Genomic DNA, 67795 nt, shown 5'->3' with positions numbered 1-67795 from the left:
TTAATTGAATGTATGTTTGAAATGTGACTAGAATTTCCAAAATACTTGTAGTATCAAACATTTTAAACGAATAACATGTGTAGTGGGTCTGAAAAAACAATTTTTGATCCCATACGGGCTTTTACTTAGTTCTGCAATTTGTAAATGCAGACAAATCAAATGTTCTAATCGAAGAATGTGCGGACTATGTGGTTTAAGATAAACAAAAGATTTTAGGAATAGATATGAAACGAATAACCATAGCAGAATTTTGTCTAACTACATACATATGTAGATGTTATTTTATATGTGTTTGAACGAAACTTTTTTCATTTTTGTAAGACACTCATTCCGAATGATGACTATGATGGGTATTCCTAAAACGTCTAAGTTGTCTACATATTGATGAGGATGATAGTTTAGATGTTGCAGGATCCTTAAGATGTGTAATCTAGTTGGAAAAAATTTCACCTTTTTAGATGCCTCAGATAATAAGTACAAAACGGTTGAATCAGATGATTCGAAAATGTACACTTTTTGTAACGAAAAAGTTGTTGAACTCCTCATATTAAATGTGCTCCGACTTTTTTAAAATTATTTCAGTTACAAATTAGCATTATTTCAAGCAATATATTCAAATTTGCCAGTCTAGCATTTTTCATATTTTTTAGTCTGAGCATAATTTAAACTCGAGAGGATTCCATTTTTGTGTGTCACTTGTACACTCTTCGGCGCCAGTACACACGAAGTCGTGTAGACGTTGGAAAGAAGCGCCAAATAACTCAAAAAGGAAACGACAACAAAGCTAACGATGGAGTGTGGAGGAGGAGGTGGGGGGCGGGGGTGTTACGGGCTTTTGCTTCCTGCTTGCCTCACTTGGCTGCCTGCTAACCTTTCATGTCAACTTTGTTAATTAAATGAAGCACTTAACATGGCAACATATTTTCTGCGGTGTTGAACCGCGCATCTTCCACCCTCCGCAAGCCACCCCACTCCACCCCATCCGCGCTCCATCGCTATCCATACTCGTACACCCAAACAATGAAAAGGAGAAAAATAAAAAGGAACCCTAACGACAATGGCTCTTTTTGCTGAAAGAGTCAATGGAAAATATTAAACGTTGTCTACTTTAATGTCAAGGCTTAGATTCAGTTCTTACAGTTGCTGCTATTGTTGTTGTTGGGCGGTTGACTGCATAATTTGTAGCCTAGCATGCCGTTTTAATGACTGCCAACCACAGCGGGCACAAGGCCAGTAAGCGCATTTTTATCATAATGTTTGGTTTTCTCTCTCTGTCTTTGCTGCTTGTCTTGAAGGGGAGAGGAGGCAGCAGAAGAGGGAGGCAATGTAACAAACAAAACAAAAAACCCCACCAAAATAGAGTTCTACAAAAAGGCGACTTCAAAGCAATGACATCTCTTAGCAGGTAGCTGGTGGTGGGGCTGGGGCTGGCGACCTCGGCAACGTCCGGTTCCCGTTTCATTAGAACGGGTCTCGAGCGTTGCGGCACTTGCTTTCGAATCTCGAGCCGAGTTGAATTGCTTGCTGTTTTACATAAAGGTTACAAGTTGTATTTTAATTTGAATTTCACAATGAATTAAGCAGAAAAAACAGTAGCACAGAAAAATAAACAAAACAGTGGTGGGCTTTTGTTTTTTCTTTTTTTTTTATTGCTGCTGACAGCAGCCTAGCAAAGTTTTGTCTCTCATAATTATTTTATTTTTATTTTATTGAAGTTGAAATTTGTGTTCTCATCCTTGTTACTGACTGTGACTTTGGCATCTGAATGTGTATGTAGTTCGTTGCGGTTTGTGGTTTATGTACCAAGGGTGCCAAAAGCACACACACACCCACACATACGAGACCATACGAACAGCAACACCTACACATGGACACACTTCTGGTCAGGCTAAAACTTTCTCTTGACTACAATATGAAAATGGTTTGTGACTCGTTGTCATTTCTAGATGCAAAATAATTTGCGTAATGTTATGTGGCTGTGTCAGAGACGTCTCTGACTACAACTTTTATAGATATAATAATGAACACATGTGCAGGGTGATCCTGTCGATTCCACCCATAAAAAAGTTAATAAAAAGTTGCATTGCTGGTGCAAAGTGTAATGAAAATAATGCATTATTTGTAATGTTTTAATGGATTAGTTATGTTAGAGTGCGAAGAACATATATAGTAGCTTAAAAAGTATGTTCTTTGTAAATGCAAAAAGTAGTTAATCGGAAGGAAAAATGCAAAGATTATAAACATGAAATTTATTAATTATTCAAGATTATCCATGAGAGCTGTCAAAGTTATTAGCTATGAAGTAAATATTTGCAATTGTAATATTTTTATATACTTTCTTTTTTATTTATTGTTCTAAAAATGAATTAATTATTAATAAAAGATTGTCAATCTTAAAAGATGCGCCTTACTTATTAAATAATTAATATTCTTTTTTCTCTCAGCAAAATTCTTGTAGAAACTCTTTTAAGCTTTAAAAAGGACGACGGTTGCTGTAAACAGCTGCAGTGGAATTCGTGTCAAAATTAAGGACGCATCTGTCTGTTCTACTAGCAATCAATCCGTGTCTATTATAAGCACATTATCGTTATTTCTATATCAATGCTATTGACACAACCGAAAAGTGTTCGAAATTATTACACCAGCCCCCAAGTGATTCTAAGGCCAAATATTGTGCCTACCCATTTATATTACATACTCGTGGAGCGCCTGCTGTGCCAAATATTTAGGTTAGACATCCGATTCAGTTCAATGTATGCAAATACATATACATACAAGTATATATATGTACGTATAGTGTGTGCTGGCAGCCAAATGCTTCGAAAGCAAATGATTGGAATTCGCCAACAGAAATAGGCAATTAACCTTATCAAGCGACGTGCGGCGAGCGACAATTCCAGAAAAATGTCAAGAGCGCCAAAGACGAGGGCGCAAAAAATTTATGTCATTACACAACCCCCTCCAACAAACACTCATACACACACACACACACACACGCACACGCAGCACAACAGTGCTTGACAAACGAAATGCCAAAGCGAAAGCAAAGGCGAAGCAATTTCAAGTATTTCTCTTACCTGCTTTTACAATTATTTTACGTCTTTCTGATTACACGTCTCTCCCCTTTATTATTTTTTCCTGCATTGTGTTTATATTATTGTTGTTGTGTAATTGTGCGCAAACGAGAAGGTGCGATGGGGCGCATAAGGGTTAAGGCTAAGTGCTTAACAATGGAAAAGCAAAAAGCAGGACTGTGAAAGAGCATAAAATATCTGAGCAATTACAATTTTAAAAGGTTTTCCATATACTTGTACTTTGCAGCTCTCGCAAAAAGCAAACACAAGAGTTAGCAAAAAGGCAAGTGAAAAGTGGAACAAGAATTCATTCGAGCACAGACTTTGCTTTAAATAGCAATATTTTCTAACTGTTGCGCCGTCTGTGGCCGTCTAAAAATAGCAATGAGCTAACAACAACAACAACAACAACGGCCAGAAGGACAACCAACAAATCCCATAAATTGCGCCGCATTTTTATTGTCTTTATAGCTGCTGCTGCTGTCGTTGTTGTTACTTTTATTATTATTGTAGCTGCTGTTGTATTCATCAAATATGCACGTATGTACTATGTATGTATGTATTTGTACGTGTATTTGTGTGCTTATCAACTTGTCAAATGATTGATTTATATGTACAAGCGAACTGTTCAAATATTAATGTCCCACACGCACCCAACCAGCCAATTGTGACATATGTAGTCCCCGTGACCCATGAAGACCCTCACCTTTCTAACTCCCCCCCCCCCCCCACACCATTTCTTTCTCACTTTCTCTCTTTCGAACTGCCTGTCCGCCATTTACAGCCGATAAAGTTACATGTGTACGCCGTTGTTGGCTTAACATTTATTATTTATATTTAGCAGCACCTTTCCTTAAATTAACAAGTGCATAAATTACCCGGTCGAGTAATTGTAGTTCTCCCGAGACCGCCAGGCCGCTATTGAACAGTAGGGGTATCCGTGAGTCGTGACAGGACATGCTTGCAGGAAGAGATGAGACAGAGAAGAGAGATTTCTTGGAAGAGATTTTTTAAAGGAGCTCCATATTAAATTTGTTCCTAAAAAATAAAGAAATCAAAAAATCATGAATTTACGATAAAAGCAGCTCTGGATAATTAATCTTATCATTGCATGAAGGAAACTATGGGCATGGGAGCTAGAATTTAAGCTCGATGGAAAACAATGGCTTTACGCCAAATCGAATTCGACTAATTTGACTGAATTAGAAAACTGTTTAATTATAGTATTCGTTTTTATTTTCTTTTCAAACTACAATTTTTATTTTATTAATCAAACTGAGCAAGCGAATACATTTTAATTGAATTTATAACAGAAAAATCCATAAAATACAGCAGTAAAAAGTATTTTTTTAAAAATCCAACTCCAAATCCAACAATTTATTGAATTAAGTTACATTTCGATTCGACTCTCTGCGAATAAATAATAATGTAATAATCATGTACACATTTGTACTATAGTGCCTGGGTCAGACAAATTGGTCAATTTATTCATGTAAGCCAACAATAATAACAATAATAATCTAAAATAGAAGGTTTTGTTTGATAACATATATCATTGATATTGATTAAAGCATAGAGCAACGAATTTGTGTGCAATATTGTCTTCCTAACCGTGGACATGATTTCAAATCGTAATATGTTTGGCCTTCTAGAGATTCTATCCACAACTACATAGTAGAAGAATTATAGAGCTAGTGGCGAATGATTGCGTGACATTTGAATATTAAATCGACGCATTCAGTGGAACAAAACGAGTTTTCAAATTTAATTACACCTTATTTATTTAATTTTATTTATTGATTGCGATGCATGTGTTAGAGTTGTGGGTCACGCGTCCATCTCGAATGGAGATTAAATGTAGGGGCGGCAGATGTATGGTTAGCTTTGTTGATTTATGCATTAGCTGGTTGGCGCAAGAAAAGTATGCAGCGCGCCGAGGCAGTCAAAGTTGCGACGGAAGTGAAGACAAAATGAAAATTTCCTTTTGTTTGTTTGCTGTGAGGCATTGCGTCGAGTGTGCCCATGTGTGGGTGCCTGCATGTGTGTGTGTGTGTGTATGTGTGTGTGTGTGTCTGCTTAAGTTACTTAAAGCCGCCCACATGCTTTGGCATGGGCTTTGGCCCGCACTTTGTGCGACTGATATACACACAGAGACAAACACCCACTCGCATGAGCATATCGCTTGCCCAAACTTTTTAGCGCCACATGCGGCTGCCTGGCCTAAGCAAACTTTGTTGCGCACCTCTCCCCCCTCACCACTACATACAAACGTTGGCCCCCATATGTGCGACTCACATTTTAGTGCGTAAATTTGTGTGCACAGTGCATAAAGCAGCTGACTGTTTTATGGCTCAATCATAATTTTTCACACTGTTAATGTGAAAATGCTGTGGACAGAGACAGAGGCACGAGCTCAGGCAGCTACTTAAAACAGCAAACAGACAGATGGGTGGACGGGTGGACGGGAGGACAGACGGATGGGCAGAGAGGCGACAGACGGCAGCGAGACATGCAGTCAAATGGGAACATAACACAAACGCTCGCTTGTGTAATAGACCAGGTCCTTTATACGAAAGACTGCATGTGTGTTTGTGTGTGTGTGAGAAAACTTTTTCAAGTGTTAAATGAGATAAAGTAAACATTAGAGTGTTGAAAGGCGCGCCCACAGTCCTGGCAGGAGAGGCTCAAGCCCTGCCCAAGCCCATCCGACATGAAGGCTCAACTCCAAGCAGCGTTGACAGTCAGCCTGTTTGTCTATGTGTGCGTGTGGGCCACTGAAACTGCTATGATAATAATTATTTAAAATGGCACTCGGTGTCGCAAGTTTTTATGCAAAATTATTATGGCATACTTTAGGGTGTCGACTTTACATTTTTGCCACAAAGTTCTTTAACTTTCACTGCCCGAGAAGGTAGGACTTCGTGCGGGCGACCAAGGCAGCAAGGATATATGCAATTTAATTTATTGCTGCCTAAAATAGTTGACAGAGCTTAACGACTTAACGTTTTAATGACAATCACTACAAAATGTTTGCTATCCTACAGCGTTTAGCAAATATTTAGATTTTCCGACAATCTCTGATTTAATTAAGCAACAACAAGTGGCAAATACAAGCAAAAATGTGGCTAAATACTTGAAAATTCTGCAAAAGTGTGCAACAGCTCTGCGCACTTGTGCAAATTAAGTTTATCTCTGAATTTTGTTGTTGGATCGCACTTGATATGCCAGCGTTTTGGGTTTGCATTTTGTACATCGAATGCTTAAAGGCATGAAAGTAGAAACATTTTTAATAAATTGAAATTAATTTGTTTACCTTTTCTTTGTTTGTTGGTTGTATTCGTAACTTATACTTTATTAGTTAGCTTCCTTCCTTGTGTCTTATAAATTTGATAAAGCTATAAATTGATAAAGCTCTTCAACTCGCTTGCCCTGCAAAGGAATGGAACTCCTTTTGAATAGAACGATGGCAAATAATATAAAAATTAAAACGATAAATAGGGTTTGCATGAGATAATTACAATAGTAAGAATGAAAACCATAATTTATTATGCTTAAGATGATATTTATAAATAAATAATAAAACTGCCACTGAAAACAAAAGAGGGAAATCATATTTTTGCATACATTTCTTTGTTATTGTCTTAAATCCATAATCTGTTTTTATGAATTTTTACTTCAAACGAATGTTGCTATTTATTTTATATCCATTAACAACTTGTTGTGTCTGCGTCAAGAGGTTCCTTTTCGTTCAATTCTATCCATCTTGCAACTAAGTATAGGGCCAACAATAGTTTAAAGAGATCAAATGTTGTAGATTTGTACTTCTCACCAAGTAAACTGATCCAAGATTAATCTAATGTATAGATGTGGATGCATTTTTCATTGGTTAGTTTATGTAGCCCCTGAGTATCACAAATAACAAATTGTCTCCTTTGCTGTTTCGCTTTCTACCATTTGTCATGTCCGGGCGTGGGTTTATGTATACTTGAGGGTCTCTCTCTCTGGCTGTCTGCCATTGTTTCCATTCCCATTGCTCTGCTTGCATTTGCATATTGATGTGCCCGATATTTGCCCGTGGGTGGTGCCCACAAATAATGCACACACACAGACAGAGGGAGCGATAGAGATTGAGAGAGAGAGAGAGAGAGACAAATACTTCTTAACCCCAACGGCGAATGGCAATTTCGATTTATTGAATATTGCGACAGAGCTTTGTGAAATGAAAATGAAAATTGAAAGCGATGCCACAGCCGTCGTTTTGCGTCGCTCCCTGCGCCATCGTCAACCTCATCGTCATCGCCATCATCTTCAGCATTGCCATCGCCATGGCTGTTGCGTTTATTAGTTTAAATGGTAAACAGGAAGTGTTGCGGCAACGGATATAAGGCTGTTTGAAGGCGGCACGTTGACGTGGAACGGACGATGGCACTCGCCAGGTCATTGCCTAAGTTATGCTGTCAGTGGCAGGGCATAAAACTTTGAAATGTTGAACTGCGGCAAAGCTAAGGGGTCTGACATTCTGCTCTTAGATTTGTGTGCAATTGTCGAGCACTTAGTTAACTTTTGATGTTGTCATTGCCAGCAGCTGGACCTTACTCATTTAGATATTCTGGCAATATGTCAGTCGGCAAGTTGTGCCAAACATATTATTGCTTCTACATCTCCAACTTATTTATTTTCTGCCATTTCATTTATGAAACAGCCTCCGTCGTTGTTGTTGTTCTTACTGAAGAACATGTGCGTGTACATTACATTACCACATGAAGGCCGTCAGCCTAAGACTAAACATACACACAAAGGCTTTTATCGGCTTACAGAATTTAAAACAAATATCTGGTACTTTAAAACGAAGCGAGTACGCCATGAGCCTTGTGAATAGGGCCGTAAATAATGTAACCAGCTAAGAAATTATGAAGAAAAACAACGAACATTTAATTAAAATGCCTAAGAGGTTGACTGTTAAGTAATTACTTGGGTGGACGACACATTGACAAGCCCGGAAGTACTGTAATTGAGTTCATCTGGAATTTAATTCTATGTGAATATCTGGAATATACTTGTATTTAAAATTATCATAACAAAATTAAAGCGAAAATTCTAGTGTAATTTAATTTATTTACATATGTACAAATATTATATTTTAAGCTTCCAACGCAAGCATTTGGTATTTGTTTCTAGAGCAATCGAACAAATCAATTTTATTTTAATTATGCAAAATTTACTGCTAAGCTCTTTTTAATTACATTTTGCACCGCAATGTGGCTTTCAATAATTTCATTACAACTTATGTCACTGATTTCACAACTAACGAAAGATAACGGTTTGTTTTTAAGCGTATTATTGTATAGTGTTTTTTTATTAAATTGAAAAATGTGTGTGGCCATAATCAAATGCATTATTAGTGGGAAAAATTTGTAAAACATACAAATTAAAAAAAAAGGTATAATGTAAAATATTTTCAAGCGCTCTTTTCTGAAGGAAGCTTTACAATATAACTGTTCATAGCTTATAAAAGGTTAAAAAAATAGCTTGCGCTAATTTGCGATTTGCTTTATTCTCAAACATATTGCAGTAAATTTAATTTTTATTGTTTGGCGATAGGTGTGTTATTATTTTTTAGAAAAATACAAAGGTTCCTTAGAAGCTGTAGAACATTTACTGACACAGCACTTCATTCTGAAACATGTAAGGGCCTAAAATAATAAAGTAAACATATAAGTCAATCAGGATTAGTTGTACATTTGATATTTTATTTGAATGCATTTTACATAGGATTAGAGCTGCACACAATGAATCTACCATACCAGATATAGTTATATATGTAAAGGGAAACTAAATTTTGAATATTTACAAAACCACTTTACGGTTTTCGGAAAATGTTGTAGAAACAAGTTTTAGTAATTCCTGATTATTAATATTTCAATAAAATCGTTTAATTTCAATTTTCTTTCATTGTGCCAATGATTTCTGTTTGAGCCGAATTCTGATTGTTGGCTTTAAAAATATTAAATATGTAGTTTGTCTGATGTACACACACACCTACACGTTTTATCAGCTGGCACTAGTGCCGAGTACTTAAGAAGCGGTAAACGGGAAAGCTCTTTCGCGCCGTCTTTATACGTTATCCTCAAAGGTTTTCAAAGGCAAAAGCGATTTCCATGCATGCTGCTCGACTTTGAGGCAACCATGACAACAATGCGACCGCATGTTGCTTCTGCTGCTTTTGTGCCTTGTGCGTGTATGTGGCGCCACACGCCCACACCTGTCAAATAATACAAAAAGAATAAGGAAAACGCCACGCCTGCCGCTTTACATTTGCTTAAATATAATTCGAGCGCATAAATCTGCGTTTTTGGAGCAACGAAAAGTTGAACATTTTGCCATGTTGATTTAGTTGTTGTTGTTGCCGCACACACACACACACACACACACCTCCCTACACGCACACAATAAGCTCGCAAAATGGTAATTGAAGTTGCTTGCTGGCATATTATTGCACAAAATTGTACAATACAATGACGAGGTGCGTAGTAGTTGGGGTCCTGCCGACAAGCATCAATCATGCTTATGCAGTTCCATGACTATAGCTTCTGCCTTCCCCCACTCCTGCTTCTGACCCAACTCCTACTTTTCCAAGACTGCTTCGCAGTGTTTTTTTTTGTGTGCGGGCACGTGATTTATGCCCTCTGTTTGGCATTGGAAGTGCTTGACGGACAGGCAGATGGGGCGGGGCACTTTACTTGTTAAGATAACAAAATGTTTAGCAGCATGTATGTAAATACATATCTATATACTAGCACATACATGGTACTTCGTGCTTTTGTCTGCTAACGAACAATGCGCATAATGCATGAGCTCCGAGTCATGTGTCTGTGCACCAACATTTGAATGCCATTTGAATGTCTTCAACAAGCTTAAAGTTTGCTGCATTCTGCGGCATCCATGCCATTGAATAATGGACAGCTTACTTGCGCATTAAGCTGCTTTCAATAATGGCAACGATGACGAGGATGACGAGAACGACGAGGACACGTTTGATTGGAAAACTCAACATCCCAATAACTGTGTACATATATGTATGCATAAGTACATTGCCATTGGGGCAGTCGTTCAATTTCATTGCAAATACTAATGCCAAACGGCAGCTTTCCTCGTATTTTTGTTCATATTTTCTGTCTGCCATCAATTTCTTTTCTTCTTTTTCAACATTTGCAAATAAATTTGCAAAACAAAAGCAAAGGAAAACGACAGAAAAAATATACTACACTGTGCAACCACAGAGAAGCAATTGAATAGAGACTTAGTTTTTGTGTTAGGAAACAAAACAAGCCGATAAATGTGAAAACAAAGAATGTTTAATTATTTCCCGCAGCAATTGTTGTTTGATTTGGAATTAATTTTCAAGTTGGCTGATTGGGAAAATAACTAATACAATGGAAAATTGGAAACTAATATGAAAATGCTCTTGATATGATAATACTATTTAGATTGACGTCATTTCAGATAATTGCCTTTTAAAATATCGTTGATTTCACCTATACAATAATCTTCTCATAACGAGCTCTATTATTCTTAGGGAGCACTGTTTTGGACACGATCGACCGTCAAAGGACAATGAGATGAAAAGAAAAAATAAAACCGTATCCATTACATGTATTCGTACATGAAGACGATCCTACAGTTCTCCAATTCTCTACCTCAGAGTTGAAAATAAATAAAATAATTAAAATTCAAACTGAGAAAAAATTACTCAAATGTAGGCCACAGGAAGACCATATTTGTTCCACAATTCCTTAAAATACTTAGTTGCTGTCTATTTGTAAAAAGTATAAACAAATTAATTTCAGATCAGAATTTATTCTTCGAATGCGATCTTTATTAAATGCATTTTTATGGCACTTATTAAAACCACTAATCTGTTTGACTTACACATTTTTCTCGTTCCAGAAATTGAAGACATCCACTAACTGTCGATCTACTAGTTTTTGGTAAGCAAGAAGGAAATATGCATTAAAGGAAATATAATTAGAAATGAGCACGTTCATATATTTGTGTTTATCCAAATTGTTCAGAAAAACTCGCGTACCTATTTAGTTGATCGCTAGTGTATGCACACTCACACACTCATACTATATATAAATATACATTCACAGACATAAAGCAAGTACTTATGTATTGAGCACAAAATGGCAGACCTCTGTGCAGTGAGTTTGTCACGTACTCTGCAAAAACAACAACAAAGAAAAACGATGACAAGAACAACAAGAGCAACAATGGCAAGTACTACATGAATAATAATACATAGGGGAGTCTGTTTCAATCTACCCACGGGCTGCCAACTACTATATAAAGGTTAAAAACTTTATAACTGACAAAAGCGACGAGCAGACAAATGACAACTTTTGTGCCACTAGAAAAGGTGGTGGACAGGAGGAGTGGGAGTGGGAGAAGACAGTTTAATGTGCTTACGCTTTTTGGACAGCAAAACATAAAAATTGTACTAAACGCGACAGGCGCAACAATGCTTGGGGTGGGGCGAATGGAGAAGGTTAGAGGCGCATTTAAGGCTCAACTAAATGGCAACAAAAGAGAAAACGAAGGCAGACAAAGCAGCCACAAGAGGCAAAGAAGGTGCAGACAATTTTACTGCTCCTTGCTAGTCTGATGCCAGCCTGACAGCCTGTTTGATAGAGTAGCTTGTCAGTCAGTTAGTCCGTCCGCCCGTCCGTCTATCAGTCTGTCTGTCAGTTAGTCAGTGTTGTTGTCTGTTTGGCTGTCTGCCATTTTGAATGTGCGCTGGCAGTTACTATTGCTGTTGTTGTGCCACATTTGTAATTGAATTGAGCGCAACGTAAACGTCGACATCAACATCTATATTCACACAAACGTTCACATAGATACTGGCATTGATATTAGGGATAGGCGCGTGACATTTAAAATGTCACAATCACGTACCAAAAGTGATAGCTCAACTTGTCAAAATTCTGGAATTGAATTTGTTTTTAAAATTATACTATCTGGTGTAAAAAGTGCATGTGTTTTTACATCGATTAAATAAAAGGGAATCGTTTCCAAATTTGTTTAGAAACATTCGGTTCGCGACCATAATTTATTTTAAAATCACGTAGTTAGATATTTTCGCGGTTCAAAATCAGTTTCAAAATCAGTTGGATAAGTTAAATTTTAACTGGCTTAAAGAAGATCTTACTTTTAAATATAGCTACAAATGATTTCAAGCATTTTAATAAAGCATTCGGTTAGTACCCAATACACATGCTTTATCAGAATAATTAAAGCAAATTTAGTTTAGTATAGTTTTGAGGTTTCTCAAACGTAGCTCAGAGACAAACACCTATCTTTGTAAACTATGAAATGAATATGTGTGCGAGGCTCGTTAAAACTAGTTTCAACTTTATTTATAGTGCGTTGGAAATAAGTTCACGATTATTCACGCACGCGTGCACATCTTTAATCGACCTGCCAACTGAGTCTGTCAAAAGTTGGAAGCGCCGCAATGTGCGCATAATCGAATTAGATAAGTTAATAACTTGATAAAAAGTTTCAGCTTGTTGTTGCTATTGTTGCCTCTGCTTCCGTGCTGGGGCATTGTTTGTTTTGTTGCTGTTAAACATTGACATTGGCAAACATTGTCAATAAACACCCCAAAAAAATTGTTGAAATTGCCTGTTTGAGAGAGTGTCTAAAGGTACGAATTTTGGGTCTGAATCATAAATTTGTGTAAGCGCATGCAAATTTTTGTGCGGGTTATAAGCACACATAAAAAAAACAACAAGCCGGCATCTGTTGTTATTAATGAGCCTTAGGCTTGGCCAACAAATATACACATAAACATTTTTATTGAAAATTTATGAAAATATGCATTACGACACAACAAATACAAATAAAATAAGAAATAGCTACGAAAAAATCTTAGATCATAAACTTGGACTTTTGCTGTATTTTTTCGAAGTAAATGTTGGACAGCACAACAAAAAAAGAAGGACGACGAACAAGCAAACAAACAGGCAAACAAACTGATGGCACAAGTCATAAAAATAAACACCGACAGACTAAAAAGAGCGCAGAAGAAACGGCAAAGAAATCAACGAAAATATGATACGAAAATTTGCGATAATAATTTCCTGTATTATTGGCTTCTTTATGGCGTATTGGGGCGTGGCATCATTTTTTCATTCTTTTTTTTTTGGGCTCACAAAAAGCAAAAATGTGGCAAACAGCAGCCGACCAAATATTCTATGAGTGTATGAAGGCGGGCGGCGGACGAATGAACAATATTTTATATATATAATACGTATACGCAGTGTATGCGCGCAATATTGATTTTCAGCTCGTAACCAAGCAATTTATGTATGGGTTTGCTACCCAATGCCAATGCCCCCCCTCCCCCTTCACTGTCCTCGCTGTTGTGGACAGTGGACAGAGCATAGTGAGCGCTAAATGCTTAAAGCGACGTGCGCGACATGCCAAAGTGGACGAGGGTTCGACAAGGGGTCGGGTGTATGGGACCGGTGCTGTAAGGCAACTTTGATTGCATATTGGCCTGTCTTTGTTACTGCTTTATGCCACCTTAGCATCTATGCTTTAAGTTATGGCAACTTCATGGCATGTGCAGCAAACAAAGGCGCTAATCAGACGTCCAACTTCAAGGCGGGCGCATTGACCCACTTTGTGGTCGTCACACTCACCATCTCCACGCCCATTTAATGTAAACAACGAATAGCTGCCACAAAAGAAAAACCTTTTAGCTGAAGGTAGGCTTATGTTTATCTACATATATGTATTGTTATGCATATGTGTGCGTGTGTGAGTGTGTACTCGTAAGTCTGTATGCAAACCACAAGGGCCGTCAAGCAAAGTGTTGAAGCGACAATCTCCAGCACTCGAGCATATGGCGCCCATCGACATTGACAGAGACGCTCCATTTGCTTTTATACAGTCGACCAACGTTGCATTTTAATGAGTTTATTACGGCAATAATATAATGCGCCAGCTGCCTGTCTGTGTGGGCGTTTCTCTAACGGCCTCTCCATTGCCAGAGACACAGCAAGAAATACAAATCAACATTTCATTCGGACTTTTCGGACACATTTATTGAACACATTGGATAATGGTTGAAAGTAGTAATTATTTGGAGGACGATTGTAAATATATAGCTACTGACACTTTTTGCTTTCCAAATAGCATAGGAAGTATTTAAGCTACGTGTGGCAAGAACAGAAGAAGTCGCAAGAATATTTAAAATTTACCTTTAATTTCAATTAAAAATTTTCACAGAAAAAATAAGTACAGGAATAAAATACTATTTATTCTTTTTTCTTTAAAAACATGAATGTAATCTTTTGACAAACTATGTTTAACTCGAAGAAATATGTAACTAATTTTAGAATTCATTAAAATTAATACCCAACTTGAAAGTTTGTAAATGGAAAACCATTTTTTTCGGTGCATGCTAAGCAAATACAAGTATATCTGCTGACTGCGCGCTAAATTAAATATCAGGCAGTAGTATTGGCTGTACAAACTATCACACACACAACAATAATGAGTGTATTTACGTGCGTGTGTGTGCGTGTTATATGTAAGTGCAGGCAGGCCCAACATATGTTTGATTTCAAGCTGAGCACAAGGACACGAATCAAGTCTAGACAAAAATTAGTTTACCTGTGACAGACGCAACGAAGTCACCGTCGTCGTCGTAGTTGTCTTCGCTTCTTTGTTCTCGTTTGCGCTCCTTAAAGAGTAGCGCCCCTTAAAGCATCCGCACGGGCAGCTATCCCTGAATTATAGGAAGTAGACTAGACAAAGTAAAATATTGCGTATACGAAACATAAACTGGGGCACGGCCAGAACGTAGAAAAGTTTGCAATGAACACGCAACGGACAAAACTTTCCGAAGTGAGGAAAGAAAACAACAACAACAAAACAAAAACGACGGAATGGATGCCCGCACATAAGACGAAGGAGAGGAAGAAAGAGAAACGGAAACAAGTTATTGGGGCAGCCGAAAAGTAATGACGCTCTATAGATAAATTGACAGTTGAGTGGAGAATAAATGAATTAGTAAGAAATTTGTTTATTAGGATTCATCAAATATTGAACGCCATAAGAAAAAATTAAGTAATAATTAGCCCATATAACAAAACAGATAATTGGAATTGAAGCATAAAGAAGAGAGGTCTATTGAAGTCCGCATCTAGTCGGCTCATTATCAATAATGTGCATTGTGGTCAGTAAGTAGGAAACAAAAGAAATCCCCCTAGATGCCAGTTTGAAAATCTCAATTCATTGGTGTATATAAAAGGGTATTAAGCGAAGGAAAACATATCGGAAACGGTTTAAAAGAAAAATTTCAAAATACACAAAACATACTTTCAATCATTTTATGTGACTTGATTTCCTATGCGGATGCAAAAAACAGTCTAATTTGAATTTAGAGGAGGTTGTAAATTCTATCCAGTTATCAGTTTCTGTTCAGATGTCTGTCACATTAAAAAAATGTATTGAAGATTCAAAAGATTCAAGTAATAAAGCAATAAAGCTGTGTTTTTTGATGTTAAAATTAACTTCATTACTTTATAAACAAACCAATATTTGTAAATAATATGAGATGTTTTTGAAAACAATACACTTGAGTACTCTTCTTCACTCATACATATGTGTGTTAGTATGCATGTATGTGTTGCCATAGAAATCGGAACACTACCAAAAAGAAATGGCCATGCGATTTGTACTTTATCCTCCAGTGGCCTGCTAGTCCTTTCGCCTTCGGTGCCTTATTAAATTAGTGCGCGCACTTAACTCGAACGCAGCTGAAACGGAAGCGTGGTATATACAAACTTTTTCAATTTCCTGTGTCAAACCTCCATACACTCCCAAACACACACACACACACACACACACACACACACACACACATATACATACACGCACACGTACACACGCGTGTGTGTTTGAGTGTGTCTGACGTGTCATAGTTGCGCCACTTAAGCTGCGATGGCTGCGCGTCACTTGCTGCCATCCATCTAAACAGCATTTACAATGCGGCGACAACTAGCGTACACCAACAACAACAACCACAACAACCACAACAACAACAGGAACACTCATATTTTGTTGTGCCCCCTACGGAGCGAACCGAACTTATGAAGCACGCCAGGTTTCCTGCCAGCCATTTTACCTTTTCGCTCACCTAAATCAAAGTAGCTTGCCGAGCTGCCCAGCTACCTATGTAGCTGCCAGGGTGCCCAGATTGCTAATATTGTGGCGGAAGTGGGTGGCCAAACCACTCATTCACCCCTCACCCGTCACCCTTTAGCTTACACTGCTCACCTCACAACTCGCTTACACATATTTTATCTCATTTACTTCTGGTAATTTACTTTGATTCATCGATTTTGTAAGAAATACTTTTTGGTTGGCTGGGCATCTGGTTGGTGGGGACTTGGGGGCTTGGGGATGGACACAGGAAACGTAAACTTTATTGGATATTTTCGTACTTCTCTTTCGATATGGTCATGCATCAAAATGTTGGAGAATATGTGGTATATAAGCACAGATATAAATATATACATGTACATAATACTTATACGAGTATGTGCGGACGGACATGTGTGTGTTGTTTGTGTCGGAAACTGATTGAGTTATTGAGGTGAAAATTTCATGCGGCTGCTGCTTATTGTTGTAGCTCTTATTATTGCTGTTGCGATATTATTATCAATGTTGTTATTACACACATGCATGCCTATGTGTGTAGAGTATGTTTGTGTTTGTGTGTTTTGTGCAATAATACATTGTACGAGTATGTCGGTATCTTTTTATGCGGCTTGTTTGTTCAGCAGCAGATAAGCAGAGCTTAATGGCCATTGTGCGCGCATATGGCCAAGGGAGAGGGGATATCTGAGAAGCATGGATCGGTGCTGAAGACACAACAACACCGGCCATCGAGACTCTATAAAAATGTGGCATAAATTAAAGTCATAAAAACTGAACTCGCCTAACCTTGATGGGGCGTATTAAGATAAATATGATGTGGAAGACACACGCACACACACACATACACATTCAGAGACAAAATTACAGACTGGGGGCAAAGGCTTTAATATATTATGTACATATTAATCATACGCATCGTTGAACTAAAAAATTGTTATTGGTCTCTTTGTTTAGGCAATGCTAATAATGCCTATGCATGTTGGGGTGCTGCATGAATTATATGTTTATATAATGCCTATAGCATTGTCTGTCCTTGAACGCACAATTGATGACACTTTTGGCAACAACTTGAATGATAATGTCACATATAACGAGTGCAAAATGAAATTTCAATAAATAAAACCACACATAGACACACACACACACACACACACATACAACCACAAACAGACGGACAGACAGACAGGCAGGCAGACACGACGAAATGTCCAATTGAAATTAAGTGCGCTCAAGGACATGTTGTTTTGGATCAATGCCCAAATAAACTATGCTCAAAACAATAAGACCAAGAGCCACAACAATCAATAAAAGCAAATAACTCTATAAGCTCGAGCAACAAAAGCAATCAACGATTCTTAGTCGAAGGGACAGGCGCTGTAAAGTGGGCGTTCGTTTCCGAGCGTGTCTATGAAAGCATTTCAATGACAATTTGTCGAAGCAAACATGACAACGATGGTAACAGCAGCACCAACAATGAATAACAACAACCTCGCCAGAGACGGTAAGACCAAAACAGATGCACAGCTATCTCTAGTTTTGAAATTAGTTGGGCATTTAAAATGCATTGCATTTTGAAAATATCCTGATTACGACCATAAATGATCGAAACAATGCCATAGCTGCAACAAGAGAAACCTTGTTTAAGTCCATATTTTCAGCAATATGTGGATACTATATATTTTATTGCATCGTGTGCAATCAATAATTTGTATTTTCGGTATTAATTGGACTTAAAACTAAAGGGAAGTACGAAATTCAAATATAAATAAAAGGTTTGAAAATTGTTCAACTATTCGAACCGCATGCAGTGAATTGAATTTTAGTTGCAATAAGTTCTTTGAACAACAAATCAATACGTGAAATAAATTTATATGTTTTAAATTGAAAGGCAAGGATCGATTCTCGCGTTTTGGGCTCAGAATATAAAATCAAGACTTAGTTATAATATACTTGTATTTCATATCTAATGATAAAGAACTGTGATTTAACACCAACTTTTGGTTTCGGATTTCCAGTTTATATTTTTTGTGCAGATAGACTGGCGTTTGGCGCCACTGTGGCAGGTAGGTCAGTCATGTCTTTTTTATCGGTTCGATTCCGGACAGGAAGGGCACGCACTGTCCACTACGCAGCGGCTATATGCGGTCTGCTGACGGCTGTCACCTGAGGAAAGACATCAGCACCTGACGCTGTTACTTTGCTCTCTTATTCGTCATGTGCCACAAAATGTTGTTTATTTATTGCGTATACGCCACATGCGTGGGTGTGTACATACACATAGAAACACACACACACACAGACACCCAGACGACAAGTTTTTGCTTCTCTGTTTATTGTTTGCAATTTGTTTTTAGGTGTAGCCCAGAAAGTTTATTTTTATGTGCCTGCGAGGCGAATATGTGACCCCTGCCAAATGTTTGAGCAACTAAGTGTCGAGTCCAGAGCTCGGCTGCCCGGTCAAACCACACCCATGCGCACCTGGCAGAGTTAAGAGCTTTGAGCTAAGAGCGTAATCTTGTCCGTTGGCCTGTTTATACATCAGACAACCTCTGCGTCTATTTATAGCGCCCCTAGTTGGGCGCTGTGTGCTTAGCATATGGCTGTGGCTATAACATTAACCCGTTACGCGTGGCAGTTGCAATAACAAAAGTCGTATTCGTTGCCGTGTTGCTGTGTTTTTGTAGCATTGGTATTGACATTTAAGCTCGCACAAATTGCTTTTGGCCTGCCCAGCCCTGCTCGTCACATGTGTTTGTATTTTCCATCGCTGTGCCCCTCCCTCCCTCCACCGAGAAGCTTATCGTGCGCATTTACATAACAAAAAATGAAATTTTCAAATTATAACAAATTGAATTTCTCGAAGCAAAGCAGACACACATACACGTACACACAGACATAGACGCACGCAGACTGTTGCCGACACAGCAGTTTTAAATATTAATATTGACATAGGCCACGGTTGCAGAGCAACAAATATTTGAGACAGGATGTGGCTTTAGTGGCGACAGCACAGCATTTTGCAAGCGTTTTGGATTTAAGAACCTTTTCAAGTAGCTGCCTCAATTGTGGGATTGAATTGACATAAATGGTGGTAGAGAAAATGTGTGGATAAAACTCAATAAATATTAATAGCTATCAAATGTAAGGCCGTTCCCAACTATTATATATTAGCCCACCGTGCAGTTTGCTATTGTATACATACATTTTTTATTCTGAATCAAACGCGGTAGGAAAATATATTCGCAGAGCATATATTACAAATTTGATACATCCTCATTATTTTATATCGCCCTCACAGGACCGATCAATTAAATAAAAAATAAATAGAAAAAATTAGCTAAATAAACGAGACGTAAAATTTATAAAATAAGTATATAAGTGCTAGTGATAAGCATAAGTGACAGCATAGCCACCGTAATAATTACTATACAAGTAAGTCATAAAATGCTTGCGATAATAAGTGTCTTCAGTTTCAAATTAATAAGAAACGGTAAAACATTATTAAAATTTAAATAAATTGATTAATTTTCAGTATAACATTTAAAGTAGTCATACAAGATATTCAGTCAAAGACTTTATATTGCCAATGTTGTTGTTGGTAAACGTGGATTGTTAACACTAATTTATTCCCTTTATTCCTCACTAAAATACCGAGCACTCTCAATACATACTTCATTTAATTTGCAGTGTGAAGAGCCACGTTGGTCTATTTATCGCGTGCCTGTTGCCAGTTTTTTCATTTTTGTATTTTGTTTTTTTCTTTTTAGTTCCTCTGAAATATTGGCAGCTTGAGCTTTATCTGTAGATACTCTTCACTTTATTTTGGCTACATTTTAGCCCGTGCACGTTGCTCGGCATTTGCTCTACGCCAGTCTTAAACTTTGTGTTTTGTATTTATGCGTTGATGTTTTACGTGCCGAAAATATATAAAAGAACACCACGCACACCCACATACAAACATACAAAAACACATGCAGACACTCTCGCCCACAGCCACATTATGATTTGACGTGTAAAATTTATCTTGTGTGAACGTTGCACAGTCAGGCACAGGCAGGCGAGCCGGCTGTGCGCTCTGACGCGCCGCATTGTCAGCAAAAAGCAGACGGCAACACACCTACATAGAATCATATACTATAGTACACATATATTTTTATACATATATACATGGATTTCCGTTCAATTTTTCTACGTTTTTTATGCTCTGCCGACTGCAACGAATGTGCTGTTCGGGTGCCAAAAAGAATGTACAGGGGGAGAACAGAAAAAAGGAAAAGGGTAACCATTTAGCGTGCCACTTCTCCCGCTCTTCAGCACCCCTTTACACATTTTTTGTTGTGGTAGCAACACAAAAACCACACACACAAATGAATTTATGTGGTTTATTTTTTTTTCTTTATCCATATTTGATTACACATGTACATCAAAACACACAGGAACGTGAATTCGTTTAGAGCCTCAATTTTTCAAGCGCTTTTTTCATTTCCTGAGCTGTCATTAAATCGAATGGTGGAGCTTTGAAAATGCGGGCAAATTATATACGCTGCTATTAACAAAAGCTTTTATCGCTAAATATAATTGTAAAGGCCATTACCTCACACGCACACAAGCACAGACAAGCACATAATACTACAACTACTCGTACAAGTATGCACACATGGAAACAAACGAAGCGACACTTTGACAGTTTTGTCATTTCAAGCGTCACTTTGTGTGCCAAACGACTAAACGTCTGTGTTTGCCTGTCTCTGCAACGCGTTTCCATTTGTGTTGTAGTTGTTGTCGCCACTACGCTTGACAGCCTCAATGCACAAACCAAATGGTCATCCCCCATGTTATGGGAGCGTGTCTGCAACTGACTTCGCCTTTTGGGGATGCAACAAAAAGTGAAAAAACGAAAAAACACAATTCGAAGAAGAGAGAACGCTTCGTTGACATGCGTTTGTGTGCAGCAGCACCAGCATGCTCGTAGTTGTTGTTTCTAACAATGATTTGACTTTGAGCTGGCCATTTGCAGCAGCCATCTGTGCATACAATGGCAGCTCAGAGAGCACAACTCCTCGTGCCTTTGCGATTTTCCTGTTTAAATTGGTTGGAAGCAGAATTCCAAGGAAGTGTTCAAATGTATCTGCAGAATTTGCTGCTGTGGAAGCTTTCACTATAGTCCCTTCGATTTGAATCATTATTAGAAAAACTATTATTTAAAATCAAATGTAAGATAAACAATCTTGTGTATGTTAGCAAATCACATTTAAGACTAAGAATATCTATCGCGTTATTTAGAAATAAATACTTGTCCATTTGGGATATCTTTTTCCATTTGTCATTTTGTAAAGAAGGCCTCAGTAATGCCAATAAAATATATATGTATGTGCCTGCCGGCTTAATTGAAGTGTTTACCATCAAATGCTGTCATACTACACCATAAAAAAAAAACACCAAACTAGATAAATTAAATGCTTAACGGCCGAGCAATCAACCGTGTGCTCTTTTCCAATTTCTGTCTTTCCGTATTTGTGGATGAGCCTTGAAAAGTCAAAGCAATTAACGAAATAAAAAACGGGCATACCAAATGTATACATATCCCAAAAAAAAAAGAAAGAAGAAATCGAGAAAGCACTCTAATTTACTTGAGGGAGCCTGGCAGGCTAAGTGCGTAAAATCAACAAACGGAAACGGATGCTTCATGGCACTAAAAACGGAAATGTTATGGCAACGTTGACACAAAAAGAAAAACCCTAGTTTAACGTACTCGCAACTTGTAGTAAAAGTGACCGAGCTGCCGTTTCTAGCATTAAATTTATGTTACGTACTACATGGCGTATGCGTAACGTGGCGGGAAATGAAAAGGAATGTCGAGGGAAGCCGGGAAAGGCAGACAAGCACGCCGCGGGCACATAAAGTGTTGGAAACTGCTGTTGTTGTTGTTATCGTTGCCATCATTGATGTTGTTGCTGCTGTGCTGCTACCTGCTGGAATTTATTTTACGGCCTTTGCCAAAAAAGCGAAACAAAAACAATAAACATGTTTAGTACTGATGTTGTTGTTGTTGTTACTGTCGTTTCTCTGCGCCTTAAATCCACACAAATTAAGCTCTAAATTAGAAAACCATCATTTGGAGTAATTGTTGGGCCGATTTTTTATGTTTTATATGTGTTTGCGTGCGCCACTGACTTGAGTTTTTATCTTTGCAGCGCAGTCAAGAAAGAAACGAACAACAATAACAACAAAAGCAGAAGCGGAAGTGGCAATAGCGCAAAAACGTGCAAAGAATCCCAAGAAGGACCCAATGCATGCGGTCGCCATTGCTGTTCCTGCCTAAGCTGTTGATAAAAAGAAAATGAATATATTTTTCAATGCGCTACATCCCCAATAATGTGTGCCGAGGAGGTGTAATAAAATTGTTTGCGGTATGTATGATGATAATGAAATGAAAATTAAATCTTATTTCGACATTTGATTTATTTTTTTTATAAACATGCCCCGGTTGGCCTTAAACATCCATATACATTCATACACAGATCAATTTGCATGCGACACTTGAAGTTTTTAGTCGTTTACTCGAAAGGTGTCGGGCCGCAGTCACGCAAAGTTAATGAAAAAGCTAACGAAAACACACGCACACATACACATATATATTTTTTATACATTTACAATATTGCGAGTATGTGAAAAGTGTACGCCAAATCCCAGTCGACGCTGTTAACTGGCCGTGACAGTTTTCGTCCATTTGCATTGCTTTTTTCCATAAATTGAGCAGAGCAGCTTGGCCCACGGGGACCAAGTGAGGGACTCACTGACTGAAGGACTCACTAACTGACTGACTCATTGAATGACTCACTGACTAACTGACTGACTGACTGCTGGCAACGTGAGTGACACCAATTATGCATAATTTTCATTGCGGCAACAACAACGACCGCTGCGCCCGAGGCAGCGAGATTAATTGATTGTTAATCAAGCCCGCCCACAGCCTAGGCAGATGATAAACGTGCAGTGTTATTAATTTTTTATGTGTCGGTCAGAAAATAAAAGAAAAATGTAAGCAAAAAGAAGCTCAGGCTACAGCAACAATAATAAACAAGAAAAGTAATCAGTTTGGCTTCTGTAATTGATGTGGACAAGGGCAGGGGCGTGGCAAGTGGGCATGTTATTGCTTCAGGTCAAGAGCGCAATTGTTAAACCTACACAATTTAACAATTAGCTTTACATATCTTCACACTCAATTATATAATGTGTGCTGGACTTTTAAGAGATTTGATGCCAATTTAGTGTGAGTGTGAAGTGTAAAAACTGAAGGCACGAGATGGAGTATTTAATAAGTTATATTCTTACAATTTTCATTTACAAGTATATTATTATATTATATTATATTATATTATATTATATTATATTATATTATATTATATTATATTATATTATATTATATTAATATTACTAATTATATTATATTATATTCTCTTATTTCTTCTATTATCTTCTCATTCTATTAATATTATATTTCTTATATTCTTCTTCTATTCTTTCTCTTCTACTTCCTCACTTATCTTATATTCTCTCTTATCACTTCTCCTGCTCTTCTCTTCTCTATCTCTTCTCTTCTCTTCTCTTCTTCTCTTTGCTCTTCTCTTCTATCTCTATTCTCTTCATCTTCTCCTCTCTTCTCTTCTTTCTCTTCTCTTCTCTTCGCTTCTCTTCTATTCTCTTTCTTATATTATATTTTTTCTAAAAGCTTAAAAGATAACTAATTTGATGTACAAAAGTATGATTATCAAAATGAAACCAACATATTTGCAAATTTTAAGCAAAGTAGGGGTAATAGTTTTTTTTTTTTTCGAACACGTTTGTGTAGAAAAATAACCACAACTAGTTATGGACTATTGAAGGCTTGCCGTTTTTTTGTAGCAAATAACAATTCTAGTTAAATATTGAACAGCACAGAGTCAAACTAACCTTAATAACTAACTTTTACTGATCTTTATAATCTTTTTTTGTTGACGTAATCCAACCGCCAGCAATTCTCCGCACACTCGTGCTTAACATACTATATATATATAAACAAAATTTCCCTCTGCATTAGAAAGTATTATACTCTAATAACACATATCGGTTTAAAAAGAGTAATCCAAATTATAAATACGTTTTATAAGTGTTTCAAAGAAAATAATCCGCCCTTTCACCTTTGCTATTATACATAACATTTTAGATTTAAAAAGAGATTGGGAAGATTAATTTAAATGAATTATTAAATACATTAATTATTTTTGTGAATTTTGCAATACAAGTAATAGTATACTAAAAGTATATTAAAAACGAAGTTATCCAAACAGAATACTAAGCAGTGTCTTAATTGTGAACGCACAAATTTTTAATCACAGTTTAAATTTAGATGTGCAGCTCCTTCTAAATAATTTTATAACTTTCCACGCCCTGTTCATCAATTTTATATGCTGAGCATAGCTGCCTCACTGGTCAATTCCACTAAGCCACTGCCCATTTTATTACTTACCCACACACACGTTGCAATGCCCATGAGGTGGCAGAGGTGGTGCTTTTGGTTTTGAAGCACACGCCCATCATAAACAGTTGAAGCATGCACAACCAAATGGCCCATTGCCTACACAGACCCACTCCCCTGTGTCGTGCTGACCATATTTTAATGGCTTTTACATGGTTTCCCAGTGGCAGTGGACTCATGTGCTCGATTCGGCGCCCTCTCATCTGCAGCATTTTGGGTTTAAGCAAATTGACATCATGTCATCAATCAATCAATCTCTCTTTATGAAGGAGGCGAGCGCATAATTTTTTATATTCGTGCAGATTTTTCGATACTGCGCCCCAACACTTCTCGGTTCTGGACATACAGAAGACGAAGCTTAATGGCACTTTTTTTCCATAATTACGTTTTAATTTTTTTTTGCAATTTTCGGTATGCGATGCCACGACACTAGCCGCATCCACAGCCACTTCCCTCCGTAGTGCACTCGCATACTTGCCATTTGATTTATTATTTTTTAATGAGCTGCTTCCTAGTTGCCCCTTTTTGTGATATAAAGTTTGCCTGCCTGACTGTGTCAATTCAAGCGTGAAGCGAGCGCAAATACTTTCCTTCCCTTTATCCTCACTTTCTTTATTGTTGCTTCAACCACCCCCACAGATTTACTTTGCTTTGCTTTCGCCATAGAAATAATCAAGCCTTTTTATTGCAAGTGGCCCATAGTCTGTGTCTGCATTTGTGTTTGTGTCCTTTGGTCTACAGACTATTGACAGTGGATTGTGGAGTGCGGCCTGTGGTCTCTGGTCTGTGTCCTGTGGCCTTAGGCTCAGTTCAAGGCCAATGCATTGAAGTACACATTGACCTTTTTGCAATAAATATTCAAGTGGCGTTTTCCAAAAAGAAATAACATAAAAAGACATACATATAATAACAAAAAGTATAAAATACAAATAGCAATAACAACTAAAACCAATGGGCTGCAACCTTGTGCTCTTGAATGCCAGAATCAGAACGCTGAAAAATTTTAATTGCGCCACCCGTACGGCGAAAGCCGTTAACATGGTCGTTGCCATTGCCACATGTCACATGCGGCGTATGCGTGATGCCTTCCCTACATAGCTATAGCATCTATCTATGTGTTTATGTGTGTGTGTGTGTGTATATTTGTGTTTGAGTCCGTTCTTTATGCTGCTCATAAGCAGTTGTCGTTGCTAATTTCCTGCTGCTGTTGCTTGCCAGTGCGCTTCTCATTATTTCTTGTACTCTCTTTCTTCTTTATCATCATCAGTTTCTTTCTTCCCTCTATTTTTTTGTTGCCGTTGTCATTGTTGGCGTTCACTGAATGGGAAGTGCTTGGTTTGTTTAAAATTGTTTCTCATTTAAATGCGTCAAATGTTTATTCGTAACTATGGACACAAATATTGTGTTTCCCATTGATACTGGTTCCATTTATATTATCTTTAGTTGTCGAATAGCTTCAAAATAACTTCAAAGAAACAAATAATATACAGAAAGCTTCTAATCAAATATTAGTTTTATATATTTTATGACAACCATATATTGAATTTTATAAAGATACTTAGAGATTAAATCTAGATACTATATAATGTGTTTATATATTTAAAAATATATATTTCTTTTTTTTATAGCTTAATTTTCAGCTCAATAGTTTTTGGGGAAATAGTTGAATGAAATAGTTGAATGATGGAAAAGTAATATACCATTTGTTAAGTTTTGATAGATAAATTGTTCGCGTAAAAATGTTAATTAAACCAAATAGTGGTTGCGTCTCATTATATTGACATTTTAATTTATTCACCAAAGTCCCATAACAGCCTTATGATCAGGAGGTTAAATTAGTTTTTATTTTCAAAGCAATCTCATTCACAATAACAAATTAAAAGTCTGCCATACCAACTACTTGTATATTTCATAAGCAACTGGCTAATCAAATTCTAAATGGACCCACAACAAGACTGATTGCCTATTTGCATGCTTATTTCTATATACGTAGCTGTCTGTTTGTTGTCGCTTTATTTTATTGCTCAGTTATTTTAATTAAAAACTTTCTTCTTCCACTGACAATGCCAGGCAATTTCGAAGACATCTCTGCATTTTCAACTGCTGCATTTGCCCAAAGTTTACTTTGCATAAAATATGCTGTAGATTTTTTCCTCCTTAGCCGTAAGCGCACATCATATACACAAATACATAATATACTATATGTACTCGTATATTTTTTCTCTCTACGTTTTTTTCGAAGCGCTTGTGCGCCGCATCGCACGCAAATCCCCAAAGCAATAAAAAATGTATGAAAACAAAGTTGTACACACACGTGCACACACTCACACACACCCGCAGATTATTCTATATATATTGGGAGACTCGTGTGTGTATCTCAATGCTTGTTGCTGCTATTCCTCTTTGTCTTAGCCTATTGTGACTTTTGCTATTTTAAGGTTTTAAGCTGGCATTACGGCATATGGACAAAGAGAGAATGTATAAATATACTTACACACACTGACACACTGACACACACACACACACACACACGCACACAGAGATATAACACTTGACGCCTAAGAAGCTGAAAGCCTAATGTTCGCATTTTGACACGCCAGGGGCGGGCAAAGGGCGGCACTTGGCAGCGCAGGGCTGGCATGCAAATTGTTGACATGCAAGTGTATAAATTCTGGCTCTTATGTCACCTTGTTTATGTGCGTTGGCGGTGACGGTGGCAGCTGAAAAACAAAAGAGCAGAGGCGCTCTTGCGGAGCTAATCCCACCTAACGTTTTGTTGACAGCTGCCCCTGCCCCGCCCTTTACCACAACTGGTCCTCTCCGCCATGATGCCACCTCTGTGGCGGCATATTATAAATATATATGATGTATTTATCTTAAAGACCATAACAGAGCGGCAGAGCAGCGCACAAAGAAGGACTGCCATGTGCGGTTATTTATCGTGCGTTTCAAATCCCGTTGCAGCTCATATGTGTTTATTGTTGTTGCCGATGTTGTTTCGAAGCTGCTGTGCCTTTCACATTTTTTATATTTCAATTTTAACATCATTTTGCATTTGACGGGCACCATGGTCTTTATGCAAAAATTTCATAGCATACATTTGAGCGCTGCTCAGGCCACACTTTTTAATTACCGCGCATTTAAGCAAACAAAAGACTGGGGAACACACACACACACCCGTATATATTTTAATTGCAAGCGGAAAGGCTTAACAGCATGTGGCTGCCTTTGGCTGGACCACGAATGCGCAAACGCCACGTGGGCGCCCACAAATAAGCCTTGCTCGCTGTTTTAATTGCAGTCAGCACGCTGCCCCAAACAACAAGAGCAATACCGCCAACGATGATTGCACGCAGCGTGCAACAGGAGCCTTGGCAACGGTCACATAGACGGCCTCTACTGCGACCTCTACTTGGCACTGGTGCTGCAAATGAAAAACAACAAACAATAAACGTGCAGTGCACATAAAAGCCAATGGCAATGACAATGGCAAAGGTAATAACAAAAATAAAAACAACTTTTTTATAGCGTCCCCATGTCGGCAAAGCGCGCCCGTATTGTCAGCGGAGCTTGAAATGAACTTTAAGTCAACCAACAAGTTGGAAATGCCTTCGAATCGGTTTGTAGCCCTAGGTTATAGAACTCAAGCATATATTTGCGCGCTATTTAGAAATGGGCACAAAGGCACTTAAGATTACAACAGTTGCAGCAGAGAGGCCCGTTTTAAATAATTAAATCAGTCAGCTTTGAACTTACCATTGCAATGGTAAGAAATTGACTCCAACGCTATTTGTATGCAAAAAATGCTCATCAACATAGTATTAGATTAGAAATTGTTATTGGCATTTTAACAAAATGCTGCAACAATCATTTTAATCGTTTCTTTTTTCAATTTTTACTTTCGTAGCGTATTTTATCGAATATAAAAAAGCCACTGAGTTAAATGTAGATTGAATATTATTTTTGCTCTTATAGGCTCGTTGAACAGTTTGTTCGCTACGTCACTAGAGCTTTAATTTGTGAATAAAATAATGAAATGATTGTCGATTCTACAGATTAAATGCAGCATTTTAAAAACTATAAAAAACTATAAAAGCAATTAGGCTTGTCGGAAAAGGAAACAGCTCTGTTAAAATGATTCATTATTAGTAATACTGCCCAGCTGCGTTAAGCTATGTATAAAATTCATTTCAGTTTTTTTATTTTGATATTTCGTTTCAAAAAGAAAAAAACAAAGCTGTACATTTTTCCTAATAAGAATTGCTGTCAAATCTTTCCATAATTTTTAACTTGACTCTTAACTCCTGGATTAAACTTAGGACCCTAATTTTTATACACAGAACCATTACTCGAAAAGAGCCGAATTATTTGTATGACAAAATTTCATTTACCTCTTCAAGAAGAACAAATAATATAGTCTGCATAAGATATAGATTATCTTGTTCCGAAAAACACTTTTTTATATTTGCTGTTCGTCTGTGGAACGAGTTACCGCATGGCTTAAAAACAATCAGCAATGAAACGCATTTTAGAAATAGAATTCATGCGCACTATCAAGAAAATACCTAAATGAAATAAAGTAAGAGCACAATATTAATACATTTACACTTAGTAGGCAACATTTTTGGTCAGATTATAAAATAATAATAATATTAATAATACGAACCAAATACACTTTAAATTTATGTATAATTAAAATGTATCTAATATAAATAGGTTAAGTACTTGAATTTTAATAATATCTAAGGAAATTTAATTAATGTGACTAGTGCATTAATTTATAAGAATCATTCTTGTAGCACTAGGAATAAATAAATAAATAAATAAAGATATTGAGATAGTTATTTTACATAACGCAGGCATTATCCGTATAATAAAGTCTTAAACATCTGCCTTCTTCTTAGATTAGTTCAAAACAGAAATATCCGCTAAATGTGTCAGTCACTTGTTTTTGAAAATATTATAAATTGAAATAAATCTCTTGCATCACTTAAGAAATCCTCCATAGTTTTCTGGGAATAAATCGCAGATTTTGTAGCTAACTCTTTTGTAAACATGACGATAACAAGTTTGACTCGGTTTTATTTTTATTTTATTTTTTTCTAGCGCTAGTACGCAGACACACATGGTATGTGGCATTAAAAACACGCAGCATCTTCGCGTGGTGCATTGAGGCGTACGGATTTTCTTGTAATTTGCAACAATGTCACAAGCATTAAGCGCTCCAAGAACTCCAAGAACCTGCTCAGCTGCAAGCGGCTGCCCAAGTTAGCGTCTTTGTTGTTGTCCTTTCTCCTCCTGCTGTGCTTTTGCTTTGTTGTTATTCAACATGTCAAGAAGGCAAACAAAGCGCTGTTAGACACAAGCATACACCCAAATATATATATGTATGTATATATATACTTATAACGGCTAGAGGAAGCCATGGCGGGTGGGGGCTACTACCAACAGCTTTGATTGGCGTCAAAAAACGCATCATGTGGCAAGCGTGCTGGAGCTTCAGGGTCCCTCGCTGCTCCTTTGCTGCTCCCGTGATCTCGTCAAGGTGACTTTCAGGTTCAGTGCACGCAAACAACAAAATCGTCCTTTAAGTTTAATGTTCGCACAAATTTGGTTGGCGTTTTGTATTTGAAAGGCTGACGCCCAACTTTGGCCAATTTATTATTTATATACAAACAAAAAATATTAATTGCAACATAAAGAGTTTATGGCCCAAACATTATCATGAGGCCAACTTGGCTTTTACTCCCCATTGACTGTCTCCGTCTTGCCAGTTGTCTGTGTTCAGTTTTCGGCTTTCTGTTGCTTGCATCGAAGGCAGCCTGTTGTTTGTTATTTGAAAAGTTTTCCAACTTATAATCAAGTGTGTAGGCAAATGTGCTCGACCAGAACTTGAACCATTAATTAAACAGCTTTGCCATATGGGACTGGATTGGATTTTCAGTTGGTTTTGGGTTTCGGTTTTCTAATCAGATGGGTGCATGGCACGTAATTAACGCTACAAAATGTCGGCTAACTGGGCCAAATATGGCCAAATTGTTTGAGTAATGTGTAATGTGAGTGGACAAAATGGGAACAACAGTAACAACAATAACACTAACAGCAATATCGAAGGATGCTCCAAATTGTTGAATGTTAAAAGCAACAATTAAATGCGCTGTCAAATTGATGCCAAGCCTGATTGTGTATGTGCGTCTGCGGTTGTGCATATTTGACAATTAAGTTGACAGACAACACCCACTCAAAGCACACACCCACACTCACACCCACACCCCCTCACACACACGCACACACACAGATCGACGCGCACTACATTAATTATGCATGCGTGTGTGTCTGGCACTTCACTCCAATTTCCTAATACGAGTACCCACATGCCTATATGCCCCGTTTCCAAAGGCACTCTTTGCGTCAACCACAAACACACACTGAGGGAAAGAGAGGGGGGAGAGGGCGAGAGAGAGAGAGAGAGGTATATGTAGCAGTTATTTGCAGAAGCTAGCGAGTTATGAGGAATATGCCTTGAAGTCCTGTGTTGCCTGCCTGCACGTAATTAGCCTTGTATTGCCTCCTGGTGTATGCGTAATTTGATAGTTTTAATTGACATTTCTAGTCTTGGCATTTCTTTAGGCCACATAACACTCATGCTTATACATAAATGTGTACATGTATACGCAGATATGCAAGTATGTGAAATGTGATAAAGCAATGCTTACCATATTCAGCAGCATATAAGAGATTTAATTAAGCTACATATTTAATTAAAGGCGCCAAGTTGGAAACTTACGCATACGCGCCGAGTGGACGCGTCTCAAATTTCAGACATAACGCCAAAGTTTGCTTTTGTCAAGCGATACATTGAGCTCTCTTGTTATCATTCATCGTCACACTTGAAAGGGAGATAATCTGACACAATCAACTTTGCAGGATCGATTTTCGAATTCAGTTTAATTAACTTCATGTTTGATATGGCAAGATTGGTCGCCGTTTTTACTATACCATGATAGAGTTGAATTTTGAGCTTGTAATCGAATGAAAGAGCAAACCGAAAATATAATAAAGCTTCTGTTTAACAGCAATTATTGACAGGTAATGATATTTGAAAAACACTTATGACCAAGAGACTTACTTCTGTTGAATACAAGGCTGCATAAATAGATTTCGAAATAAAACTAAATTCAAAGCATATGTACATCTAGCCGATGGTATACAAGTACATTCAAAAACATTCATTAAAAGATCGGAATATACCACAGCAGAGTCCTTTTAATTGATGGAATTTCTGCTCATTACCATGATTTTCAAAAGAGCAACTATTCTGCCACTTTAGTGTGCATATTTTCCTCTTTTTTTATTTTCTTCAGAAGTGCACACCGTTGCAATTATCAAAGAAATTTGCACAGCTGCTGCGGTATCTTTGTGGTAATTAAAAACTTACGTCACGTGCATTCTTCCATAGTTCGATTCATTTTCTAGGCAATGATCCCCCCAACTGCGAATGGCTAAGCAATTTATCAAAGCGGATTTTCTGACACAATTACTCTCTCTTTAGCTAGTACTGACATTATAATTATATAAAACGGTAGCTGCAGCTGCAGCAGCGGAATCAGCAACAGCATAGGCAACGGCAATGGAAGCTTCAAGTGCAGCTTGGAGCATTTTCTTTGCAATTAATAACAGTCTAGGCAAGTGGCAGTTAATTGAATTTGTGTTGCTGCATTTACGAATATTGCTTATACGCCCTGTGTTTCGCTTTAACAAATTAAACAACTTGGCTGAAGCAACCACAGCGTAGCATCGGTAGCACCAAGAGTTCATTTTGTTATTGTTACCCATGGCTACTGAAGCCTATGATCTGTGTGGGCATTAATCAGAGAAAGCCCTGGTCAGTAGCTACTTCTTTGCATGAACAGGATGCATACCTCACATCCTCCTTTGCTGTTGAAAGCTGTTCATGTTTATATTACTTATACCCCAACAAACATTTTACAGAATAGAAATGTAAATGCTCTGCTTAAAAAATGCTTTCAAAGACTATGTAATATTTTGTTTCTGTGCAACAAAATGCTTTCAAATTAAAACAACAGCAAATAGCAGAGAGTGCAGTTAGAGTTGTTGCAATATGGCTTTAAGATTTTCCTCTTGAAGTTGTACAAGTAGTAATGACTTTTTATCGGTTCCAATTATTCTTAAATACAACTTTTTTTTATCTAACTGAATTCCATAAAATTCCTTCTTCTTCGCAAAATCACTTGTGTTCGAATTTTAGTTATAGTTCCTTTTATGTTCTATTATTAATATTTAACTTACAAATTTACATTTAAGTTATCTATTTAGAATAATGTAAAATAGTAAGTCAAGTGTTGCAACGCGTTAAAAAGATTATTGGTATATTTTCGAATTATATAAAATAATATATTATAGTCTTATTCAGATAATTTTTAAAGTGAATTGTTGCTCAAATATAAATTAATAATAATAAAAGAGATATAATATATTTTAAGTTTTTATATAGAAATTCATTTTTATATATCTTTGCCATACAGGGCTCCACTCGTCACCGATACTAGCGCCGAAATGTTCACACGACATTGATTTTTGGAATCTTCCGGGAAATATTGCCTGCACCTTATTGCATTCGATAGCAGTGTGTTGTGCTGCTCTCTTTCTCTGGCTCATTGTGCATGCATGTGTGAGTGAGTGCGTATGTGTGTTCGTTATGTGGGCACAAAGGGCGAAATTGCTCGCCCCTGCAAGCAGGCAACACAAATGAAAGCGCAAACAAAAGCAACTGAAACTGAAGTGAACTGAAAAGTGCAATGAAAGAAAATGATTCATGTGCTGCACTTTGTGATTTATGATGCTGATGACGCTGGTTGTTGGTTGTTGCTGTTGCTGTTGCCGTTGCCGTTGCCGTTGTTGTTACTGCTGCCTTGTTTGCTGTACTGGGGCGCTCTCTCATATGAATTATATTAGCCACAATTGCTGGCTGTTATCACAGCGACAGCAAAGGCTTTGTCACTGCCGTCTTCTTGTGCGCTATTGTTGGCGTTGGAAGGCAGCTCGTGCGCTAAGTAATTTATATATGACACTTATACGAGTACACTCACACTCGCACTCACGTTGGCAAATTGCAGCTAAAGAAGACATTTTAACGCCATAGATTTGTTACCAGACGCCCTCAACTGTTGTGGCTGTTGTTTTGTTTGCCCTTTCAAATGTCTATCTAAAATTTGTAACCCAAAAATGTAAACGAGTTTTACTTTTTTACATTGCCATTGCCATTTCCATTTCCATTGCTGCTGATTCTGAAGCCACATATCATGCCCCTGTTCTGAAGAAACAGAAGTGAAAATAAATTTTATGCCACAGCATGAGCTGCCTAAGCAGCTGCTTTGTCATTTGTCCCCACACTCCACACACACACACCCACACAACCGGCGACAACGACGCCGTTTTGTATTCACATCTGCAACATGTCTTGGACAAAAAAAAAAAAATGATGAAAAAACTTGCATGGTCTTTTACTGGATTGGGTATAAAAAAAAGGAACGACAGGCAGCAGCAGAAAAAAATGACATAAAGCGACATAATAATTTTGCCTTTGAAATTGCTTTACAATTGCTTTTCTTCTTCTGCCCCCTCCCTCCCTTCCCAGTCAAAGACGCTGAAGCGCTTATTTTTAGCTTTGACACACGCCCAAGCGTTTTTATGCCTAAGCTTTTGTTTTGCCTCACCTACCATAACTTTCTGAAGTGGCATTAGGGTCTGAAAGGTATTTGTATTTGTGTGTCGGCATGGAATACGCAAGCTGATTAGTATAAGGTGTGGAGGATGTGTCTGACAGACAAAGACCGTCAAGGTCTGAGACTAAAGTTTCACGAAGCGGAGTGCATAAACAGCAAATAACTTCATAAAAACATTCGCATTCGAGCGTTGAGTTTTTTCCAATTATCGATTATATCAGAATGGGGTGAACTTATAAACAACAAGCCTATTTGTGTATCCAACCTAGAAATTTTATATACACCTCATTTACTGCCCGACACTTCCGATGGTTCACTTACGAATCATTGAAGTTGTTATTGTTCGCAAATTTAAAGCTTATCTATTTATTTAACACCTACTTATTTCTTCAAACACGAATATACATTTCAAACTGGTTTATTTTTATTTATTTCAGTTAAGAGGGAGCTGATCTGATCTCGAATTCAATAACATATTTTTATTTATTATTCTCCACTTGATATTCTATTATCATAATTATTATTATCTATCATTACTTTTATGAATCACAACAGAAACACTCTCTCACAGCAATGCATTTTTAATACCACTCTATAGGCGATGTCTACAAGTAATCGAAGTCACATTAGCTAAGGGCACATTTTGGATTAAGGATCGAAATCCTGTGCAAATAAAATTGCTGAATTTTGAATATTGAAGCCTGAATTTTGAATTATTTATGTGTTTGACAACATTCGACTCTAAATCAAGCTATAGCTAGCAAGAGATATATAGATAGATATACTTCTTATTTAATTCATTTTTTACAGCAGTATTTTTCAATTCAATAAATAATCAAAAAGATGAATAAATATCTCGTATCTCATTGAAAAAAGGAATAGTAAAAGCATCTTTATTTCATGTTTAATTTCCATGTATGTTTCTCTTTACTTATTTCAGAATGTATCCTTCCTGAAAAGCCAATATCTTCATCAAATTTTGGTTACTCATCTAGACCGTTTGATTTGTTTTATTTGTTTGTTTGATTTGCCAAACGTTGCATATCAAATAATGTTGTTTGTGAGGCGAGCATACAAAAACTTGCTGAACCCAAATAGCTTGAGAAGCAAACAGTCTGCTACTATTTGGGTTTTCATAATGTGTACATAGTTGGGGCTTTCAAATCATTTGCTTGCCACGCATGGTGGCTGCTGGCATTTCATTTAGCCAGTTAAGCAGTTAGTTAGACAAAAAGTTAATTACATTGCCCTAATATGAGCGAGCAAAGGAAGCCACATTAACGCGACCATTTAATTTACTTCTTCGGTTTCACATTCAAGGCAAGTGTTGCGCAAGCATCTGTGTTTTTTTGTGTGTGTGTGTGTGTGCGTGTAAAAAGTTTTCTAAAAGCCAATGCCAGTCACTCATGAGGACTCCTCGTTGCCACATGTCGTATGAGTAATCATTAATAAAAACTAAATAGATTGAAGCAGCTATGAAGGCGACTCGACGTGGCTTGCTATCGTTATTCGCTTTGGCTTCGGCTTCCATTACTGCTTCAGCTTCATTGTGTTCATTAACCCACCCATACTCGTACTGGGTTTGGCTTCGACTCCGATAACATGCAACGAGCTTCGTGTGCACTGAGTTGCTTGATGTCAACTAATTAATCTTAATTAAAGGCGCTCTGTTTATTGTTGAGCTTAAGTAAAGGGCGTGAATGCGCTAGAAGAAGCCAGCAGCTATATAAACCTAAATGTACTATACAAACTATACATACTTGTATATACATATGTGACGGGTATATCTAGGCGATTTGTGGGCGTGTCTAGTGCTGCCAGCTGTTGCCCACACTTTTGCTTTTAATTGTAATACATTTGTCTGTCTGTCTATCCGCCTGATTGTCTGCCGCATAATGGCAACTTTACGTGCGACTGAGACGCCATACAAATCAACTTTTCGGCATGGCATGCCAGCTGATTTATTTTTAGCATTTCAAAAATGCCACACAACACACACGCACACACACACACACACAATTGAAGGAAAAATGGGAAATTGAAATGTGTTGAAAATGTTTTCGGTTGCTTGGCCCACATTTTGCACGCTAATTATGCAACAGGCAGCAAACATGGCGTCTAATGTAAACGCTGCCTGGCTAGCCTGCTGCTGACCACGCATAAATACACTCATTACACGCACGCACATACACATGCACATACTCATGAACATACACATAAACAAACAACCACCCACACAACACACAACTAACGCAGAGCAGACACTTGCACATTGAAGGCCAACTGAAAAGTGCAGAGATGTTGAGAGAAAACGCGGACACGCATTCCGACCGCGCTTTTGTTCAGATTACTCAATACTTCGGAGCTCTGGCTTGGAAACCGTATATTTCAAATATGAGAATTAATCATCAATAAAAAGTCTGAAATTATAAAATCATGTTGGAACTAAGGCAATCAGTACTTCTTATCAAGCGTTCTATTTGTGTGACTATATTTTAAATATATCACGGGTATTTAGTGTAGCGACAGCTCTAAAGAGAGCAGCTACTTGTAGACCCAAATAGCATTGCATACTTTAAGAATTGTATGTTAATAACAATTTGCATTTTTTGTTTAACATTTCGATATTTCTAATGATAACGATAGTGTATAAACATAGATATTTCATGTATGTTATGTATAATTTATCTTATATTTAAACCAGGGGAATACTTTTCATAATTGTTATGACAACATCTGCAAGTTCTTGCCATTTTTTTGATGAGCCGGAGATTTACAAGAAACTAAAAACAAAGCAATATATAATGAATTAATCCTTGCGCGGAAGTGCTCGAGGTTAGGCTATTGTATATTTGTAAATATGTATTGTTAAGGTGCTAATCTGAATGCACGGCTTCAATGCTTTGAATAAACAGAAAAAAAAAATATATATATATATAATGAAGATATGTTCGTATAAGAGAGCCCAAAACTATTATACATGGAAATTTATGTATAAGTTGTTATTGTTATCGGATGATAACAGCCTCTAGATCAGATGTTTTATAAATCAGAGCCTTATATTGCATTCAATTCAGAGGTTAATAAATAAGTAAGCCAAAGCTGTTCTCTTAATATTATTAAAAGTTATTAAATTTTAAAACCACTTTGTTATTGAATCAAAATTTTCAATTCTATACTTTTTTCTAAACAAAAGGAATAATACTATGACTTTTATTCAGCAATTAGAAGTATAGGTTTTTTTTATCAGATATTAATGAGAAAACCTTTAACTATTTTCTAAACGAAAAGTCCCTGCAAAGGGGACTATTCAGATTATCCCCTTCATTGTAGCCTAATTTACAAAAAGGAATTTTTTATATCAGCCAAATTGTACCTATTTGGTAGATTGTTAGAAAAGTATCCGTAATGCATGCCATTGGTCGGAACATTTTCATGGACAGCCATTGTTATTGCTGATTTGGCTGTAGTTGGCGCAACTGTTGTTGTTTTAGCGCTGACCAGCAGCGCTTTCCTTTTATGCCATTTAAATCCACTCAACAGTATAATAATGTCGCTTTTTGTGCGGGCGCTCCCTTTCCAACTCCCACCACTTATGCCCAGCCCAAGCCATTTAATTATGCGCCCAGAACAAACTTGCGCTTTTCCAGTACCAACAGGCAGCCATACAATTGCCTCGTAGTGTATGTGTGCGTATGCTGGTGGGCGTATGTATGTATGTGTGTGTGTGTGTGTGTGTGTGTGTGCGTGTCCATTATGCCTAACATGCATTGTGCTTTAGCGCGGAATTGCCATGTACAGCATCTGAGACGGCAGTGCGGCAAATCCAGTCACGTTTTAATGGTCGCACAAATGCGCAACATTCTCGCCTTCATTTCCGCACTCATCAATAGCAGAAGTGAGGGCTGGAATAGGAAGTGAGTGGCCTAAGCAAAGAAGCCATGTGCTGCTGGCTGAGTAAGATACAGAGAATGAAAATTACTGTGAAAGCGCTAACAGTTATTCTGCTCCTTTGAGCGCGACTCCCTGAGTTATGCACCCAATTAATTAACAATTTTGCTAGCAAAGGAAAAACATCTGAAAATTTATTGCCCCGCCATATAATTATTGTTATTAGTATTTTGCGTTCGCTATCCTCGGTGCGCCAATTGCTGCCCATCCTATCAGCCCACCAGCCCACCAAGCAGCTGTTCCTGCACCTAATTTATATGGCCAGACAGACAGGCAAAACGCTGGCAAGCAGTTGGGCCACCTTTTACGTGCTCTTGGCCTAATTATTCATGTAGATCGATTAGAAGCTTTAGCGAAAGCCGCAAAATGCTTCAGTGCATTCGACCGATTGCTGATTAAACGCTAATTTGACTCACACACACGCACATGTGTATGTATGCCAACTTGTTGGCAAGTACAAAAAAAAAAAACAAAGGCGCTGCAAGTTCAAAAGGAAAATTAATTAGCAAAGCACCAGCATAACAATGCTTTAATCGGGACCCAAACGAAGATTTATGGCGAGCCAATCGATAAATGAAATAAGAGCTTACCTGGCAATACCTTTTCTTTTTTCTATTCATTGCCGCACTATTTACTCCAATTGGCTGCCAAAACTTGTTGAGACAACAATGCTGCGGCAACTCAATCGAAGGCAAACATTCAACAGCAAGCTCGAACTACAAGTATAACCCAAAGAAATGTATAAAAAAGCTTAAGCAATTATTTTTGTGCACTAATACACACCAGCGCGTACTTGAATTCCCCAGGAATTCCCCAAACACCAAAAATGCCAGCCAGAGAATACAGCTATTTATTCCTGCGCTGAAAAGTATGCTGCAAAAGCGACAGACAAACGACAAGCGTGCAAACCAAACCAACAGCGGAAATGGAAAAGTGTGTACACAATCGAATAGCAGAGCTATGCATGAGGGGAACGGAGTGTTGTTTGAATGATTCATATCATGAAAAGGGCAGTTATAAAATAAAACAAGGACGTTTATTAGCTTCAATTGCGATGTTGCTTTCTGAGTAACATAATATTGTTGTATTTTTCAGTTTATGTTCTTAATTGAAAAGTTCTCTCTCAACAATAACTAATAAACAACTTCATTTTATTTGCCGTAATTTAGGAAACACATAAAATGAATTATGAACTGATATCAGTTAATGGCCCCTTGACATATCTTATTTCTACCAGCAGTAATTAAATCGGAAGCGTGGCATAAGAAAAAAATAATTACTTTTAAAGCATGCAGGACTCCCGTGGCTAGAAAGCTTTTGTGGTTTCCATGTACATCTGTGCCTGGGATGGTTTAGCCTCGGAAAATTGCCATAAGCCAGGTATCATTATGGTTGGTGTGCGTGTGTGTGCGTATGCGTATGGCGCACCTAATTGCCTCTAATCTGTACATTCCATGGCTATTTTTAGTTAGAGCGCAACAATGGGAATGCTAGCGGCAAAATACTCAGTGTCTGGTAATCTGCACGCCATCGATTGGGCGGCACTTGGGGGGCCTGCGGGAACGCAAAACTCCTGTTAATGCTAAAAATAACAAAAAACAACAACAACAACAGCAATGAGAAAAGCGCTAAGCAAACAACTTACCATGTCAAATTAATTTTTACTTACAGAACTGAAGCAGAGTGAGACAGACACAGAAGCGGACTTCTAATTGCAAGACATTTGCCCGCCGAAATACCAGAATTACAAAAATACCAAAATACCGGGTGTTCAACGAGCATTCGACTAAAGGGGTCTGCGACGTCGAGGTGCACGACGACTGTGCTTTGCCACGTTTCCAAGTGATTAATTTCGTTGCCTAAAACGAGGCCAAGTGGGGGGCTGGCAGGCGTCAACAACTTAAGCCAATTACGCGCTGCTGCGTGATAACAACAAAAGCCGCCAACATTAACAACAACAACAAAAACCGACAACAGTAACAAAAAGAACAACAGCAGCAATAGCAAAGGCAAAAGCTTTGAGCGCCAGATGCCGCCATGAGTTTCCTCAGTTCCATGCAACAATATGTAACAAGTGGCATATCCAGTCTGGGTCTGGGAAATCGACGGTTCTCGCTATCGCGCCAGGAATCGGCAGAGCAGCAACAGCAGCAACAACAACAGCAGCAACTTGGCGCTGCCGCAGCTGCAGGTACCATATCCGTTGGCTTGCAACAGCAGCAGCTGACACCACAGCAGCAGCAACAACAGCAACAGCTCCTGCAGCAACAACAACATGGACACGCACCACTACAACAACAGGCGAGCATAGGCAGCGGAATTGGCGGTGGCAGTGGTGCTGGCATTTATGGCGCCCCCGCCGCCCCCACTGCCACTTCCGGTGCGGGAGCTGGCGGTGGCAATTACCCCGCTGGCGGTGTGGTTATCGGCAATCCGAACGCCACAAATCCATTACTGGGTAAGTTCTATTTTCGTTTACTTTGCTAAATTTGTCATACTTATATGCGCATTACGTTGACAAATGGGCCAAGGTGCCACCAACGAGGCCAACTGGACAACTGGACAGCCAAACAAATGACACGTGTATATATTTCTTTGTATAGACTTTGCTTTCCTTTGGCATTTTGTGCTGATGACCAGATTTGTGCTCCTGATTGCGAACGAAAAGCTGCATTTTTTAACATACAGTAAGAAGGCCCTCGTAAATCAGTGACACAATTTTTCAGCCTGTTCATATATACTTTAAGCATTACATGATTTAAATGGTCACTTTAAATGGAATCTCAAAGAATCGTTTGCGCTTCGTATTACTGACTATTTATTATCGGGGTGGTAACTAAAAAATTTTCATTTCTTTTAGCTTAAAGGCATCACCTTAAACTTAACACTTCTTAGGTTTGTGCCTCTATAACCTTTTCAACCGGGTATTATAATAATATACTTTTTCGTAAAAGTTTTATAAATATGAGTCAAATGGATTTAACACTTTTCAAAAAGAGGCTGATGTTGCTTTTTATCTGAAATAATGCAAACGTAATAAAATCAGCTATTGATAATTAAAGAAGCTTTCGCTAAGGGCTTCGTTTACACAAATACCAAATATATTGATTATATAATTGATATGCTTAAAGTGGTTTTAGAAAGATTTTTTTACACGTAAAGTATTGACATTTTATAAAGATAGAAAATTAGAGTGTATTTGATTTAAAAGTTTTCTTTACATTTGAAAAACCTTCACTGAACATTGCTTTAAGATTTTAAACACCTTTATTTTACTTTTTCTACTTGTTAAAGACGTGGCAGACATTAATAAGAAGTAATTTAAAAATCCTTTTTAAAGTTACTTGTTATATTTTATTTTTTATGGCATTCATTATTCGAAAAGTTATGCAGAAAACTGATTTAGACAAATGAATATTTATTGATCACTGTGGGTCTTAAAGCTTAAGCTCTTCCCGAATCAACTAACGTATGCAGACTGGGTTGTTAATGTCGTTTTTAGCTGATTTACCTAAGTATGCAGTCCCATATTGCGCATTCGCCGTGTTGTTCAAGTTCGTGGTTAGGCAAATAAGAAACCACTTTAGATACAATGCCCGTTTGCTTGCATATTTGCTTTAAAATGAAATCAGCTTAACTGTAAAAACCAAAAACAAGCAATGTTGAAATCGGCTTCATTTATAGTATGTGTGGTTCTGCTGCTTCGCAAACCTCAGAAATCATTCCAAAAAAAAACATGCACAAAACTTTATTGAATTTGCGTGCCATCAAACTTGTGTATGTGTGTGTGTGTGTGTGTGTCTATGTGTGTTGGCAGCCTGTCACCAAAGCTGTTGAAAAAGCAAATCCTGTAAAAAATGCCGAATGCTTGAATCACATCTATCCGACTTGTCGGTGCTCTGTGTCTCCAAAACAAGTCTTGATCAAGAGAAAAATTTTGAATTTATAAATTTCTGCACTAGTCTTTTAAAAAATTCCTAAAAGTCTGAACTGAAGTAGCAACAAATATAAGATAACTTTGATAACCAGATTCTGTGAGCTACTGAAACTATTATTAAAACTTTTTGGCGGAAAAGAAAGGAGCTTTCAGAAAAACTATATCCATGCCTGCTCTTGGATTAGTAATGAGATGCTTTTTGTCAACATTTAGCAATTTAGCGTCATATACTTGGCGATTAGATTAAGTCAGAAACGCCGAAAATATATTGTTCTATTTTGAACTGCTCATAGCGTGGGTACAAAAACAAAAATTGTATGTAACATTTTTATCAAAATACCAATTTCTAGCGCTCAGATAGGCAGGCGCAAAAACAGAAAATTGTTTTAGTGTGTTAAAGATTCATACAAAGTTGAATGATGCTAACTTTTACCCATATTTGGAAAAAGAAATGTATATGATATTTGCTACAAAGGATGTTTAGAAAGCTTTTTAGAGGAGTGTACAAGTAGAGCTGCAATGAAAGGCAAGCTTCGTTACAAATCTTGGTGACTATAGCCTAGACTGTTGAACGGACAAGCAGCCAGATAAGCAGACAAATGGCTGATCAGGAATGTATACAAGTATACTAGGTGGATTCTACCATGACCTTTTTAAGGTGTTACTTACATCAGTACGATTTTGGTAAGCCCCTTTACCCTTTGAGTAGAGGGTATAAAAATTGAAATCCCAATAAGGAAACAGCATTTTCGAAGCACAAATGCGTGGCAAGCCAAACGCCATTTTGCAATGTGCCAACGACTAGAGATATGCATAAACAAATGCGTGAGCGAATCTGCAATCAACATGCATACATACATATATGGATGTATTGCTCCCTTTGGCTCCGTCTCCACCTCCGGCTCCTGCTCCTGCCCCTGCTCCGCCACCAGCCCCACCACGCTTGTGACGCAGCTACTTGTTGGTAATGCAAGACCCGTTGTGAGAGCAAATGTAAGTATTGGCTTGTAGCTCTGGCTGTTGTCGTTTGTTGCTGCTGTTCTTGGGCGTATGCAAACACATTTTAAAAGTCAAGAGACAGCAGCTGTGCCGGCTGCCCGCAAGCCGATGAATATGTGGGTGTAGCTGGGGGTGTGTGTACGTGTGCATGTGTATGTGTGTGCATGTGAGTGAGCGGGAGTGTGGGTGTGTGTGTAGGTGCTCTGAAACTATCCGAGAGGCAGCTGTGGTATGCGGTATGCGGCATGCTAGTCGTTTCCTTAGCTTTTGATTTACTTACGTCTGCAGCATTTGAATCGAAATTGAAATTGGCTTATCTTGTTGCACGAGCCACGAACGAGCGGTTTTTGGGCTGCATGTTTGCCTTTTGCCACTGCTTCCACGATGCCGCGCAACAAAAACGCCAAATATGTACAACTATGTGTGTGTGTGTGTGCTTGTGAATATGCATATATTTATATTATATAAAAGATACAGACATAGCAGGGCAGTTTAATAAATAAACATCACATACACAATAAAGATAAAGTCTACCATGCCAATAAATACTTGTAAAATTGTTGAACACTATTTTAAATAATTTGTATTAGAATGCATTTTAAAATGGCGAGCAGATAGTAATGCTTTGGATGCTTTTTCAATTTTACTATAGTTTTGTATTAATTCGGGATGAATTTGAAAATGTTTCCACATTAAATCGACTTTTCTCTACCACTATATAACAATTTAGGGCAGAATATTTGGATAAGCCGACAAGATTAAATTAAATAATTGAGTAAAATGCTTCGTTTAAATTCAAGAAGAAATGATCTTATTGCACAGTATAATTTATTTCTGGGCTTAATTGCCCAATAAAATACGAACAAATTTTTAATGGAAATTAAGATTAAAGTTATAAACATATTTTTACAATTTAATACAAAATACCGGCCCTCTCTGCGCTTTCCACACGAGACTTCATTTTACACACCTATAGAAATTTAGAAATATAATTAATAGAGTTAATAAATATAATTATAGAATTATTGCTCAACCGAAGCGACTTTAAGGACTAATTTATATTTTCTTTTCATACAGTTGTATAATTAAACTACTACAGTCTACAAGATATAATAATTAGTGGTTCATCTTCTAGAACAAACACTGTTCAAAATATCCTAGCATCCCACAAATGAGGCACTGGCTTGAATTATTTCCATTAAACTAACCTTGTTTATGGCTGCATTCTCCAGCAAGCCGAAATCAAATTTTGTTTTCTTTTTTGGTTTTTGGAAAGCGTTAGACGCCCTTCGAGCAACCACTACCAACGACAATAACAGCAACTAAGTAAAACAAGTACAAATGCGCCATAAGCGCCTTTACAAAAAGCCTTTTTACTCTCTCTACACATTCACAAAAGCCGCAAGCCTGGTGAGACAGTGTAGCTACAGCCCACTCAGCCACTCGATGGGAAATAGGAGCAGTGTTGCATTAAAGGCTGTCTGACGTCTTACGGCCTCATCCTTGCCGCCTGTCCTTGTCCGCCTGCCAGCAGCAGAAGCAACAAAAGCGACTAAAGCCGCACAGATGCATGCCAAGGTTGTGGTTGCAGTGCCTTGAGCGTCCCACCAAGCCAGTCTCCACCCACTGACCACACTCATTGACTTGACTTCCGTTGTTGGCACCTCCTGTTCGTTCCAATAATTGCAACAGGGCTTGTGCTTCCTTCATGATGGCACTAATTTGCATATGCGTGTTTGTACGATTGCAGGTTATCCAAAAGTGGTGCCGCCGCCGGGCACTACAAATTCGGCAGGCGGCACACCCATAGGCTCACGGCGACAATCACGGGCCTTGGAGTGTTTGGCACCTCCTCGTACCGGTTCGTTTCGACAGCGCAACTCGCCATTGCATCAGCCCGATCCGCCGCCACGACCACCATTGGCATTTTGCAAGCGACGCTTAAGCTGGCCGGAGGTGGATCCGCGCTCCAACTCGGGGTAAGTAAAACAACTAATTATAATGAATATACTCGTATGTAATGATTGAGTTCTGTTTTAAATAGCGAATTATCGGTATCAGAATAATCGTGCCACTTGCAATGGAAGTCCTTCCTTGAATTAGTTCAAGGCTTAAATCAATGATGTGATACAATCGCTTTAAATGCAGAAATGAAATGTGAAATGTGATACACGAGTATTCAGATAACAAATAAGTGTTAGTGCTTATTTTAAGCCTTTGCAGTCGGATTTAAAAACAACCCGTTTAATTTTTGGTAGTTTCCGAATCTGCTATTTACACGTTTTGCTAATATTTTACTTCATTCGTTTGCAAGTCATTTATAATATTTCCAATTGAAAAGTGAAAATCAGAACATTATTCGATTCAATCGATTGAGCGAAGAAACAAAACTGCAAATTGTAATTGGCAAACTTTATTATTGATAAAAAAAAAGCAATGAAGCAATTTATTCATTGATTTATTCCATGAAAACCTTCCTCATCGCTTATTTAAAAATGTGTATATACATATACTAGTATACACATATATGTTAGAGCAAAATTATTATTGGTTAACCTGTCATACTGAGATTTGATTAGCCTTTTATTACAAACAATATTCAATTTCACAAAGTTAAACTAAATTGCATTTGGGAAACAGCTTTTCCGATTAAGAATGTATTGTTTTTTGTAAATGAAGAGAAAAACAGCTCGAGGTTTTGGTCTTTGCTGGTATTCTTTTTTTTAGGAGAATTTATTTTACTAAACGAGCTGTTTTTAATCAAATTTTAGCTTACGTTCTACATAAATATGTTTATATGGCAAATTATAAATTACAATATTGTGACTAAGCTGAAGGTAAAGCTGGAAGGACTTGGCACCGCAGCACTAACTCACATGGGCATTCACCCACGTATTTAGCCTTAATGCATAAATGATGATGTGCGAGCGGCCACAAATGAATTTCGAAATTAAATGTTTGCCTGGCAGTGATGTTTGCTCATTATAATTAACTGCCAGCTCAAAGATAGTCATGTTAATGTGTTAACCACTTGCCGTCGGTCATTAATGTGCAGCACGCACAAGCCGAAGCATTTAAATGTGAAGAGCGTGAATTAAATTCAAACATTTTTTGGCATACACATTTATAGTGGAATTGGGCGGCATTAGCATTAACAACACATTGAAAACACATAATATGTCGAAAAGTTTGGAAATGGAGGGTCTGTCCCAGGCTGAGATTAAAGCGAGAACCAGACCGTTCGACAATAAAATGGCATCTAACAAAGAAAAATGAATTATTTACCAATTAATTAATGAATACTTGTACATACTTGTACTTCAATTAGTATCTGTTTTCAATGCGGCGCTCCCTTGAGCAAAGTACTCGCATATATTCCAAGACTATTGCTGTTGTTGTTGTTGTTGTCGTTGTCGCCTCAACGTTTTTCACTTTTGTATAAACTTTTCATGCGACCTTCATAATTATATAATTACAAAAGTTTTTTCGTACAAGCTGAAATTTCAAAAGAAACTTGCCCCGAACGCGCCTAACTCTATGCAACAGTGGCATGGCAGCAGCTGTAATGCGGGTCTCTGTGCGAGAGCGAAAGAGACAAGGAGAGCGAGAGAGAGGCGGTAATGAGAAAGACTGAGTGTGTGTATGCGTGGGTGTGTGCTGACCTGCTAACCTTTCGGTGTCGAAAACTTTTCCCTCTTTATCTTACCCAAGTACAAGGCACTTGTTCTTGAACTTGTTTAAAGCTGCTTTGGCGCCTTTTAATGCGCTAAGCGACTGACAGCCATGCCTCGTGTGTTGCAGTTGCCAGTGTTGCAAGATACTGAAGCTCTTTTGGCTCCACAGCCTGCGTCTGCTTTGCATAATGTGGCCTGCGTTTTGAGTTAACGTGAAAATGTGCACCTAATGGGATTTTCAGGTTTTTGGGCACCACATTTAATAAGGCTTGAAATTATGTTGAACGCCAAAAACTAAACGCTGCACCGCCCCAGGTATGGCACCAAAATTTCATTTATGTATATTCGAGTACATGCTCATCTTTACAAAATATGCATTTCTTTTCAGGTAAAGAAAAGTTATACGACCAATTTCAGCACCAGGATATATCTCTAAATAAATTACATTATTCTTCACAGTCAAGAAGAACGATGAGTATCTACTCAATCTTTAGTCACAAGAAACTTTTCCGTTTTGTATTCCTGTCATAGTTCTTTTAAACATTTTATTTGTTATTTAATTCCAATTGGCACGAGACAGAGTTTAATATTATTACACTACATAGTCATGGGAACAAGTCAAACTTTGAGTAAATTAATCAAAACAAACTAAGTAAATGAACTTATATTTAGACTTGAATCTGCTTAATCTACAACTAATACTACTTTTGTGTGCTATCTGAACATCAACCTAATTGTTTGGGAGAATTTTAAAAATATTATGTTCTTAGCTCGTTAAATCTAAATTTATGTTGAAAATTTATTTTATTTTCTATGTCGTCGGCCTATATTTTTTAATAAAATGAAATAAATAAAATCATTTTCCTTTTAGAATACACAATTAAAATTGTGCGTCCTGTTTCCGTTACTTTTTGGAAAAGTAAAACCTCTTCCATTGCAGTAAATAATTTAATTTCAGCTACAAGCATTTGAATTACAATGATTTCGTAAAATTTCTCTAGCAAATATCCGAGAGCATACTTTTGTTTCAGTCTACGTTTTTGATAGCTATGACAAGGGAAAAGGTCATTTGTTATAGCCTGTACCCAAAGGGTGAAAGGCTATACTAGTTTTGTGCGCATGTATGTAACACACAGAAGGAGGCGTGGCAGACCCCACAAAGTATATATATTCTTGATCAGGATGAGAAGACGAGTCGATATAGCCTTGTCCGTCCGTCCGTCTGTCCGTCTGTCTGTCCGTCTGTCCGTATGAACGCAAGGATCTCAGAAAGTATAAGAGCTAGAATAACCAAACTTGGTTTCCATATTCTCCTAAGACCGAGAAAATACGAGTTTGAGTTTTTTTTCGATGCACCCCCCACTCCCCCGCAATTCGTGTTTTTTCTTATAACTTCCGTAATTCTCGGAATTTTGAAATTAATTTTGGTAGGTACATCCAGTTAGTACTAATGTGTCCGTGTGCCAAATTTCATTATGATAGGTAAATTCTGAAGAAAGTTATAGCCATAAGTAAAATCGCTGCTCATGCGCTGCCTCTGTCGGCAGCGCTGCCCGCAGCTGTTGTTGTTGTTGCTGCTTTGGTTCAACTTTGTGCTGCATACATACACGCATATAAACACCCATAGGTACGTGATGTAAATGTATGCTGTTAAAACTAAACATAAACATATATTCTAATTTAATTTAATTAATTAATTCATTAATTTTTTTTAATAATTTAATTTTTTTTTTAATTTTTCTTTTTTGTGGAGAGTACAGGCTATTTTACTGTCAGTCTTGCTCGACTGTAGCGTTCTATCTTGTTTTAATAATTCAAATTTATCTAAAAGCTAAAGGTTATCAAACCAAAATCAAATCAGAAACGGAGAGAAGGTCAATTACTGAACTTCTATTAAAATTTGCTTCACTGATGCTTGCCAATTATTTGAAACAGCCAAGCAATGGAAAATATTAATATTTACATATTAAGTATAAGCCTTAGATGATTGAATGATAATATTGAATTTATTATAATTATTTAATTAAATTTTAGAGCAAGAGAATCGATTTTATTTGTCCCTGATAGTACATCAAGTATAAACTTTGCAAATAAGCTCGAGGCTTCCCTTGTCTATTTGTTTTTTTATATAATAAATCCTAATCTCAAAGTTATATTAACAATTAACTTACTACTTCAATTTCACCAACGATTAACTAGTGATTTAATCGAAAAAGAACATCCATCATTCTAGTTGTAAATACAGATATCCAGATACCTATGTTTGATCTCACCAACAGCAAAAGTTTAAATAATTTTTAGTTTATGTTTCCATTTAATGTTTCCATTTATGGAATAGCTTTTACTTTTGCATTCAGTCTGTCATTCAATGCAATTATAGAGTTGTTATTTATCATTTTAGCCAAAACGCAAATTATATGTCAGATTCCATAAATAATTAGCAAATGAGACACACAAAGTTTGTAATTAGTTCAACCGCAAAAATAAATAATCCAAAAAAAAAATAATAACGAACGAATTATGCAGCCATTAGCATTAAACCACACACACCCACATACAAACACACGCCCATGCAGACAATTTGAGAAGAAGCTTGATTTAATTATGCGATGCCAAAAACATTTCAGTTTTCATTGCGCAATAATATTTACCATAAATTGTTTTTTTTTTTGCCAACTTTTGACAAGAAATTAACTGCAAGTTAATTTTTTGATGCATAACAAAAGGAATACGGAAAAAAATGCCAACAACAACAGCAAAGTTGGACAACAACTAACCACAAAAGCGCGGCCAAAGTTCGGCCAAAAAATCTTTACCTTCAAGTTAAATGTAAAGTAATTTTTTGTTGTCGGCATTGCCAGCGCCCAGATAAAAAAGTTGCCAAACTTTTAGTCTGCAACACAACAATATCTCAGAAAAAAAATACTTGTATATATACAACAGCAAATACAAAAAAGTAAATAAATTTTTTAAAAAGGAGCTACAATTCAATGTGTTTCAACGGCGAGCGACAAAGCAAAAATCTGCGCTCAAAAAAATAAAGTTTAAAATGAAATTTTTTTGCTAAACAAAGGCAAACTCTTGTTTTTGAAACTTCCAATACGCGATGGTACGAGACAAGTGCCGCCAAGTCCTGCATCGGCCAACCGATCTCTTTCACAATTGGCGGCAACATTTTTTATATTTCCCCTCAGCCACCACATCAGTTTATTTCCCATAACGTAAAAATCTAACGACTAAGTTAAGCCGCTTAGCTCTGGCCGGCGCTGAGTGTGCAAAGTTTAACAGCATTGGACCAATGGACAACTTTTTTGCCACAGCTGCTAACAAAGTAGCCAACCAGTCAACCAGCCAGTCAGTGTACTGCGTACTAAGTGTTTCTATTTACTTCTTTCCACTAGCTGTGTGAAAAAAAACCGGGCGATGCAAATAAAATGATTAGACCCCTAACCAGCTCTGCCGTATCATCATATTTTACGGCTGCCTTAATTTAGACAAGCTGTCTACCTTTTCGTGCGCATGACTTCAGCCCTTAAGTGATACAAATTTGCTCAACACACACACACTCAAACACACAGAAGATTCAGGTAAAAACAAGAAAGGAATGCTAAAGTCGAGCAGGCTCAACTCTTAAATACCCTGTACCACCCCACAAAAAAGTAATTAAATTAATTTAATTAAATTAATTAATTAATTTAATTTAATTATTTAACTAAATTAATTTAATTAATTAACTAAATTAAATATAAAATATTTCATGCATGCATACATACATTTACATTTACATCAGAATCGTGCCTTATGCGTGTTTGTGTACTTGTTCATATGTATGTATGTGTGCATTGGGCCTGGTTATATGGCTATAACTTTCTTTCCGATCATTCTTTCATAATGAAACTTGGCATACGGATATATAATTACTAACCTAATGTGACTACCAAATTTTAGTTCAAAATTCCAAGAATTACGGGAGTTATAGAAAATCGTTAATAGGGGGGGAGTGGGGGGGTGGATCAGAAAAAATGAACAAACTCGTCCTTTCTCGGTCTCAGGAGAATCTGTATACCAAGTTTGGTTATTCTAGCTCTTATACTTTCGGAGATCCTTGCGTTCATACAGACAGACAGACGGACAGACAGACGGACAGACAGACGGACAGACGGACAGACGGACATGGCTATATCGACTCGGCTTGTCATGCTGATCAAGAATATATATACTTTGTGGGGTCTACCAAGCCTCCTTCTGTGTGTTCCATGTGCACTCGCACAAAACTAATATACCCTTGTACCCTTTGGGTACAGGGTATAAAAAGAGCTAGGCGTACAACACGGCGTATGATTTATATGAAATATGCTAAACGCATTCGAGCATCAAATTCAATAGAAAATATGCGCCAACGAATATTTGTAGACAATTAGCCAACACATACACACACATACTCACGCCACACACGCACACACGCACACAGGCGTAGTATGTATATTAACCCTTATCAATGTTGAAATAGGTACGACAACTTGCCATGAAATGGAATATTTTAGGGGGCCAGCCGTCCGTTAGTTGCTCTTCCGCTCCGCCAATCACCCTCTCTTTTTTAGCTACCATATGCCTCGACATATTGACAGTGCGAATTAGATGCATTGACCGTGCATAAAGCTGACATATTGACGGCAACAGCCAGCCAATTTGAATAATATTGAGCTCAATATTAAGTGCATAAATTTAACAAAAATGTTTGCTATAAACGCACCCACACACACAAAAGGAGTATCTGGTGTTCATATAAATATACATTCCTGTTCTTTTGTATCTACACTATGAGAAAAAAAGGTAATGTGGAGGTGGAAAATCAAATGCCAGTTTCCTTTAAATTGACAATTTGTACCTTTCCTTCCGTGGGCTGTGACGTAGTTGTACTAATTAACCTTTAAATTTGTCAAGATCGCTTGCCATTTGACGTATTCACTTGCACATTCACATTTCAATTATATTTTAAGGACTTTAGATGTTTGAAATGTCACTTATTTGCTTTTCAATTTAAATGAAAATTTGGTTTTCACTTCCATTGTGATAGAAAAACTCCATTGGCTTCAAAGAAAATTTCAAAAATGCGAACATACCATATTATTATATTTCTTGATTAGACAACTGCATCAATATATCTTTTATATATGTATATACATCGGATAATAAAACATTTTTATTAACTACCAATAGATTCTGAAATACGTTTTTCACGTTCGAGGGAACTATTTTCACCAAATAGAGAAGATCACTTTTTAAAATGAATGTTTGTTTAGGTCTTTATAGTATTGTGAGACTCTATTAGGCAACAAAATTGATCTTGTTTTGTCAGGGGAAAGAAAGCTTTTATTATGTGTTCTTTAAGTTTAACTTTTTGAAGCAAAAATTTAGGAAGTGGTTTTAGATTCTAAAATTTGGAAAATTTGCTGAAACCGGTCCATTAAAAATTAGTAGACTAACATATTAATAGATTAATACTAATAAGCGACTAGGGTAAGCTTATACTTATCGGTGACTTCTTTCTGTTCGCATTTCTTTAAATAATAGCATGTTGGTTGCCAATTTCTTTGCGACATATGAAGAGAATGGCTTTAAAAGCCTATTTGGCAGTTATTTACTGCACCAATTAAATCAATACCTTCAGAATATACATAATGAAAATAAAATCATCCCGCCATCAATCTAGTAACTAATTAAAGAAGTATAAAAACGGTTGTTTAAAAAAGCCAAGCAAAGTTGTATCCGAATCTATTTTTCATTTGAATTCAAACTTGAAGGCGAAATGCAAAACCCTTTTGAATCACTCCTTTGTTATGAAAACACAATGGGAACAAAAAAAAACGACTTTCTTTGAAAATATAACTTATACTATACAAACATAAAGCGCGGTGTAAATTCAAAGGAAACTTAATCGACTTTAGCGCTATGTGTATGCATCGTCAGACTAACTTGTGTGCCCTCATCTATTTTGTTGTATAGCGTTCAGGAAACGGATGGCTCGTATTTTGAGAGTTTCACATCCTTGGGCTGGAAACGTGAAAATCGTCGCATGTCAGCGACGCGTGCTGCCGAAGCACGTGCCGAGGCTAATCCGGAAAACGAACGTGATCCGCCAGCTCCCGAGGAGACCATCGACCGACAGGACGAAAAGGAGAAGCTGTACGTTGAGGTTTTGCATACAATCGCCAATACTGTGGGCGCACCGGCGCCTGGTGGACAGGTAAGTGCTGAGCGCTGAGTGCTGACTGCTGAGTTCTCGCTAACAAAATAAATCAATATTAACAAGTTTATGGGAAATGCTGGGCTTAAGTTTGCCGCCCTCGAGCAAATGCCCTGATAAATGTGGCATATACATTTTTGATTGCGGCTTTTGCCGCAACGAGTTATGCAAATAGTTTTCAAATAGCTGAGCAGGCGGCACAGCCTTCGGAATTTATCTGCGGCCTTATTTGAGAAATAAACCGAATTAAACATGTGTAGAGGAACCCAAGGTATTAATTCAATGAAGGGGTGGTTGATTGAAGGGTTGCTGCTCCTCTGTTGATCTAATCGCTCACGCTTATGCTTGCCCATTTAAATGATTAATGCTAAGATGCTTAAGCTCGCCTCAAGACGGAAATTAGTTTTAGGAAGCAGTAGTAGTTTTTGCTACCAGCTGCCTCCTTCTCGTATGATAGCCGTAGTTAGAGCCAATTAGGCCCATGGCTCTGACGCGACAGTCAGACAGAACTTGATGTTGCAGAAATTCAATTAAAAGCGTGTTATACATACTTTTCATTTCATCTCATCTCGTTTCGTTTCGTTTGTGTGCCTCTCATTTTATTTGATAGCCATTTGCCGACAATTTTCCAATACTTTTCCAACTGCTGAGCAGAACAATATTTCGCCTGCAGCCTTTACGCCAACCCCCCCCCCTCCCCCCTCCACCCGCTCTCTATTTTACACAAGTTCATTTTTCAATTATCGTTTTTAATTTAACACTAAGAAAATTGCTAGACGCCCAGCGCGCAGCTTATGAAACTTGAGTTGACGTTCAGTGCAGGGCAGTAGACATGCAGGGCCAAGGAGAGGTTGCGGGGCAATGCGCCCGCATAATAAAAGTTCCAGCAATGGCGGCACTGTGTAGCAGCCCGAAAGAAGATGGCGAAGCAGCAGAAACAGAAAATACCGTTAGTCCTGGCGCTGTGATTGAGTTGAAACCGGTCAAGTCTCTGGAGCTTAAAAGGCGCGTATAGCAAGTCACCGATGTTATTTTCCGCTGGCTCTGCTCTGAGCGGCTCTGAGCACCTCTGAGCGACTCCGAAGGCTCAGCGTGTCAGCCCATGACCATGGGGCATGGTTAATGCCATGCCATTTTGCATTTAATGGAAAATAATTGCATATAAATATTATGTGGGCGCATGGCCCCTTTCGGCTTTTCTTATTTTATATATTGCATTTTTTCCATTCTGCAACATGGCCTGACATTTAATTTTTGTGTAATGGAAATTAATTGAAAAGAAAAATAAATATAATGACAAAAAAAGCGAAAGAAATATGTCGACAAATGTGACGACTATATAATTGCAGCTGTGTACAATACGAGTACGATTGCAGCATGAAATTTCGGATTGTTAACTAAAAAGATACGAGTATACAAATAAAACTGTTCATTCGTTCAAAGTAAGGTCAGCGAGAGCGAGGAAGCGGTGTGACAGTAATAATAATTTTGTGTTCGAACTCTTCGATTTTCAGTAATGTGATGTAGACAAGCAAATAATTAAAAAAAAAAACAAATTCGAAATTGTTTATGTTTATTACAAAAAAAATATCTTTAGGTATGGAATTGTGGTTGATGGTCTTAACAAATTCGTCAACATATTCTGTTTGTTTTAATGCTATACATGATTTTCAATATTATTAAACTTGAAAATAGGTATTAATTATTTTTCACCACATTTTTTCCGAGTTGTTTAAGTTGTCTGCTATTAGAACATCTTTAGTAAAGTCGAGAAAAGTATTCTTAATTTAATAAAAACTATTCATGAACCAGAATGTCGAATGGATAGTTAAAAATATTAATTTTGATAAGAACGAAATAAATTTGACTATACTGGAAAAGGTCCAGAGAAGAAAGGTCCAAAGATATTCCTTAAATAAAGCAACAATGTTAGTAACACCATAAACATAATTGTCTAACATAGGACAGATTTTAAATAAAGATTTGAAAAAAAAAACATAAACATATAAATTGGGAAACATTATTTAGCTCTAGTTTAACAATGCAAAATAAAAAGCTTTACTATTTAGTAACCAGAGGCTTAAAAATATTATTCCATATACATATCAATATTAAATACTTTTCTTATGCCATACTGTCGTTAACATTAGGCTCAAATTTCTTGTTTAAAAATACTCATTGTTTAAATAATTAATTCTATAGAAAAACTTTATGATTTTCGTATAATATTGTAAAATAATTCATTTCAAAATGTATTAAGCTAGAAAAAACTTATTAGACGTCCGGCAAAAAGTTTGTCTCATCAAATATTCATACAGTATTTTCCACCTTGAAGAGAACTTCACTTGGCTTTTCAGTTTTAGTAGGCTTTATAATTTCAAGTTATGCGTAAGTTTTTCTCCATCTATTGAGCTGTGCATCAAGCGTCATTCCCTCGACCAATCATGGCGCATAAATTATTTTGTGATAAACTTTCAAGTGTTGAATAATAATGTGCCAACAAAAATTGATAGAACAAAAGGGAGTGCAGAAAAATAACGCATTAAAGTGGAAAGTTGTGCGCCATGCGGCAATTATTTATTAAAAATAGCGAACGTTCGGGCAAAGACAGGGTCCGACTGTTGTGAGTGCACAGTATTAACGTATTAAGGAAATGGGCTGGGAACATTTAATATTCACCGCTGCTGGACTTAATAGAAAATTCATGTGCTCATTATGAAGTTTGCAGGCCATGGTGGGTGGCCTTGCTGGGCCACGGGTATAGCCATAGGGTAGGGACAACATGTGGCTGTTATTTGATAATTTGGCTATAGCTGCCTAGCGACTGCAGGCAAGCAATCAAATTAAAATAATATCCCATCCGAAATGTACAAAAAATTGTATAAAAGCAGACTGGGCGATGAAAAGAAAAGAAGATAAGATATGAAATGACTTGTTTTTCTTCGATGAAAGCACGCCATGAGGCGTGAGCGTAAGCGAATAGGAAATCAAGAGTCAGCAAGCTGGAATATTCGACAAGATAAATCAATAAAAAAGAAATAGCATCACAACAACAACGGCAACAAAAACTTTTTGGGGCAATGTACTAAAAATAAAAACCAAAACGGTGTTCGTTGGGGCTATAACAAACATTTTCGTCGTATTTTTTTTTCCTGCGCCTATTGAAATATGTTAATTTTTTTATGATATTACAGGACAAGCTCGTATAGACAAAAATATTTGTACATATTTGTAAATAAATTACGAAATAATTAAATTAAATTCAATTACGTGACTTGAACAGCTTTGTTATTAGAGTGCTTGCTGTTGCTCTTGTTGTTGTTGTTCTCGTCACGTGTGCCAGCGAGCACACATGGCGTATGCGCAATTTGGCTGCATAATACATGCATATGTATGTACATATATATTAATATACATGAGAGTGTGCGTGCGTTCTAGCTTAATACTAATGCTTGCGCTCATGTATTCCCATACATTCTCAACAGTTCACACACTACAAGGACGAAATGTATTTGCATGCACAGCGCGCCTTTGGCGTCAATCCGGATCGTCATTATCGCCTGTTGCATGCCTCGGCGGAGGATAAACCGAAAATAATCGTGCTCTCAGCGGTCGTCATCGAGGCAGATGGTTTGGAAGCTAAGGATGCGAATGGTAAGCCTGCGTTGAAAAGTTTACTATATAATATATTTCAATTTTTTTTCGACCCTGCTATGCTTAGATTCAATTGGGGTGTATTGTGTTTGCTAACACCAAGGAGGAGTCACAGAAAATCTCATTTGTTTCCTACACTATTACCATTATACAGAACTACTAGCTACTACTATAAAAGAATATTTGACAAATTAGTGTTTTAATTTTAAAAGTTATAAAGATCCGAGTTGATCATTTCAGTAAAAATAAATAAATTGGATTGCACAACACATCATTTGCTCATTTCGTTTTTAAGGAATTCCACTTTTTCATCCTTCATCCATTTTCTTCATGATTTTGATTTCCCTAATTTATTAAATTCTCTGCACATTTGTCAATTTGCTTCATTATTTTTGAATAAAGAATTTTAACATGAATTAATTTTTTTTTTAATTGTTGAAATTTTTTAAATGTTTTGAAATAATTATGTGTTCATTTATTAATAAATCATTCATTAGCGTCAATAATGTATTCCATTAAGAGTTTGAAAAAAAATAACGAAAATAACAACAAAAACTTAAGTATAACTATCTTCATTTCTAATATTTTTTACTGAGTTTATATATTAAAAATAAACGCCTGGGTTTTCAAAACGTCTAGGTTTATTGAAGCCCTTTAAAAACCGATAAAAAGCAGAAATGTGCACAATGAGACAGAACCACATAGGAGTACATAAAACTTTGCAAATCTGATTATAGACATATTATTGATCGCAAATTGGTTTAATTCTGTTGATTAATTCTGAATTAGTTTCATTCAAAATGACATGTTTGAAATCAAGACCAGGACTCTCTTAAGACAAGTTTAAACTTCCTGAAGTGAAGGTTGCAAAACTTTGCAGCTACTTTAAGTAAAAAATCAATTTGTGGCAAGCAACGTTGGAAATTTTAGCGGTAATTGCGTTATCAAAATGATGACAGCACTCGTCAAAATATTATATACGTGTATACTATATACTCTCTAAAGTTCCTATATGAGGCAGGGCACAGGGTAACATACTCAATATTTGAACATTCTGCCCAATCAAAAAGTCAAATGAAGTATCAATAAAGCGTCGCATCAATACAACCAACATATGGGCGTGTGTGTGTGTGTATTTTCAATTTATACAAACGTGTGTGTTTGTGTTCAGTTTGTTGTTGTGTGCACACAACTTGTCGCAGTCACATGCCTAAAACTGTTGAGACCAACTCGCCAACATGCCAGGCTGTTGCCGTTTCTGCTTCTTCTGCTTCTTCTTCTTCTTCTGGTGGTGCTGGTGCTGCTGCTCGTTCAATAAATTTGCAATTTAATGCTCCCCATTTTGTTCATTATGCTCGAGAATCTCAAGAAACAGCGGCAGCAGCAGCAGCACCAACGCAATTTCGCATTTTAATGTGCTCAAGGATGTGTAAGGAATACGTTGAGTGCTACTATATAGAGGCATTGCCTGTTGTCTGTGAAAAATGTACTGCTCTCTGTATGTCTATCTGAGAACAGCTAGCAAGCACTTGAAACTCGTTGCATATTTAACTTTTGTGTGCACTTACAAGTGCGACTGTGTGTGCGTGTGTGCGTGTGCATGTGAAAGTGTGTGTAATGAATTGGCAATCGGATGCAGATAAATGGAAAGCTTTTGTTCTGCAGCTGCAGCAACGGGCCTAGAGTCACTTGGCCCTCATTATCGCCAGCTGATGGGCACTTAGCGAGCAGTTAGCATTCATGCGCCCACAAACATCTGTTTGTGGCGAAAACTTGGCAAAAATGCCACTTCTTTATGAGTTCAGCTTTACACGAAGAAAAACTATGATGGCAGAAAAAGAAAATGAACACTTTTCATGCAAATAAATCACAAGTAATATTTCCAGTTATTTTTACCATTTGAAACAACAAATATCATTTTTAAATAATATTTTTTAACAATTTCTGAGTAAAATAAAGTTTAAAATCTTACTTAGAGGCCTAATGGCGGACTTCAACAGTCACGACACAGATTCTCAACAGCAATGATTTCTTAAATTGGTGACATTTTCCGAGTATAGCTGAGTATTTGTTGTAGCTAAATTATTTTGGTTAGTATATGTACTAAAGTAATAAAAAGGTACTTCAACTTAGATGTGGATTTTTGACGACATAGTTGAGCTAATTCCCATTGGTCTAGGTCAGGTTAGTGTCTGTCATAATACACTTTAATCAGACAAAATTTTATTAAATACAGTGATGGAAGTAAAGAAAGTTTTAAGATGGGGTTTCGACTGCAACATGTAAGTTACAATATGCAGATACCTATATTGATAAGAAAAAAGAATGTTGCATGCCCCACGCTAATCAAAACTTTACAAGTTAGTTTTAAGAATAAGAAGCCAAAAATATATTCAACATGCATGTACATGTTGATTGATCTTACAAATATATCTGTAGCATTGGCAAGCCACATATAAAGCAAAATTTGAGGCTAGTGGATGAGGAGAACTAGACAATTTCGTATAACCATAAAATCAGTTAAGGATGGGAAAGTCCCAGTGTAGATACACAATGTTAAAATATAAGTGCTTCGCGCGTGGAATTATTAAGTTTATAATTTAATAATTCAACATCGAGCACTTACGCGCAAACGTATCCACGCTCACACCTGTTCCACAGCATTACTCATTTATCCACTTTGCATTGGGAGCCACACATACACACACACTCACACACCCACACACATATGCAGTCATACATGCCACAAGCGTTGGCTAATGAAATATTAATCATACGCCACGTGTGACCAACTGCCATAATGATGCAATTAATTGCCATTTAATGTTGTACCCATCACGTCTTTCACTCGCAAGTGTCATTTGCCATTGAGTCCTATTAAAAATGCATATTTTACACAGGATTTTCGGATCCCTACTGCATGCTGGGCATACAGCCGGATGGTGGGCCACCAGTATCGCCATTGCCGCTGCCCCCGACGCCTCGGGCGCTTTCCGCAGATATGAGCGGCTTCGACAACAGTGTGACCGACTCGCCGCCGCATCGTAAGCACAGCTTTCGCTTGAGCTTCAAAAGACGTGAGGCGGGACGTCGTGAGCAACGTGACTCGTTGGGTGGTCCTGTGCCCGCCAAGCTGATCAAAGCAACGACCATTAAGCCGCACACACTGAGTCCAAAGTGGAACGAGAAATTCAAATTGTAAGTATAGACAGACAGGCAAACGGCCAGCCAGGCAGACAGACAGACAGACAGACATATAGACAGAGAGAGCCAAAGACAGCCTGACGCCATTTTGTGATAATCGACACATTTGCGTGAAGCATTTAAATTCAATCACGCTCAATTGTTTGCCCAATTGACGGCCTTAAATGGAGATTTGCGACAAATTATGCAATTACGTGTGTCCAAATGTCTGAGGAGTGGCACTAGGGGATGATGGCAGCAGCTGCTACTACGACTCTTGTCCTATTTTAATTTAAATAAAATATTTTTTTGCGCACACAACAACGCGTTGACATTTTTTGCCAGCTACCATTTAGTTGGAGTTTTTTTCTGTAACAAAAACGTAACGATATCAAATGAGCCGTATGAGAGGGGTGGCGGAAGGGAATGGATGCTGTCTCTGCTGCAGCAAATGAGCTGTGAAAGCGTGCTCAGACTACAAAAATATTGTTACGCATACGCCACGTGCGCCAAGCAATTGATGCGACATGTGCATGAAATTTACGAAAATGTTGCCTTAGCGTTTGAACTACAGACTGACACATATACTTTAAAAAAATATTAAATATATGAAGCTAGTCTAATATATTTCACTCTGCATTAAACTCTAATTCTCATGCAGTTGCTTTCCTACCTTGAATTATGACTTCCGGCATGTGCGAGAAAGGAAATTTAAAGCTAAAATATGCCACAATGTGGCCTAATTGCTTGTGTTTTTGAAATTTTATGTTGTTGCATAAATCCAACCAAGCACCGAGCAGATAATTTATGAGTTCTACTTGCAAGCAAAATACACGAAATAAATTTTAATTGCGCAATAAAAATCCTGCAGCACGCGTGTCCCCCTTTCCTGTGGTCTATTCAAACGCTCAAACAAACAGACAAAGATTGCTTTCGCAAATATTTTGCAGTAATAAATGAAAACAAATTTATGTTGCAATTGCAATAAAAACAATATGTCGTCTTTATTGACAGCTCATAAATACGAGCATACGAATGTAAATTCATAAAACAAATAGCCTGACAACCGGCGTATGGCCATTGGAGATTGAAAACAGGCCTTCGGCCAAATTTATGCCGAATGAGGAGAAGACTACAAGCTGGACAAATATTTTCGCAAATACACAAAATATTGAATTGCAAATTACTAAAAAGTCAACATTGCAAATAGTCACGAGCCGAAAACCAATTTAGGAATAGAAACAACAAAAAAATGTGTTGGAACACATTTTGGTGGATTAATTGTACGAGTATTTCTATATTGTTATTTATTTTTTAAGCAATGGTTCTAAGTTAACTTTTATTGCAAGGCTAGGCCCTATATTCTGAAATTAGTTGAAGACGCTCAATTAATTAGCCAAATTTGTGCAATGGGCCTAAAATAGACATAACAACTAATCGCCCAAGCTGGAGTGCCAACAGTTTGATTTTAATTTGATTGACTGCCCAGCACCGAGCAATAAAATCGACCACCCCCTTTTTGGGGGCCACACGTCGGAACAAACACGCAATAAAATCTGTATCCTTCGCAGTGACATCGATGACATCAACACGGACACCTTTCACCTGGACATTTGGGACCACGATGACGAAAGCTGTGTGATGGACGCCGTCTCGCGTCTGAACGAGGTGCGCGGCGTGCGTGGATTGGGTCGTTTCTTTAAGCAGGTCTGTCAGTCTGCCCGACAGGGCTCCCAGGATGATTTTCTCGGTTCGGTGAACATTCCCCTCTCCGACATACCGTCAACGGGTCTCGATGCCTGGTTCAAGTTGGAGGCGCGCAGTCAACGCAGCACCGTACAGGGCCGCATTCGTCTCAAAATGTGGCTATCGACGCGTGAGGATCGCGGTGCCGCTGAAGAGAACACCGAGCAGCAGGTGCGAAAAATCGAGCAGCTGCAAATGGTGTTCATGCAGCACGAGGTGACCACCCATGAGCCCTCATGGACGTGGTGTGGCGATTTGCCAGGTCCGGCGCTAACAATTCTACATCAGTTGGCCGTGCAGGCGGATCTCTCGGACCTCCATTGTGCCATGGCCAGGTGAGTTCTTTATCTTTATCAATTTTCCAATATTTCTTTTTCAAATCGATTTGGAAATAGTTAAGAAATGTTAAAGAGTAATCCCAGCATCGAAATCAGCCGATTCAATCCTCTTTTAAAAGGTTTATTAAATTGGCAGCAAGGAAAAAAGGAGATCCCTTCAGATACTACATAAATCGGCACTTTTCCAAAATGTTCGTTTTTCTTTTATAGGTTAAATATATACATGTACGAGTATATTCCAAATTCAACTAACTACCTTACTACCTACACAACATGTCAGATATCAAACCGTCAGATGTTTCCACGTCAGTTGTCAACCTGTCAGAAGTCTACATGCCAGACATCTATGCAGCGGGGCGTACAACTGTTCTGTTTCTATAATGCATGAATAAATTATTGAAATATTTCGTTTGACATTTCTACATTAGTAGTTGTTTCCATTAATTATAATGACTAATGCCTAATCACTATCTACGCTGTTTTGTAGGTATGTGGCGGCAGCCAAGCTAAATCGCAGCACTCCACTGGATCCAAAGTTTCTGCATCGTCTGCTCAGCGATGTGGAAAAACAATGGAATCAACCAAATCAGGAGGCTCTCACCCGCGACTTGGAGCAATGGCTGGCCGAGGCCATGAATGGTTTTGTGGAACGTTCGCTCAATCAAATACGTCGCCATCGCGACATTTTTCCCGCCCTAAATCCGCCCTCCCTCATACGACTGGAGTTCCTGCTGCGCTGTCTGGGTCTGTTGGGCTCCATGCGAGCCTTTCGTGCTGTCTGCCCCTTCAACAAGGGCGTGCGCGGCGAGGTGGTGAATGCACTTCGCAAAGGATCGGTGATGTGGGGCCAGAATGTGTTGCGCGAATCGCAGTGTTTGCCGAATCCATTGTCGAATTTCGTAACAACATTAACGGCTGACATTCAACTGGGTCAGACCTACTATCATTCGCTATTCGACAAGTAAGTAGAAGGAAGGACTAGTCGCAGTCGCATATACAATGAGTAGGAGTAGAGAGACACGCTTGAATTGTTGACCGACAGGTGCTCGAAACACTTCAACCTTGCTGTTTCCCCATGACTCTCATGGCTGCTGCGACAGGCGACGCCACTTATTGTAGTTGCAGCCACGTTGCTACCTTTGTTGAGTGTTGAAAATTGAATTAACTATGTCAGGCACGTGGCAGATATAAAATACTTGCTTCGCCCTCAAGGTTGTCGGGCGCTACACACACACACACACACACACACACACACACAGTTTGAAATCTGCCATAGTGGCCTGAGCAAATAAAATTTACAAGCTTTTTAACAAAACAAGTATTGCTCTCGATTTTGATGCAGTCACGGGCAGACCTCGTCAGTCAGCCAGTTGAGACACTTGGCACGTCTCCGGCCATGTGTCCACCTGAATAGGGACGTTCGGTGACCATTAGAGCTTGTGTTCATGGACATTTGAATTGAATTGAAACTAGCACCACTTTGTTTTCAAAGTGATCTCGCATGAAATGTAATTTGGGACATCAAAATGGGCCAGTAATCAGTCACATATTTGCTAGTTAGTCGAAGAATTAGGCTCACAAATGGCCCTCCCGCACACACACACACACACATGCAGCCAAATAGACATAAAGTGGCTTACACACATAAGCCTCAAATTAATTGCGCTGTCATAAAAATGTTCGCACGTACCATTCAGTCAGTTGAGCCCACACACACATACAAACACCTACTTCTTTATGGAGCATTTAACAAATGTCCATAGCTGTCATTATAGAAGCCGCTATTGGCATTGCTGTCAGCGAAAGTGGTGTGGAGAGACAAGCCAAGGGCATTAGCAAATTTAGTTGAAGAAATCCCAAGCTAATTGCGGCATTTGTGTAGTTTAAAGTCAGGGTAGTGCAGAGTTGAGGGTTTCAATACAAAGCTACAATGATAAGAAGGGACACAGACGGACTGTTGGCATCGATTTTCAGCTTAGTGAGCTACCGTAAGCAGCTTGACAACGATTTATTTCAGTGAGTGCCCAAAAGTGAAAGTCATCTGGGGTGTGTCAACAATAAAGTAAGCGCCTCACAACTATGTCTTGGGTTATCCAAAAATAAATTCCCGTTTATATTTATTTGACTTCAGCATATTCAGGCATACTGTTAGACACAGCTTATATCGAAGCATTAAAGTTTTCCATCTCTTATGGCATATCTTAAAGTGTTTGATTGTATGTATTGGTATATTAGTAAGATAGTTTTGGTAGCCTTATTGCCGATTTAAATATATGCTGCAGGAGCAGATGTAAGAACGTTAAGTTTTTCGAAAAAAAATGGAACTTGATTTGAGTACCCCAAAGAACATTAAGAGGTTTTGGTGACCCCGATATATCTGAACTGAGTTCAACATCATGAAGGGCCTGCGTGTCGAAATGAGACATACGATGGGATTGTTTTCAACTTTGGAGCTTCACTAATGAAGCTCATTGTTTCCCTTATTTACAATCGCCCTAGATGGACCAACAGACAACAGACTCAGCTATACAAGTTGAATAAATGTTTGTTTATTTCATCTCCATCTCTTTTTCTCTCTGTCGTCCTTCACAGCACGAATGGCATACAGTATTTCAGCATCATCTACAAACAGTACGATGCAATGGTCGGTGACGAGGTCTACACACGCATGGCCGCCGGGCAGGTGCCGGGTGTACGGATGAGCTTGGCTCAGTATGCCGTACTCGAGGGTGAGGCCGAGCCGATTGATACGAAGCCGTTCGAATTGTTTTTGGCGCTGCAGGAGTTTTGCCAACTGAAACGTCATCTATCCGCACAGCCACAGCCGCCGGAGAAGCCGCTGGCACTTTCGAACAGCCACGAATGGTTTATACCCACCTTCGAGCGATGGATGATGATGAGCAAAGCGAAGGCATTGCAGCGTATACGCGCCGCCATACGCATGGACGCGATTTGCGAGGGTGAGCGCATTGTGCGCTACAGTAGTTCCTCCGTAGACACGGCCTCGACGCTGCTCAATATCAAGGAGTTCTGGAAGGTCATCAATTGGCCGGATGAGGATACGGCCATCATGCTGGAGTCACAGCTAATCGATGTCGTCTGCTCGGCAGCCATGCATTATTGCGATCTCATACACACAGCATTGGCGGACAGCGGCTATTATGAACAGCAGGGTCCTTTTCGATGCTCCGACGACATGTGTGTGACCGTAAACAATGTGGAGTATGTGCGTCGCACTCTAGCCGAGTTTCGCTCGGACGAACAGCCGCTCGAGGAGTCAGCAGACAATTTACTGGAGTCCAGTTTGACGCACATGGAGAATCGCTGTGAGCGCATCCTGTCCAAGCTGGCACCACTCATGCAAATGTCGCTGCAGAAGGCAGTGTTCCATTTGGCCTGGTCCCCAGACTCACTTCCCGCAAATCAGGCCATTGTGCCACTCCTCGAGTACTTGGATTGCCATCTGGCCGCGTTAAATAGCGCTCTGCTCACCAAAAACTTCAATCGCTCGCTGCGCTTCATCTGGAAAACGGTGCTGGGCGAGATGTCGCGCCAAATGGAAACTGGCGATGAAACGGACAAGCCCACCCATTTCCATAAACGGCTATACGAAGCGCTTCAGCTACTCGTCGACTTCTTCCATGCCGAGGGTCAGGGTCTGCTTCTGGAATGCCTCCACACTGAGGACTTTTGGCGCATCGAGCAACGTCTGCAATTCCACAAAACGGAAACGGATCGACTCATCGATATGTTCTATATGAATCGGTTGCGTGAACAACTGGTGGCTGTTAGTCCCGGACCATACGGTTCTCTGGCCGTACGCGCTTACTTCAATCATGATTCGCTGTGCGTCGAGGTTCTGCATGCGCGTGATGTCGTACCGCTCGACCCGAATGGGTTCAGTGATCCATTTGTGGTCATTGAGTTGCTGCCGCGACGCATCTTCATGCACTGCATGGAACAGCAGACGAATGTGCACAAGGTGAGCGAAAAACACGACACGACCCGACAACTTTATCTAAATTTTGAATAAATGTATCTATATTGTGGTTGGGTTGGACCTTGGGATGTAAACATGAGGATCCCCAAAAGAAAGAGTTAGGCGTGTTTATCCAAATTTCAAGATAAACGTAACTTTTTTCTACATACTAATTCTTATTTCAACACACCTTGTTCTAATGTAATTAGCTGCGACCTATAGCGAACTGATAAATCTTTAAAAAGCATTTGTCTTCACACTACACTTCATCTTCTAAGAAATATAATAGAGCATATTGGTGTAGGGTGTGTAGAGTAAACTAACAATAAGTAACAATAAGGTATCCTATTAAAAACATCAGAAGATAGATATGGAAATCGATTTTTTATATACCTTCTATCTATTGGTCTACTTTTTTTCAATTACAGCGCACCTTAAATCCCATATTTGACGAATGTTTTGAGTTCTCGGTCACTTTGGAGCAATGTCTGACTGAGGGCGCCATGATTTGTTTTACGGTCATGGATCACGATGTGTTGACGGCCAACGATTTTGGGGGCGAAGCCTACTTGGCTCTAGGCAATATACCAGGGGTGGCCGACTACAGCACCAGTGTGGACAACTTTCATGGTCTGAAGCAAATCGAATTGCCGCTTATGCAGCAAAAGGATAAATGTGAGTGCACAGTTGTTTTCTAACTTCCCATATACATTTCCCATGTGCCAATGGCCATGTGAGTGGGCGAGGGTCTCCGCTATTTCTAACTTTCTCTTCTCTTTTTTTCCATTTTTCTTCCTCACCTCAGGCAATCCCATATTGCAGATACTTGAGCTGCGCATCAATGACAAACAGGCGCAGGACTTTGTACGCAAACAGAAGGCGCGATTCATCAACTGATTCTAAGTGCCCGATGGGAACGTAAGTTTTGAGGAGAGCTATGTATTAGAAATGTTTGTAAAACGAATTTCAGCATGCAATGAAATTGCAAATTAAAAGAAGAGATGATCGCTGCTTAACAACAATTTTGTTTTCCACTTAAAGCTACGTAACAACAAACAGACAAAAAACAAATAATCATAATTATAAAGAAAACTAAATGTGTTTTTGAAACCCACAGCTGTATAAATTAAGAATTGGCATAGCACACATAAATAAATAAGTAAGTAGTTGTGTAACAGAAAAAACTTCTCTGTTTGTAAATGCTAGAAAACGACATTCCAATGGTGCAAAGGTAACAATGTAAGGCAGAGTTTGTGCTTAAAAACAAACTGTAACACTGCACTAGGTTATTCCCCTAATTCTAGACTCGTTTTTTGTTGCTACATTTAGAAACCCACACATAATCGAACACTCACCAAAATTTAGGGAAAGCGTAAGCGTAGCATTGCTGAAAAAAACACGAAAAACAAAACAAATATGAAGCACAAATCTTTAAGAAATACAGCAAGACTTAAACACTATTCTTAATCCATTCTAATATCTACACTTTTTGGGTCAATTTAGTGTGTGAAGAATA

At 38.1% G+C, this 67795-nt stretch overlaps 1 protein-coding gene across 1 annotated transcript; it reads left to right on the top strand.

Moving 5' to 3' along the window:
- The first annotated feature begins 40559 nt into the window (after positions 1–40559).
- Positions 40560–67326, top strand: LOC115623012 (BAI1-associated protein 3). Its single transcript, XM_030517183.1, has 10 exons — positions 40560–40980; positions 45209–45437; positions 53139–53379; positions 56865–57033; positions 59934–60231; positions 61788–62297; positions 62788–63261; positions 64893–66282; positions 66708–66954; positions 67085–67326. Exons 1-10 carry the CDS (start codon positions 40560–40562, stop codon positions 67174–67176), a joined length of 4071 nt encoding a protein of 1356 aa, XP_030373043.1. The 3' UTR covers positions 67177–67326.
- Positions 67327–67795: the final 469 nt, after the last annotated feature.

Source organism: Scaptodrosophila lebanonensis, unplaced genomic scaffold (genome assembly GCF_003285725.1).
Source record: "Scaptodrosophila lebanonensis strain 11010-0011.00,11010-0021.00 unplaced genomic scaffold, SlebRS2 tig00000043-arrow-pilon, whole genome shotgun sequence".
NCBI lineage: Eukaryota > Metazoa > Arthropoda > Insecta > Diptera > Drosophilidae > Scaptodrosophila > Scaptodrosophila lebanonensis.
This window is presented reverse-complemented; position numbering and strand designations above follow the sequence as displayed.

Coding starts and splice junctions, on each gene's coding strand:
- LOC115623012 (XM_030517183.1), top strand. CDS start 40,560: ATGAGTTTCCTCAGTTCCATGCAACAATATGTAACAAGTGGCATATCC. Junction 45,438..53,138: donor GATCCGCGCTCCAACTCGGG/GTAAGTAAAACA, acceptor TTTGTTGTATAG/CGTTCAGGAAACGGATGGCT. Junction 60,232..61,787: donor TGGAACGAGAAATTCAAATT/GTAAGTATAGAC, acceptor TATCCTTCGCAG/TGACATCGATGACATCAACA.